This window comes from Varanus komodoensis, unplaced genomic scaffold, assembly GCF_004798865.1.
Source record: "Varanus komodoensis strain SLA01 unplaced genomic scaffold, ASM479886v1 scaffold84, whole genome shotgun sequence".
Lineage (NCBI taxonomy): Eukaryota > Metazoa > Chordata > Lepidosauria > Squamata > Varanidae > Varanus > Varanus komodoensis.
This window is the reverse complement of record NW_025336531.1, coordinates 269,429-340,100: the sequence shown is the minus strand read 5'-3', so window position 1 is coordinate 340,100 and position 70,672 is coordinate 269,429. Positions and strand designations below refer to the sequence as shown.

Genomic DNA, 70,672 nt, shown 5'->3' with positions numbered 1-70,672 from the left:
CTTCAAGGGCAGCCTTACTATTTTTGAATCCGCTATTTGGCTCTGAAATCAATGCAAAGCCAAAAGCACAAGGATCAGCCTCCACAGGTTGGTCTTTTGACATGATTTGCAGAATGGGTGCATTTTGCCACTTCACCTGGCTTTAAGTTAAAAGGCACTTGTATCAGAATTGCTCTGATAAAAAGAATGGCAGAAGACCAACATGCAGGGGAGGCGCGTGACTCCCAGGGAACAGGGCTCCTCACCCACGGCAGCCTCGCTCACTGCCTTAACGGGAGCTATCCATGGTGCTAAACACTCCCCCAAAAGAGGTTCCCCATGGGGCATCAGGGGGCACTCCTATGAAACTAAAAATAAAAGTTGCAATGGATTAGGAGCCACCAGCACCGCCTGACTTCCTCTGTGTGCGTGTGCGCGCACTGACCTCTCTCTCACCCCACATAAAATTGGCTTTCCAAATAAACCTGCTAGCCCATTCACATTTTTGCTAGTGCCTGGCCGAGGTAATGGGCTGGATGAGGGCCAATAAACTGAAGCTCAATCCAGACAAGATGGAGGTCCTGTTGGTTGGCGGATCGGGCTTCGGAGAGGGTGAATTGAACCTAGTCCTGAATGGGGTTGCACTCCCTCTTAGGGACAAGGTCTGCAGCCTGGGAGTGCTCCTCGACCCAGAGCTTTCACTGGAAGCTCAGGTGACAGCGGTGGCGAGGAGCGCTTTCCTTCAGCTTCGGCTGATCCATCAGCTGCGCCCCTACCTGGAGTACAACTGCCTGGCGACAGTGACACACGCGCTGGTGACTTCCCGCCTTGACTTCTGTAACGCGCTCTACGTGGGGCTCCCCTTGAAGACGGTCCGGATACTTCAATTGGTTCAAAATAGAGCTGCCAGGCTGCTGACGGGGACTGGGCGTTATGTTCACATGACTCCAGTCCTCTGTCAGCTTCACTGGCTTTCCATTGAAGTCCGGGCCCAATTCAAGGTGTTGGTGATGACCTATAAAGCCCTAAATGGCTTGGGTCCTGGCTACCTGAAGGAGCGCTTACGTCCATATACGCCCGCCCGCCCCTTGAGATCTGCGGGAGAGGCCCTTCTCCGGGAACCCTCCGTGAAAGAAATTAGGAGGGTAGGTACTCGGAGGAGGGCTTTCTCTGCGGTTTCGTCCAATCTATGGAATGCGCTCCCCAGAGAGGTCCGCCTGGCGCCGTCATTATTTGTTTTTCGGCGCCAGGCGAAGACCTTTTTATTTAAGCGTCATTTTAATTGTTAATATTATTTGCTTATTTTATCTGGCCAGGGCGACTTATTTTATATTGTTATTTCTTGTATTTTAATTTTATGTTGTGAGCCGCCCCGAGGCTTCGGCGAATGGGGCGGCATAGAAATGTTTTAATAAATAAATAAATAGTCCTTCGTCTCACACTGATAGCTTGTAAGACTTACTGTTACAGTCCACAATGAGTTAAGTAGCTGTTTACAAGGCTGGGGGGAAACCTTTCCAGTTTCTACCTATTCTGACCCCTTTAAAAAAGCAGACATAATCAAATTATGTGACTGCCTTTATTTATTCTGACTTTGCTTGGTGGGGGAGGAGATATCCTATTAAAGGGCGGAAACAGGCTGTGCTAGCGGAAATATCTGTGGCTTCCTTCAAGCAGCGGCTAAGGAACACGCGTGCAGTAGCAGAACAAAGGGCTTCCCAGCTACAGCTGTGAGGCTGATTTTGCAAACATTAGGTTCACACGTGTAGGGTGGGCTTCCTGTTTTGTTATAGCAAGAAAGGGATAAATATATACCCAAACACCTCTCTTCCTAGATAGCTGGGGAAATGTTGGGTGAGTATGGCAGACAAGAACTGGCTTCTCCAGCCTGTAATCACAAGGCAGAATGAAGATTCAGACTGTAAGATAATTCAAAGCTAGGAGATGGATATGGCAGGCTTGACAGAGCAAACTGGCTGGAAGGTGATAGCTCTTATAGGAATGGATAAATCTCTTTACCAGTTCACATGTACAGGAGCAATTTGTGGGTTAATAAATCCATGATTTGCCATGACACTTACTGGACATGTTCCAAGGCCATTTTGAATATACAGCCTCCAAATGAGCTACAGGGTCGGCACATGACATATGAACCCAGACACTGTAGGTTAATCATAGGCTAAACAATTCACAATAAAGCTATAATTAGTCATATGGCAGAGTCCGAGAGAACAGCTTAATCATAAGCATGTGGGAACTGTAACCCCACTCGGCACAAGTTGAATCCCTGTTCCCTGATCTTCCTTTTGACTAACCAGGAGCATCTCTGTCTTATCTGGATTCAGCTTTAATTTGTTTGCCCTCATCCAATCCATTACTGATATCAGACACCAATTTAGAACTAGAGCAGCTTTCTAGGATTCAGATGGAAAGGAGAGACGGTGTTTTCAGCATACTGGTGACACCAAACCACTAGACTTCAGAAAATCTCTCAGCAGTTTGATGTGAATGGGGATAAAGTAGACCCATAAAGGGCATCACGGACCAACGGCCAGAGCATCCAACAGGAATCCCCAGGCACCGCTTTCTGAAACCGCCCCTTGAAGAAGGACCAGGGCCATCGTATCCAGGTGCCCTCCATCCCCTCCCATCTCAGTGCCTTCCAGCACCTCAGAAGGACAAATGCCATGGACAATGGCATGAAAAGCCTCCAACAGGCCTAGCCAAAGGAGCAGAGACACTCCTCCTGTCCTGCTTGCTGCGTAGGCCACCCACCAAGGTGACCAAGCAGTCTCTGTCCCTTCACCAGATCTGAAGGCAGATTGAAATACATCTAGATAATCTGCATCATCATCCAAAGCTCCCTCTAGCTGAGAAGCACTTGGCTCAAGAGAGGAACAGCAGAGACTAGCCAGAAATTCTTCCAGAGTAGTTTTTTGGTTTGGGTTTTTAACAAAAGCCTTACCACTGTCCCTTTTAAACAAGAGGGGATCACATATGCTGTAAAGAGGTCCCCTTATCCACTCAGCCAGTCTCCCTGCTTCTTGGCTGCTTTTCAAGCCAGGAAGGGCAAGGGCCATGATAGCTTTTCCTTCCCCAGGGATCCTGTCCTCATCCCCAGGCTGCCCAACTGAATGTGTCCACTAGCTGGGCGAGCAGGGCCCCATGTTACTCCCAGTGGCGCTGTATCAGCTATGACTCCCAAGTCAGCACAGATACAACCCTTTTTACAGAGTATTGTGCAGATTGGTCACAGGGACTATCAGGTGGTCCAGCACCTCTTCTTGTAGGTGACAGCGTAAGAAGTTTCCGGCTACCCAAAAAAGCTCCACTGGACAACTCTGCAGACACAATGGTGCTGAAGAGGACTTTTTTTTTTTTTTGCCGCACCCATGACCATGGAATAGGCTTCCAGGTGAGCACTAGCCCATGTTGGACTGAACTCTTTCCAAGTTTTCCACCAGTGTTGCTCCAGTTGGTGTGACTTGACACCCACAGGCACCCCGTCATGAGTGCAGCCAGGTGGAGCAGCACCCACTGGCACCAGCTGCCACCAGGAAGTGTAGCTCAAGCCCAGTCTCTCTCTCTCTCTCTCTCTCTCTCAGTCCCTTGCGGGCCTGGTCAGGGACTCTCGCCGAGCTTCTTTGCCGCCCGCTCATGTCCTCAGGGGAGCGTGGCTGAGGTTACAGGCTTTGCTTAGCACGCTGTTTGCAACCTGGCCTTCGCACCAACTTCAGCTCCCCCGTTCACCCCCAAAACACACAGCCTGGGTCTCAGTGAAAGCAGCATAAACGATTGATTAAGGATTCAGGTAAGAATTGCAGAGTCCTTTCAGAGCACAAATGTGCAAGCAGGCTTATGGCTGCAGTTCAGCTGTAAACAGCAAAGCAACCGAAAACAGTAGCTATACCCTGTCCTGCGTTAAACTGCCTACCTGGGTTTGTGGAGACAGGTAGCCTCTGTGGTGCAATTTCCTTGGAGGCTGTGTCAGTCCTCCCTTTCCTTCTGGACACCTGCACCCCAGCACCAGTGACAAGCGGAATGACAGTGAATGGCTTCTCTCCGGGGAGGGGGCCTCTTTTTGTCCACCCCTCCCCTCACCGCTGAGGTGGACTTGCTGTCTGAGGCCAGCTGGCCCTCTTTCTCACTGGCCAAGTCCAGCTCAGAGACAGCTTCTGGAACATTCCCCATGGTGTGGGCTCCTGGGCACTTGAGCAGTCAATGCAGTTGAGAGCGCTCTCCATGCTTCAAGGGCTCTCTTACTATTTGTGTGTTAGGTAGAAGTACTTGGCCTTGAGATGACCTCAGCCAGGGCATTTGCATTTCAATGCCAGCATCTGTGGCTTTTAGCAGAGGCAGGCAATTGATTGTGAAATGGAGGTGTCTTCCTCTTGGACAGGATAAGATGGAGTCAGTATGGTCTGGCCAAGTGGCCACTCCAAGCCAACCTGAACAACGCCCCACTCATTTCATCTGCCACGGAAGGCTACAGAACGGAAGTTGCAAGGATGCGGTGAATGACGCAGGTTCCTGCTGTATCGATACTTGCACCAGGCTTGCGCACAGCCTCTGCCCAGCCCCTCTGCAGCCCATCCGAACTTGTGTCAGGAGACGGAGGAGGTGGCTTGTTTAACTTCCCGGTCCAGGAAGTTAAACAACTCAGGACCCGAATGGATATGGGAGATGGGATGATGACCAGATCTTCTAGCTTTTCTTAATACCCTAACAGTGGGGGTTCTCTCACCGTGGAGCTAATGGGATGCTTGTAGGGAGGGCAGATTCTGATTCGGAAAATGCAACATGGGGAGAAAGATCTCTCACACACGCCCTTCTGGTGTTGCTGCCAAACCCAATTGTCCCAGAGGCGGTGGTAGTCATTTTAGAAGTCGAAGATCTCCTGTATCACTCTAGCTGTGTCCCTTACATGCATATATGAAGGGTGAGCTTTGCAAGGATGCCTGGCTGCCTAGACAAGACCCATCTCAAAGACGCAGCTTCTCCCACGGTCCAAATATCCCCTGCTGCTCTGCACATGCTCTTTCATGGGTTATACAGATGAGGACACGTGGGAGGCCACAGTGGGGCCGGCAGGCGTGATCTCTCCCTTCCTCCCCTCTGTGTGCCCCTGCAGGCAACTTTGCCTGTCAATCGACTGCCCTGGGGAAGCCATCAAAAGAATCTGCTGTAGTCTGCTAGAAGTCCCCTGTTTGGAAGCTCCATGTTGCTGCTACTGCTGCTGTTGATATTTCTGAGTCTCGGGAAGCCTGCACAGGCATATCTATAATACATTCCTAATCTGGTTTAATACTTCCTTGTTCCTTCAAGTCCTTAATTGTGTGACAGGGATCAGGGAACTCTGTCAGGGAGCATTTACCACCTTCCGCAGTCTACAGTTCCCAGGATCCTTCAGGGGAAGCCATGAGAAGTAAACTGGCACCCAACTGATTTCGGTTTTCATGGCGGAGATCTTCTCAAGGGCAACCCTATCTGAGGCGTATGCCTTATTGTGAATCTTTGGAGCATAGTGCCTGGCCTCATTGCTTAACCACGTAACTGCTGCAAACCAGCCTACACATCTGATATCAATACACTTTGTGACTCCAGCACTATAATGGATGCTATTCAGAACACAGCAATGGCAAGGAAACTCATCCAGGCAGCTTTCTATTTAATAATATGGGTGGTATGAAGGCAGTGGCAGAGGAGAGGGTTTTAAAAAGTACCAAGAAGGATTTACACATTTTAGCATGGCATAAGCTATTATTAACAAAGGCCTCTTCATCAAATGCAGATGATTAGCTGGTCTCCCGTCCAGGGGAGGCTTCGGTGACCTGTAGGTGAGAGGGACTTTCATTTTAGGTTTTATCTATGGTGTTCCATGGAGGCGAACCTATTTTTTGGGCTGGAGTTCCACATCATGGATAGCTCTTATAAAGCTCAAAAGAAATGCTGCGATAGATGAGGAGCAACCCTGGATTAGCAACCCTTCTCCATTCTGTAAAAGCTTGCCTCATACCATAATAAGGGTGCTAGTCTTCAAGATGAGAAAAGGTCCTTTGCTTTGCAGGGCGGGGAGATTGCAAATTGCTAATGCAATTACCTCTCTGGGAACAGCAGGAAACCCCTGCTTCCCCCAACCCGGCACCCTCAATATTTTGTTGAACTACAGCTCCCATCTGCCCTTCATGGCAAGGTGACTGACTGTGCTTTTCAGGGAGAGTTATATCCTAGCTTACCTAGAAGGTGGCAGGTTTGTGCAGGGTGGAAGCTAATAGCAGATAGGTCAGAACTGCTAGATATACTGAAGGTCCAGGCAGGGCTTTTGCAAAACACCCTCTTTGTCTGCTGTGTCGGGCAATATTTTGAGGCATAGTGGGCAATCCAAGAGTTGCATCCCAGGGTCTCTTGCAATTCCAGAGAGGATCGTACAGCACAGAGATATTGCGGTGTAGCCACTTCAGGATGGCAAAATGTCCTGGCCACCCCTGGGCCTGAGGAGGACCTTGTGGAAGAAGTAGGTTTTGTGGAGGAATTTGAGAGAGAGCAACATGATAAACAGATGAGGTACAGATAAGAGGAACCCTGTGCTTCTGTTGCATAGATACAAAACAGTTGTGTGGTGAGGGGCCCTCAAAGGGAGAAGCAGCAGCAACATCAACCCAGTGAGGACAGCGAGCACAGAAGGTAGATGGCTGTGGGGCAGGGGGATGGAATGGTATATCTTGGAAGAGGGCTGGCTGGCTGGCTGGCTGGGAGCGTGGAATACTCCCTTGCAGGCTCCATGATATTTGGCTATTAATAACTATTTTGTTGTTGTTGTTGTTGTTTTGAATTAAGAGAAGCTAGATTAACAAAAGATACATGACTCCTCCATTTTTCAGCTTGGAAAATGTTGAATGGGCAGCCACAGAACGAGAATGAACAGTGGCAGGCATGTAGCTGAATTCTGGGGGACATGGAGATCTCCTGAGGGGGATTACTAAGAGATACGTTGCAAAGGATATCCCGGAGGAGGAATTTTCAACCTTTTTGGACCCATGGGCACATTTGTTAATATGAAGAACTGTTTGGGTACCAGAACAAAATGTTTATCGTGGAGGATGTGGTTAGTCAAGAGAGGTTGTGGGGGAAGAGAAACAGTGAGCCTGGGAGGCAAAAATAGCAAGGTAAAGCGTTGAGTGGGAGAGAAGGAACAAAGCTGGGAACTAGGAAGGGAGAGAAAGCAGACAGCTAGGGTCAAGGAAGAGACCGAAATATCAGGAAAGGAGATTGGGTGGAGAGAAATAGTGAGGCCAGAGGCTAGGAGTAGAGCAGGAGGGAGGGAGGGAGAACAGAAGGGGAAAGGTCTCCATGGACAAAAGAAGATTGGTTATGCCCCAGAAGCAACGCTGTCCCTCCTTCCTGTCCACTGAACAGCTGATCAGTTGCAGGTTCAGGGACAGGAAGGAGAGCTGGGGGCCCTAATGCTCAAGTCATTTATTAAAAATTAAATTATAAAGGAGTCAGATACCTTTGTGGTCCTGCTGGAGGATCTGCATGGATGACAACATGGTTCCTGTGAGGACCTGTGCCCTAAAGCAACAACAAAATCTCTCCAGGAGAGTTGTGTTCGTGCATTTATTTATATAATTAATAGCTTGCTTTTCAGTTTGAAAGATTTTCAAGGAGGGGCTGCAGCAGAGGGGCACCGCATGGCTCACGTCTCTGTGAGCCCATTTTTTCTTCTTCCTGGATGGGCTGGAAATACATGGGATGGGATGTCCTTATACAACATGTGCTGTTCAGGGAAGACTCATGCAGCTCCCAGGAGGCCCCTCATGCCAGGAGGGTTCCCTGCAACGTGGCCCCTGCAATTCTGGCTCATGCAGTGCCCGGACCAGGAACCCGACGCTTCCCCTTGAGCAAGTGCCATCTGCTGAGGAATGGCTCTGTTTGCACAGAATTGTCCGGGATGCTCACTTGCTGCTCCACTTGTGTAAAGGAAGAGGTGATTTCTACCAGGTACCACCTCTGCCACCCCCCACCCCCAATATCTGCTGACATTTCCAAGGACTGCTACCCCTGCCCCCCCCCCACCCAGCACATTTTCAGGCGCTGCAAAGGGCTGTAGAGAGAAGGAAAAGGGGACGCGGGAAAGGCATCCGCAGAAGGGGAGTTAGGATCCAAGCCGTTGTAAAGTGCCCCTATGCTGGTGGTCTCATACTGCTTGGAGAGGGAAGCAGAGCTGCAGAATCCCCTGGAAACATCCTAGGACAGTTTTTTCTAATCACTTTGGTTCTCTCTCCTGCCTGTTTCACAACCATCAGGCCCTCGTAGTCTGCTAGCTTCTCTTTTCCAGCCCCGTTTTTGCTGACTGTCGGCTGCGGCATCATCAGCCACACCCTCCCATATGTTGGCCTCTCTCTGGCTGAACAGTGCCGAGTGATGGGACTTGAAAATATCTGCTGTGTAGCCATGACAGGAGAGGGAGAGCAAGAGCGAGTGAACAGGCAGCCAAACTGCTTGGTGTGGCCTCCGCTGTCTCAGATTGCAAGTTACTGTTTTAAAATAAATCTCCATTCCTTCCAGGAGCATTTCTCCAACCAGGGCTGCAGCCCTGGCTGGCTCCTTTTCCCTGCCTGCCTGCTTGCCCACCCTGGTTCAATTCTTGCTAGGCCATTTCACTGGCTTCAAGGCACTTTGCAATTATCCCTTTTAACAGAGCTGTGGACTGGGGGCTATGGGACAGATGGAGCCAAAGGGGCCAAAGGAGGATCAAAGGTTTACACTAATAGAAATGCCCAGCTAATTGTTAAGGAGATTAGAGGCTGGTTCGAGGAGGCATTCAGCTCAGAGGTGACCTACCGCACTGAATCAGAGAGTTCTGTAACTTTACCCAGGTGCAAAGAGGCCTTAAATCCTCCACCAGGGGATTTGGCAAGGGAAGCTGGTGGATCGGGTTGCCAGGCAAGTTTTTGGCCTTGGTTGTGAAGCAAGAGTTGGGGCTCTGTCCAGCTAAGCAGTAGAAGCAGCAGCAGAAGGGCTGCGAGGGCACGAGAGCCACAGACACGGTGTGGAGCAGCACCGAGATGGAGAGGCAGGCAGGCGCTGGAGAAGGCCATGCGGTAGCCTGTCAAGCCCCCTTTCTTTGTGGCTCATGCAGAAGCCCCACTATTGGTTACAGGAGGCTGGCAGCTCACTGAAAGCTTTGTAATCCTAGCTGTGCTAATTAAGCAAGACCGCAGCGCCTGAGCGTGCACATTTTCTGAGCATTCTCTCTCCCCCCACCCCTGCCATGCTGGAGAAGGCGAGGAGGCGGAGGAGGAAGAGGTCAGCGTGAGCCGCACAGGAGGCAGCAGTGCTGCCAGCAGGGGGGAAGAGACCGCCAAACAAGATTGGCTTTATGGGATGCAGATTAAATGAAGGAAGAGCTGGTGGTGCGGAGAGAGACCAAGAACTGGGGCAGTTGCGCGTCACGGTGGCTTTGGCTGAGGTGGAAGGTTCATTTGTGCTAATCCAGATTGCTCAATTGTGAGGCTGTGCATATGTAGGCACACATTTTTGTACCCGAGGAAGGACGGGGAAAACCTAGGCTTTCATCCAGTCTCTTGGGCTCTTTGCTTTCTGGACAGAAAATGCCAACAAATGGGATCCACCAGGTCCTGAAGATCCAGTTTGGTTTAATCAACTCTGATAACCGATATCTAACAGCAGAGAGCTTTGGCTACAAGGTCAACGCCTCAGCGCCCAGCCTGAAAAGGAAGCAGATATGGACCCTGGAACAGGATGGAGACAGTTCTGTGGTCTTCCTGAAGAGCCACCTGGGTAGATACCTGTCTGCTGACAAGGATGGCAAGGTCTCAGGTGAAGCTGAGAAGCCAGGAAGTGATGGGCGTTTTATCATTGTCACTCAATCGGATGGGCGCTGGGCACTCCAGTCTGAACCCTACAAGCGTTTCTTTGGCGGCTCAGAGGACAAGTTATCCTGCTTTGCCCAAACTATCACTGAAGCCGAGCTCTGGGCAGTACACCTGGCCATCCACCCCCAAGCAAACCTCTTGAGTGTTAGCAGGAGAAGATACGCGCATCTCAGTGCCCAGGAGGATGAGATCGCGACTGACAGCAACATCCCCTGGGGTGTGGACTCACTCATCACGCTCACCTTCCAGAACAAGAAGTATTGCCTGAGGACCTGCGACAACCGCTACTTACGCAACGATGGGACCCTGATCAAGGAACCTGACCCCCGTGCAGGCTACACCCTAGAATTCAAAGCAGGCAAGCTGGCCTTCAAGGATTGCGATGGGAAATACCTGGCGCCCATGGGACCTACAGGCACTCTAAAATCTGGCAGGAGTTCCAAGCCAGGCAAAGACGAACTCTTTGATCTGGAAGAGAGCCACCCACAAGTAGTTTTCTTGGCCTCCAATGGCAGATACGTCTCCATCCGGCAAGGTAAATCCACTCCCTTTCCGTTCTGTGGAATTGCACAGAGCCAGCGGGCACTTTGGCCCTCTCTTGAAAACTAGAGTGTAGGTGTCTAGTTGTCTTCCTGCCTTGTAAAATGGAAAGGTGTTTGTTCCTGGGTGACTGAGCGAACAGTTGTGTGTGCGGGGGATGGGGACAGGCAGTGATGATGGGAACTGCCATCTTCAGTTTCCTGCTTTGCCTTTTATTTTCACGCGCCTGCCTGCAGCTGCCTTCCTGATATTCAAGTGCCTCTCCAGAGGTGGATAGTGAGGGACAGACAGAACTCATTTCCTAGTATGTCAAACAGCCAACTTCCTCTACTCTGCACCCACCGGATGTTTTGGATGACAACTCCTATGGTCATGCTGACAGTTATGGTTATGCTAGGCAGTGCTGATGGGAGTAGTAGTCCAAAACACTGGGGGCAGCCACCAGATGGGGGAAGACTGATGTCCAATCAAGTTTCCTGCTCGTTTCCTCCAACTCTCTTTCTGAACAGATCAGTGTTTTGAGCAGGGAGCAGGGAATGTTGTCCTAGATGAACAGGTGGGGATCTGAGAACAAGAGATCCTGTGAGGAGCAGATGGGTGCAGGAACTGAGTGCCAAGGACTGTTGCAGAGGTAGGCAAGAGGAGGACCTGTTTGCTTTGTGCATGTGGGGAGAGTGAGAGGTCCATATTTTGCTTATGCTGGAGGTGCTTCCAGTCCACATGACCCTCTGGGGGCAGCACAGTATCACCACAAATGAAGGTGCAGGGCCGGCCGCTATCTCTTTGCTCTTCCAAGGATGAGGCCCAGAGAAGGTCAGAGCACCCACTCCCCTGCGGTTTCACGAAAACCTGCATAACAACTGCATGGAGATGCAGCGACTCTAGTAGTTCTCTCCCTTTTTTGTGCACACAAGAGAATGGCCCAGGACTGGAGAAGAAGGAAGCAGAACCGTCCGTGGCTGCCACCCTTCTGTTGTGAAGTTCTTCTGCACAAGCCCTGCGGAAATGAGCGGGATTTGTAGGGACTCTCTCCGGCAGCTCCCATTAATTTCAGTGGCGTGCGAGAGATGATGCCCTCATTGCCTTTTACTTCCTTCTGTGCCATTAGGCAATGGCACTTGGATCATACCATCCAATCCGTTGCCGCCTGTAGAATATATGCCAAAAGGATCCTGCTCTTGGCTGCCAGTGGAGCTCCCTGCCTTTTGCTTTTCCCAAGTTGCCTACGATGTGTCTCTAGTTGTTGTTGTTGTTAGTCGCGAAGTTGTGTCCGACCCATCGCGACCCCATGGACAACATTCCTCCAGGCCTTCCTGTCCTCCACCATCCCCCGGAGTCCACTTAAGCTCACACCAACTGCTTCAGTGACTCCATCTGGCCACCTCATCCTCTGCCGTCCCCTTCTCCTTTTGCCATGAATTGTTCCCAGCATTAGGCTCTTCTCCAGGGAGTCCTTCCTTCTCATTAGGTGGCCAAAGTATTTGAGTTTCATCTTCAGCATCTGGCCTTCTAAAGAGCAGCCAGGGGTGATCTCCCGTTAAAAAGGAAAGAACTGTATTGTTCCCCCTTTGCTCCACTGCAAAGCCACAGTTGGTCCCAGTTTAATCCTCCATGCCTAATCAAACCCAGTTTTTCCTTGTATTTCTTTACAAATGCCTTAAGAAGGCAGAGCATGTGGGCAACATGTGAGGAAGTGGCCGCCACTGGTGTTATATCCATTTGCTACTGAGGACCCTGAGGAGCTGCACCTTCCAATAGAATCTGCCTGGCATCCCTGAAGGGGCTGCATTAGGTGTCCACTTCTGAATCGCCAACACAAAAAGAAGGCATACATCACCCCCACAAAGAAGGCAAAAGAGGATCCCAATTTGCATACCATGTGCATAACGAAGATGCACAAATGCACCCTTAGAAATCGTGATCCCAATATAAATAGAAATGCAGAGTGCCCTCCCCTTGGTGTGCAAGACTGTGACCAGGGACTGGTCTGCCGTGTTCACTCTGTGCCCAGGGGCTCTTGATGGGCATCTTTGCAGCCCAGCCCTTCCCACTGAGCCTGCCTGGTCACCCATCAAGTTCCCTTCTGGGGGTGCCAGCTCTAGTTGCCTGTTTCTTGGCTCCTCTCCCCGAGCCATTATTGCAGGAGACACCCCCTCCCCTCAAGCCCCAGGGATGCCTGAAAGGCCTTTAGGAGAGGGGCACCCCCCCCCATTAGTCCAGAAATGAGCCTCATTTGGCTTGCTCAACTGGTGTGTTTCGAACAGCCCCCTCAAACAAAAAGCAGCATCAATTCATGGCAAAAATGCACGGAAAATTTCCCAAGGTGCTATGGACTGAACAATGGTTGTGTTTTGAAAAAAGCTTAATGCATTTGGAGCTGTATGGAACTTTTGTGAGAATATGTTCTTCTTGAAATGATTTCCAGAAGGAGAAAGTCTCTCTTCCTCTCTTTTTTACACCTTTCTATGTCTCTAATGAAAACTAGCTGCACCCCAATTTCCCTGGCTTGTGAGGGCGGGAAGCGCTTTTTGATGAATGTGGACACCAGAGACTCCACATTTTGGCCAGCTGTTCCACTCAGTGGGGCTTACTCGTAGGTAAGTGGGCGTAAAATTGCTACTGCAGGAAAAGTAACTCAGTAGCACACCATAATAATTGAAGACTCATGCTCCTGACCCATTTTCCTCACAGCAACACAAACTCATCATTAAAAATAAACAGGAGTGCAGTGGTGGCATTTCAGGTTGGGTGGCCTTATTTTATCTTCACCGGCTCTCTGTGCCTTTCACAGACCTCTGGCACAGACATCTCAGCAAGCCAAGTTCCCCCATCCCTTTGCTCCACATCAGGCTGCACCTAAAGCCACGGGGCAGGGCTGAGGGCCAGCTCCACCATGGGGCAGAGTGGGGCAGCCAGCTCAGGAGGCAGCGGGAGAGGTTGGAGAGGTCATTCTAAGGCACAGCGTCCCCAGCGTCTCTGTGGCGGGACTCTTCATCCAGTGCAGCACTTATTCTGAGTTTTGTAGGAGCAAACCTGGCTGCGGGGAGCGGATTTCAGCTCCATGGGCAGGTCCTACAAAGCTCAGGATACCTGCTGGGTGGGTGAGGAGCAGCACCTCCAAGGGGGCCCTTGCTCCGCAGATGCAAGGGGGCGGGAGAGGGGTGATGTGCTTACGGACGTAGCTGCGCGTGCCACCCACAGGCCCCCCCGTGCTCCCAAGGCGAGCTCGCTGCCCTCGGGTGGTGCAGGGAACGCCATCTCTTGCCACAGTTGGCGTGCCAGTCGTGGCTTTGCGCATGGAGTCGGACTGTATGGAAGAGGGGGCAGGCATGGGTCAGCCCCGGCAAATCTAACCCTGAGTGAGGTAGGCTGGCATAATGACCTCCTTTGCCTTCTGTAACCTGAACTGAGGGTTGCCTTGTTTTGGGTTTTGGTTTGTTTTTAAAAATGACTGACTCTTATCCTCTGCTGTTACGGCAGGTGGAAATTAATCTTGTCAGACATTCTGTGAAATGGCGACTGGGGAGAAGGAAATGTATGGATGCTTCTGCCTGATGCTTTTATCCTGCAGCCACCCTTCCTCAAACATGGGGTTTGAGGAGGCGTGCAAGCAACATCACCCTCCCCATATAATCTTTTCATGTTTCCCCCTGGCTTCTTCTTGGGTCTTTTTGCCACCAGAAAAAAACAGCCAAGTAGAGAAAGATGGAAGAATGCACAGTGCCTTTTGATTAATGTTGCTTCGGTCCCACTTTCAGGAAACATTGCATCAGCCTCCTATCTGATGTCTGTTTGCTATCTTAAAGGCATAGGAGCACCAGCAAGCAAAAAAGGTGGCAGCCCTTTCTGAGCCACCAACATAGCTGAGAATTGCAAGCTCCCATACCGAAATGCTTTAAAAGTTGTGAGAGGAGGACTCAACTTTTGGGCAGTACTTAATTGAATGCTTTGACTGCCTCTACTGAAGTGGGGCTGAACTGTACCACTCCGCTGCTGTATTCCTGCCCTCAGGTGCTTACCTACCCTTCATTACTGTAATATGGGTTGTGTCTCTTCTTTTGCGGTGATTATTTTCTTAGCTTCCTCACAGAGTTACCAACCCACAGGACAGAAAAAGGGGCAGGAAGGGGACAATTGCTATTTGCATGTGTTAAATCGTTTAAGTATCTACACAGTTTAGTTTGCCTAGCATTGAGGACAAACCTGAAAAGAGTCATTTTAAAAAATTAAAATATAAAATCCCCAACCTGACAAAAAGAACGATCAGGCTGATTTAGACAGTATTCCTCCTCCTCCCAGAGAAAAATGAATTGAGAAGGTAGAGCATTATTCTTTTGAATGCTTCTTTTAAAAGTCATTTTTCGTTGGACAAATGTGTCAAAGAAGTACATTTTGATTATTAGAATAAATGCGCACAGCCATCTGTGTGGGTGTAGGGGGAGTGTGCACATTTCATTTTGGTTGCTTTTTCTGAATTTGAAATGCTAATAGGAAAGAGTAAAGGAGATCTTGGAGGTCCACTTTCTTTGAAAATACAGAAACACAGTTATCAGGGGCAAACACAAAAAGTCCTGCATCTCCCAGCACGCTGGCCGGGAATGCTGGGAGTTTTAGGACTTTTTTCTGTCTAAGCATGAATAGGAATGAGGCCTACGGGGTCACGTGCTCAGGGATGAATACATGCTTTGCTGGCAGGCCTGCCTGTTGATGCCTTCCTCCAACCTGATGTCCACTGCAACGAGGTCTTGCAACTCAGATGGGCAGGCAAAGGAATTCCAGATTCTTGGAATACTCGGCAGCAAGACCCAAATTGCCTGCATTTAGGGCTTAAAACATAAAGGGTTCAGCCTTCACAACAGCCTGTAAGTGATGCCCAAAAAGGCATATATTTAAAAAAAATAGCACATGAAATGATGCCTTCAGGGATTCTCCACCCAAGGCAACACACCTCACTGCAGTCATAAGGAAAACTTGCTCAGGAAAAGTTGTAACAGAGGAAACTCCGGCCCAAGCACCACACTGTCTCACCACACTTAATTGTGGTTCATTACTACAGGCTTCCCCAACCTGGTGCCTTCAGCCAAATGTTTTGGACTGTCACTGCCAGCTAACACAGTCAGTGGTCAGGGATGATGGGAGGCAGAACCAGGCAGAGGGAGCTGAGCAAGCGACATGTGCAGGGTGACTAGGAGGCCTGCTTTACAGAGGAGAGTCCTCCATTTCATGGGCTGACCCGTTAAAAGCTGGTGTTGCTGTCGAAGACCCATGAGGAGGGCGCGACATGCGACAGGACGTGCCGCACTGCCAGAGGGACCTCTCATCCTTGGAGGGACTTGCACGGTGGAAGCGAGCCACGGAGCATTTGATGCTAGCATGCCTGCTCCATCAGTCGGCTCCCCAGGTTTGGGAGAGAGAAGGGCTACCTAGATGCCCCAGGAAGGAAAATCCTGAAGATGGTCATATAATTTCCCCCCCCCCCCCCCGTGCAAGGCTCTGAAATGTGCCCCACAGAATGAACTCGCATCATCCAGACTGCAGAAGGCTGCAAGCAAAGGCAGGCCAGGTGCTGCTCAGACCAGCAGTTCCGGCAGCGTGCAAGGAAAGGGACGTAAGATGGTGGTCAAGACCAGGAGCTGGAAAATTCCCAGTTAATTTCGCAGCTCATCTTCCATAAACTGACGGGATGGCCTCAAGCAGAGCACTATCCTCTATCCCTCACGACTGTTCTCTGGGGATAACAACTATGCCACGAGCCTGTTTTGCAGGTTGTCATCAGGGTGGCTGAGATTAGGCCTGTGAAGTGCTGCAGGGAAGACAAGGAAGGCACAGGGGTTACTAGTAGATCTGTCCTGGGGGGAAAGCTGTCATTGCCAGTGCTAAATCTCAGGATTTGTAGATGCTGAACAGCATTCCCCAGTCCGATGTTCTCCAGATGGGCTGGACTATAGTTTCTAGCATCTCCTGTCAGCAGGGGCATGGGTCTTGTTGCCTGGGGATTCTGGGTGCTGTGCTCCAACACATGTGGCGGGCCTGAGGTTGGGGAATGCTGATGGTTGCGCATAAAGAAAAAAATTCACACACCCAAGCGGCTGCAAAAGGACGTTTCCTTGACACAAGTCCTTTCCATCCAACAGCCACGCACATGGCCAGCCCTGATGCTCCAAGGGAAGAAGCGGGGAATCTAAGAGTCGGGAAGGCAGCGGAGGACCCAGGGAGGTGCCGGATCAAGCTGTAGAATATTGATACTTTTATCCATCTCTAGAAAAGAAAAAGGGGGTTTGCTACCAGTGCTCTCTGGGTGCAGGGGCAGAGGGGACTGGCAGAGGCTTGGATGCACAGTGTTAGAAAAAGGGTCCTCCATGCAGATCTCACCTCCGCAGGACCTCATAAGCTACATGCATTTTGGCAAGTCACTCTCTCTAAGTCTCAGGCCCCTAGTTGCAATACAGAGATAATTATAGTGGCCTGTAATGCGGGGTCGTTGTAAAAGATTACTGAGACAACGGGAAGAAATTTGAAGAAAATGAGAGACTTAATGACACAGAAACATTCTTTTATTTATTAGGCCATAAAGCAAAAGAAAGCCTTGTGGCCCCTTAAATATTCACACTTTTATTCATGAGCACTGCCAGTCAGATGAACAGTGACTATGAAAGATTATGCCTGAATGAATGGGGGAATCTTTGAGGTGCCACAAGATTCTTTGTCGCTTTCGCTGGAGCAAACCACCACGTCTACTTAACTGCCTTAGCCAATTAGGAGACTTTGCTACTTCAGCCTAAACTACCTTATTTATTTAGAATATTTTTATCTCATCCTAGTCAAACCAATTGTCTCTGGACAGCTTACAATATAATCTAAATAAACAATAAATACAAACAATCAAGTAAAATGTGACTTTATTAATAAAGCCAGACTAAAATTATTTAAGCTTTAAAATGTTGGGTTTTTACCTGGCGCTGAAAAGCATATAAAGTCGGCGCCAGGCAAACCTCTCTGGGGAACGCATTCCACAGTCGGGGCGCCACCTTCCTATTCAGGTCTACATGCACACATTCATGTGTGTGTGAATACAGCTGTATATGACCATATGTGTTCCTCATACAAAGTTTTATGTGTATATTATATATCAATGGGCAAGTTTTCAATGATTCCTTAAAAATTACTTGTTTATCCTGGCTTTTTCCGCCTTTGGCTTGGCCCTGTGTTGTGCTGCTTTGAATGCGACACTGCTTTGTCAGCAACCTGTGCTGCTCATCTTCCTCTAACCCTTGAGAAGACCCCTTAGCCGGTTTCAGGATTTCGGGAACCCACTGAATTGTTGGTGAGCTGAAATGCTCCCAGTGTGCCATTCTAGGGAAAGCCAGAGATCAGCTGACAACATGCGCATATGCTGAGCATTAGTACATGTAGGTTCAGAGACAGCATGGAAACCACAAAGGAAGTCACTGCTAAGAGTCTGTTACAGTTAGCATATGTGCCTTTTGCATCGGCTCTGTTTGCATTGCATTTTATATCTAACTTTGGAAGCACAAAAGTAACCTTAAGATAATACACGCATGATGACACATCAGTGTGATTGGCTAACTGCACAACCTCAAGTAAAGACACCTCAAAAGTACAAAACAGCATGCAACACATACAGTGAAACCACTAAACCCTAAGGCTTATGTGCCAGTCATATATACAATTATGTTATATATAATATGCCGTACACATTCTTACATATTATTCCCTGTAAATTATATGTGATTATAATAAAAGGTGTATATGACTGGCACATAAACATTGTCTAGTGATTGAACTCTCTCCACTGCATGTTCTTTACCACTTTCTGTTAGCCTTTAAAAAGGGACTAAGATTGCTATTAGATGTGACCAGTGGGGCCTGGAACATAATGTCGCAGTATGGAGTGTTCTTTCGCTACTGCTCTTCTCCAAGGTAACCGTTCCCTTTTTATCCCTAGTTTTGTTTCGGTTTTTTGCCTTCCACAATGACAGTCCGTGCTATCCTTTGGCCACTGAGCATGCTGCATTTCATTGGGCCTGTTGGGAGTTCCCTTCCCTTACGGTATTTTTTCTAAAGACTTCTTCCTCCTCTGCAAACCTTGAGGCTCCTCCAAGCTGGTGGATCTAGTGCTGTTTCCCCCACATAAGCAGCATCCTCACGGCTTGCAGCCTGGAAAAAAGGGGAGCTGGGTTCTCGAAGTACAACTTTCCTGCTTTGAGTCACTGTCACTCTGCGTACCTGTTACTGTGGGGGAAGTCAGGGTTAGAGGGAGACATTGTTTCCTGCAGGGTGTGCTTGTTGACTTCCTGGAACAATCTGGCTGGCTACAGATGGAAACAGAACACTTGAATGAGATGCCGCAGGGATCTTCAGACAGGAAGCGGCTGAATGGGGCTGGGGACATCATTAGCACTGAGTAATGCGGTTCACACATTTCTGCGAATGTTAAGGACACCGGGGACAGGGACGGTGTGCTCCTACAATATGAAGCTCTCATCCAGCACCGCCAGTTTCTCCGCATGTGTGTTTACCGAGACAGATTGTTCAATATGAGTAGAATAAAAATCGCAACTGCTCTTGAAATAGTGTGCGTGCATGCGTGAGTGTGCATGTGTGGTTTACAGATCCACCATCACCTTGAGTGGCCCACAGTTTCAGGAACGCTTGTTGTTGAAATGTTTAACAACAACGTGTTCTAATTGGCAGAGTCAGTTAAGGAGGCCTTGTTGAAAAAAGCAAAAAGCTGTAAACACCAGCATCTCCGTCCCTTCACGGTGGCTAACTACTACCACAGGTTAAATCTGGGATAACAATATTATATTAATATATGATATATTAATATATTACGATAATGATGTTCATGCATCTTGGCTCCTGCAGTCTTCTGTGAGTCCCCACTTTAGAAGCAGCCATTCACTTACCAGGTTTATCAGCTGCAATTTTGCCTGTGCTTGAACTTGGATTGTTTAAAACTGCCCAAAGGAAACAGCGGGTCGATCTCCAAATTCCTAAGTGAATCCCTCTGTATCCCTTCACTTGGCGCCTGCTGCATCATCCTTCCCAGCCCTGCTCTAACTGCTGCACCGGTATTCATCTCTGTCAAGATGGTTATCCCACTTAAGTTCAGTCAGAGCCTATTTTATGCTAATGCAGCCTAGCAATGCTAATCCCCATTGTCAAGAGGCAAGAAGTCGAATGCTGTTGACAGGCCAGGACCTTTGTGAGTTAGCAGTATTTCAGCTCTCCTGGCCCAATGTGTTTTAATGCTAGCCACCTTTCCCTGCATTTTTGCTAGGTCTGGGTTATACCAACTGGGACTGTGGGATGCCAGAGATCTCAATGCATTGGCAAGATCCTCGCTTTGTTGGCAAGGAGCAATCGCCAGTACAGAAGCTCACAGTACTCCTTTGCCCGTTCTAAGCCACTTAAGAGCTGGTGACGCTGGCTGGCAAGTTATTAATAGGGAGCTTGTGTGTCAGCCAGATGGAAACAACAGCAATCAGATTAATGAGGCCAATTAAAGTGATTGTTTGAGGATTTGCTGGTAACGCAGCAGTAAGGGAAGGGATGCCTATGGATCAGTGCTGCAGGAACAAGTCTGGGGAGTGAATATTGTGATGTGGGCATAATTTCAGGTAGCTAACGGGGAAGGCCAAGGCCTGTTCAGTTGGGAGGATTATCCTGCTCCCTTGTCAACACCGAACTGCTCCGCACAGCTGTGTAGGTTTGTTTGTTTAGAAGGCTTCTATGCCACCCCATTTGCCGAAGCCTCGGGGCGGCTCACAATAATAAACAAATAAGCGCAGTATAAAACAATATAATATGAGTCGACCTGGCCCAAAAAATAAAATAAAGAAATAATACTAACAAGTAAAATAAAGTTTGAATAAAAAGGTCTTCGCCTGGCGCCGAAAAACAATTAACGACGGCGCCAGGCGGACTTCTCTGGGGAGTGCATTCCATAGATACGCGCCCTCACACCTCTCACAAGGTGTGTGGCTTTTTGGGGAAGATGGGTATTGGGAATCCAAGCAAACTAGGCAGTGAACTCAGGCAAGTTGAAAGCATTCAGCTTGCCCAAGCAGGATGGGCTGTGGAATCTATGGGAAAATCAACTCCTTCAAACAAACATGGCTTGGCTCACCATGAAATAATGTGAAGCAGTTGCTTCAGGCAGCAGACCTCACAATACACTGCTTTTTTAAAAAATCAAACAGAAATTCCGCTGCCCATGGTGATGTCCACTGTGTCACACAGAGGCTGGCAACTTGTGGGCTCCAGAATTTCGACCTGCAATGCCCAACAGCCCTGGCTCGCATAGCCTGTGGCTGTAGGTCAAAACATCCGAAGGGCCACCCATGACTTAGTGAAGCTCTTGCTCAGGCAAACTAGCCTGGTTTGACCCCCAGTGAATGCCAGCATGGCCACAGTCATCATCGAGGCTGCAGCCAAGATCAATAATGGCTTGTGCCTCTCCTTCCCCATGCCAACATCCCCAAGACAGTAAGACGTCTGCCCCATGTGTGAACTCCCCTGACGTTGGAGCCTCTCTGTGAGGAGTGCGGACCTTCCGTGCAGTGAAATTTAGGTCCAAAGCAAGAGGACTCCCCATTTAAACTGGCCTGCCCTGTTCTGTACGTGCACTTTAGCATGCTGGGGCATTCCTGTCTCAGGTGGGCACAGATCAATCGGTCGATTGCTCTGTCTGTCTGACCATCCATCCTGTCACATTTCCATCCTGCCTATCCCCCGAAGAGCTCATGTTGGCTAAAAACCGTAAAAGTATAAGTCAGCAATTTAAAACATGCCTTATGATCTAACACAAAAACAGCAGCAGGACCGACAGAATATCGTAGCAAGAAAATATCTGTTCAGATTCAGAGACAATTAAAACCAATTCCATAAAAAATGGTTTGCAGCCCAAACACTTTCCTGAAAAGGAAGGGTTGGACCAGCATCTGCATGGTCCTTCCAGAAGAGGCCAGAAAGGAGCCCCTAGCCTAGGAGATAATTCAAAAGCTCGGCTCAGCCATGGAAAAGGCTTCCCTGCTAATCATGGCCTTGTTGTGTGGCTACGGGCCTGGTGTAAACAACACATGGAGCATGTGCACTGTTAAATGGGCATGCTCTTCTCGCCCGCCTGAATCATGTTTAAATTACTTCAGATTTGAGGACAAAAGCAGTCCGGGGCAAGCTGGCAGCAAAGAAGATTCCTCACTAGCAGGACTCCAATTACTCCCTTCCTTTGTGAAGAAAAGCTGTAGAATCACTGAACTCCTGGAACTCAGATGCCTCCTGGGCAGGCTGAGGAGTGGAAGGCACCCACTTTCCAGCCCTCCTTCCTGTAATGTCACAGCCTGCTAATCAGGGAAGCATGCAAACGTGGCCACCATTCCCCGTCACATGGAGCACGGGACTCTGCAGATGTGTGCATAGGAGGCTGAACCGGGAAATCCATGAGCTAACATTTTTGCTTCTAATTTGAAGCCCCCCGGGGAAGCAGAGGCTTTGATCACAGCAGTGCTGCTGGGGAAGGGGAGGGGGTGGTTAGCCCTCTTCCTGTTGGGCCTGCATCCTCCCCCCTCCCCGCAGAACAGCCACTTTGGGAGAGAAGGAGATGAGAAACCTGGCAAGAGGCACAGGCCTAAAGATGCGCATCCTGCTACTGCTGCTCCAGTGGGAATCTGGTAGACCGTACTTTAAAGCAAGGGGGGGGGGGGGAGATTGGAATTGGAGGGGGAGGGGAGAAGAGCGAGCGGGGAGAGATCAGATTTAATCCATATCCTCCAGGCACTCTAGTGGCCTGAATCCACAGTGGCAGAAGTAGAATTCACCTAGTCTGGGGGGAGGAGGGGGCTCTGTGGGTCACACACCAATAATAGGCTCAAAGCTGAAAGAGGCAAGCCCAGAGAGGCGATGCCTGAGCTCTGCAGCGGCTCCGAGTTGAGAAAGCCAGGCCAAGCGGGGAGCAGGGGGTATGCTTGGCTGGCCAGGCTGCCTGGGGTTGCCAACAGGATACTTAGGCCTGGGGATTAACCTGAACAATTGGCTTTCCGCCACGTGGGAGTCTGGGCTAGAAGCCAGTCTGAATATTCTGCAACATAGCAGAGAAAAAGGGGTTGTGATCCAGGGACTCTGATTCAGATGTGGCGCACTGCACTCCCATCTGAACACTGCATGCCTGTGGGGGGGGGGGGAGCGGCTCCCGCTAGCCCAGCCCCCAATACTTGCACGCTCCCCAGCCTCTCCCCACGTCCGCACACTCAGTGAACCATTAGAAAAAGGGAAATCTACATGCACACTGCTGCCTGCCATAGGTCCTTCTCTCCAACCATCTGTGTGGATGCTGAGGGCAGGGCCAGAGACTGTGTGGACACTGCGGCAGGGCTAGAGGGAGCGGTCCTCTCCCTCGCAACGCACTGTCCTCCCTGTGGTCCCCTCCATGTGGGGCTGCACCATGTGATCAGCCCCCAGCTGGAGGTTTGGATACAGCCACTTGGACATGGAAGGGCAGGGCTGCTCTAAAGAACCCCCACCCCCCCGCCCAACACACAGAACAGGCATGGGTGGCAGAGACACGCCTATTGGCAGAGTCTGTCCCATGCTTACGTACGCTGATCTGCCCTCCCCTGCCCGCCATGGCACATCTGGCGTTAGTGGAAAGGGGCCCTGCTCAACTGCAGCTCCTGCGCTGCCCCACCTGCCCGGCCAGGCTCCGGGCCAGGCTTCCTTCCCTCCTGCCGACAAGGAGGGCTGCTGGGGTGGGGCAGCCACCTGGCTGCTTGATATGGGAGTGGGGGGCCAGCGGAGAGTGGTGGCGAGCTCCTCGGGCAGGCAGCACACTCGTGAGGCATTTGTTCAAGCTCTCCTTTAGAGTAAATCCGTATCTTACCACAATGGCTCCCTCCAGGCTTCTTTCCGCACTGCTCTATTAAGGCCAGATACGCAAAACATGTGAGCAAGCAAATGATAGGATGCCTTCCCACCTGGGTGCAATTTCCCAGTGAGAAGAAACCACATCAAGTGAGGGAAGGGAGCTGCTTCTCGCTCAGGCGAGGCAGTTAAACCGCAGCCTCGTTTGCAGCTGTGCTTGAGTGTGCGGTCGGAAGGCATGGATGATCCCACCTCCCCATGTGGCATTACGTGCGAGACTTTTAAGCAGCTACCTCAAAGCTCCTGCATTTCAGGGCAACTTGAGCTTCAGCTTTGGAAGGAGCTTTAAGCTTAGCATGGAAGGCACCGCAAGGAGCTCCAACAGCTGTAAAATTCCACTTATGGATAGAATCTGGATCTTGTGGAATCAATAAAAGAGACAAGTAATGAAGGATACCTGAAAGCAGTCTTCTCCAACCTGGAGCCCTTCTGATATTTCATTCCACTGCCCCATCATCCTCATCCAGCATAGCCGAAGGTCAGGAATGATGGGAGCTGCAGTCCAAAATGCCTGAAGGATCCCAGGTGAAAACATTTGGCTTAAATAAATGAAACTCAAATAAATGAGGGGCATTTGAAATGTTTGTCCATCTCTCATTTGATATTGCCCAATCGATATAACAAATGGGACATGCAGAGAGCTTTTCTGCACAAGGTATTTATGGTATGCTTAGTTTATGGGATTTAAGAAAATGTCATGATCCTCCAGGTTCACTTCTGGTTTTTATGAACACCTTCCTGAGCTTTTCAGAGCTGGGAAAATAGAGTATTACTCCTTACAATGAAAGAAAACATATTTCCTACTTTATAATCACATGATTATGCTACAGTGGTAGAAATACTACCAAAATTCTGCAGCTGAAAAGAAGGAAAATAAAAGTTTTCTGTAGCGCTTCACTCTCAATCCCTCAGCAAACTGGATGCAGAAGATTAACAGCCTTGGGTAGAAAAACCTCAAAATTTTACAGTTTGGCGTGTTCCTGTTTGGCGTTTCAGCCAACCAGGCGATTCCAGGATAGCCCTTCCTCTAGGTTTTCAGTATTTCCCCCCAACATGCACTCTACAGCCTGTTACCAGCAAGCATGCCCAGTCCTTCCCCACCAGAAAGCATATTTGTTATTTCCGCAAACCTCAGCCTTCCTGGTGCTTGAAGTGCTTAAAACCTCAGCTTTCCTGGTGCTCCGTTTGTCTTCACCAGGAGCATGAGGTCGCTATTGGTAAATAGCAGCCTTCCAGAATATGGTACCCTCCAGATCGTTTGCATTTCAGCTCCCATCTGCCCCTGCCAGTCGTCTGGAATCCTGGGAGCTGTCGTCCAGAACATCTGTAGGCACCAAGTTCAGGATGACTGGCGTATCAGATGCTGGGTCCTGGGTCAAAGACTAGCTTCTTTCAGGGACTACCCCAGTGAGTGGCTTGGGGCAAAGCACTGTCCTTGCATGGTACTTCCCATCCGTCGTGGGCAAACGGAGCTGACTTGCACCCGGGGCTTCTGCAAGGGAATGCAGTACAACCCTGCAGCCCTGGCCAGGAGCTTCATATGATGGGCAGGAGCACTTCCAGGCAGCAAAGGTGGAGAGCCAGCCAGGCAAGACTGGATCTCAAGGGCCAAGAGAAATGTGAAGCCGTCTGCGCAATGACTTGCGTCTTCGATCGGTGCATGGCATTTGTATGCCACTCACTTAGCAAGTACGTAACTGCTTTGGAAAGAGTAAGTGGAAAGTGCAGAGCCCCAGTCTGCAGTGGGACCCCAGCAGAAGGGTGAGGGTCTCCAATTCCCGCCCCACTGTGCTCCTGACCCCAGTCAGGGTCCTTCAAACCTGCTGTTTCCTCCTTACAAAAATGACTCCTGCAATGGCCAGTATCACGAGTGGTGTCACATTTTCATTTGCCGTTAGCATGAGAAGAAAAATATAGAAGGCAAAGTTTACCTGTTGTTCATTGTCTCAGGATTTAAGTATTATTAAGCACATCATCATGCTTGGGAGCGAACAATAAAGCATGTTGTGCCCATTTATTCAGTAATTATTTGCAGGGGGTCTACCTCCTCAGCTACGACTCTAAGTTCTCTACTTGACCCTTCCCTGCAGGTCAGAGGTCTTCAGAGGAGTCGGGCAAGGAGTGTACTAAATATAAATGATATGAAAAAGATGCCCTTCCTTCTAGGTGTCAACGTCTCAGCCAACCAGGATGAAGAGACACACCATGAGACCTTCCAGATGCAGATTGACAAAGAGACCAAGAAGTGCATCTTCCACTCCAACACAGGCAGTTACTGGACCCTGGTGTCACATGGAGGGATTCAAGCCACGGCCACTGAAATGTGAGTTGGACTGTGCCCTTCGTTTCACGAGCTTGATTACGACTGCAGAAGTTAGGCTAGTTTTTGCCATGAATCATATTTTTTATATTTTTTATTTGTTTTATATTGTTAATTTTAATTTTATATTGTTATTTTTGTATTTTATTGTATTTTATTGTGTTGTAAGCCGCCCTGAGGCTTCGGCAAGGGGCGGCATAGAAATGTTTTAATAAACAAATAAATAAATAAAAAGGAAAACATGGGTATGAACGAAAAAGCCACCAGGCCTAGCCCAGGTGCCTGTGGGAAGCCCACAAGCAGACCGGGGGGCACCGGCCGTCTCCCACTGTTGTTCCCGACTGCCTGGTACGGTGAGGCATGAAAACAGAAGAAGACTTAGGCTGGAGCAGACCAAGGGTCTAGCCTAGTCTATCATCCTGTCCACCCAGTGGCCAACCTGCTGTCCTTTGGAGACCCACAAGCAGGCCATGAATGCAACGGCAGCTTCCTGCCCGTGTTTCCCAGTATACTGCCTCTGATACTGGAAGCAGCATTTAGTCATCAGAACTAATAGCCATTGATAGTCTTACCCTCCATGAATCAGCTGAATTCTCCTCCAGAGCATCTAAGTCAGTGGTCTGTGGGTTTCCTGATGATCGCTGGTTGGCCACATCTTGCGGCAGCAAATTCCATAGTTTAACGATGCGGTGTGAAGAGAAAATAAAGAATCCGTTTTTGTCCATCCTAAAAAGGAGAGAGAGTGTGGTCTGAGGAGAGAGTTGTCACATGCACAAGAACTTCCACACAGGTGCCAGAATCTGGGACCTCTGACAGGCAAAACCATCCAGCCCGGGTGCTACGATGCAGACGTGCGCAGGCCGCAGCACTTTCGATGCCACCCCTTCTTGGGATGCTAGCGTGGCAGCAACTCCTGCCTGCGACTGGCGGGCCTCAAGGGAAGGTGTGCGAGGGTGGTAGCCTGCCACCTTTTTGGACACAGCCTGAGCACAGAGATGCATTTGGGAACCCCTTTCTCCATCCATTAACCATGGGTGTGCACAGTGATTGCGCTGCTGTTGCAGCTCACCTAAGGTTGGGGTCTCACCGGTCAGCTGGAGAGCAACATGCTCCACGGCAAGAGATGAGGCAGCTGTGGTTATTGCCCCAGTAGCAGGCAATTGCTACTGGATGGAGCTACTGATGGAGCAGCACCTCCATCAGCAGCACCAAAAGGCAAGAAAAAGCGCTTTCTGGCCTCTCGGGCTGCCTAGGCTGGAGCTTTCTCTCTGCTCCTTGCCTAAACCAAGATTCCCAGCTGCTTCTCTGTAAGTTGCTCCCAGGCAGTTGGTGGAAGCTTAAAACGATCCCAATAGTGGGATAGGACCAGTCATGTGAACTTCTTCTGCAGACTCCAATTCCATGGAACATCCTTGTGCAATTCACCCCAACCCCCTTTCTCAGCAACATGGGAGCTGTTTATAGATCCATGGTTCCCACACAGTTGGAAGAACATGTCGAGGGCATCTTAAAGCCAAACTAAGGGGCCGTGATTTGGTCACTTGCAGGATTTGTAGGCATTAAAAGCAACTGTGGGGTGGGATGAAGTAAGACAGATTGGGCAGCTCCCCTCCACACCCTGAAAGGGCTGTTTATTTTGTGGAGGAAAACATACGGGAACTGTGTTGCTTTCCTCTGCAGGGCAAGGAATAGCTCTGATTTGACAGTTTAGATTAGGGGAGACAATGTGGAGGGAAAGGGTTAAACCCACCTTACCCAGCATTTGAATTAGTCCCTGCTGCCACTGTTCTGCAAAGCTTTTTTTAAATGAGCAATCCAATCACAGATTTCATCTACTTGTGCTCTCACTTTGCTTTTAAGACCACACTTGAAGTATCTATCTATCTATCAATCCAGCCATCTATCAATCCATCCATCCATCTATTTTTGCAGGCAGTCTGGGAGCACTTAAGGACTCTCTAATCCAGAAGAACACGAACCAAAAGCTGGAGGTTAAAGTTGGACAAACGCAGATTAGAATAAAGCAACAGGAATTTATTTAGGAGAGTGCAGTTAACCCTTGGATTACCCATGTGGTTGCCATTGAGAAGGTGTTTAATCAAAATACACTTCAGTTCACTTTATCTGCTGCCAAAAAGGAAGGGCTCTGATTGTGCTTTGCTGAGTCTCACTGAGACAAGACAGTGACATCCCCCGACTTTAACATGAATGAACCTGCCGGGAGAGGAATCTGGATGAATGGGTTGCCGTGGAGTGAGATGAAGCCGTGGAGTAGCGCCACAGCCAAGGTGCAGCCCTCTGCGAGTCTGTGCTGAAGCAGATCTCGCTGATCCCAGCAAGATTTACTGCCATGCTTGTGCGGCTGTAGGGTTGCAGCCCATGCGTGGAATATCTAGCAGGGAACAAAGAGCAAAAGCTTTAGGAGAAAATGAACACCGTTCCCTTGCTGGTTCTCCCACTGACCGGTGCTCTCTCTCCCCACCCTGGTTTGGTCCCCCAGATCGGCCAGTACCATGTTTGATGTGGAGTGGCGTGGCCGCCGGGTGGCCCTCAAAGCGGGCAATGGCAAATACATCTGCACCAAGAAGAATGGACAACTGGCAGCTGTCAGTGACGCAGTGGGTGAGTCTTAGGACTGGATCCTGGGAACAGTGTTTCCAGTTGCTTTAATCCCAGATGCTCAGGCTAGATGGGCCAGGCAGTGTGCTGTGATCAAGCAAGGATCTGATGTCTCCAGAATCTAGAGAGTGGTCTTACTGAAATTGGTGGCTGAATGGATAAGCAACATCTGAGCCATGCTTGCGAGGCATCAGCAGAGTACCTAGAACAAGGGTATTGGGCCTCCCTCAGACCAACAGCCAGATTCTACTAAAGAGAAACTCCAGTGGGCCAAGGTCAAAAGAGGCAGGGTGGAAAGCAAAGGGGGAAGCCCTAAAATATCAGCATGTTGTAAATTAAAGCCCTTCCTGCCAGTAACTGAGCTTGAGGCCGGCATGTCAACTTTGTGGAATGTGGAAAACTGCACACCAGCGGTGATCCGTGCTTGGGGGAAAGGGGGCACGGTCTGAAGATGGAGCACGGCTGCCTGGAGATCCCAGGAGGGGCAGAACTGGGCTCAGGGCCTGTGGTTCGATGCCCCTGCCATAGAGAACAGCTTGCTTTAGGGGATTTGGAAGACTGAAGCAAAATCACTCTGCATGAGCCCACAGATATTAGGCAGGGGTGGCTGTGGCTGTGACTGCATGGGAGGGGCTTCAGAAGCTGAGGGAAGAGAAACAGCCATGCGGCGAGGGACCAGGTCCAAGAAGCCGGTGGGTGGCAGGGAGGCCTTCTGGAGAATGGGTGGCATGTGGTGCTTGCAGGGATGAGGAGGACTCCCTGTTGTGCCAGCAGCAGAATTGCGAAGACAACATTGCAAAGGAGAGCCCATACTGAACGCCCCATTTCTCCACATTTCGGAAGAAGGAGCCATGCCAAAAGGGCCATGGTCCTGTGGGACAGGGACGCAGGTTCCTTCAGCAGCCTCTGGAAGCCAGGCGAGTCGAGGGCCATGGCCAGCTCCTGGGGCAGCAAGCCGCTTTGGAGCAGCAGAGAAAAGCAGACAGGCTTCCTCAGTCCAGCCTGCGACTGGGCAGCTTCCTGCCATGAGTCTGCGGGCAGAAAGGCCTTCAGTTATACCAAATCAGGATGCGAACTAATGGGTGGGTGCTAAACTGGTGCCAGTTGAGTTGCAGGATCTCGGTGGCACAGGCCACCCAGGGACGGGGAGGGGCGCCGCTCTCTGTGGCCCTCGGGATGCCAGGCCAGAATGGGGGGAGGTGGCGGACGAAGGGCAGGCGCGGCTGGGTGCCCGGCAGGGGCCTACACCCACAGGGAGCCCAGGACAAGCCGCCACCTCACGGGCCCTTCCTGCTGAGCAGTGCAGGACTGCCGATTTGCCCGCCTCTTGCCCTGACCCAGAAAACGGTGGCGGTGAAGGGGCCCTGTGGGGGCCGTCGCCTGCCTGCTCCCTGGCTCTCTGCCTGTCGCGCAAGCACGTGGCCGCCGCGACGAGCAGGTGGCTGAGGAGCAAGGGCAGCGGGTGGCAATGGCGGCGAGAAGGGGGAGGCACTGCCGGAGGGGGCACCAAGGGCGGCCTCCCCAAAATCCTGAAGTGCGCAGTGAGCTCAGTCCCGGCAGGAGGGAGGACTGACTGTGGCAATAGACTGGCCTTACCTGGGCGTCTCCAACCCAAACATAAACACGCCAGCCAGAGAACGGCCAGCACAGGCGCCAGGAAGTCCAGATGTAGCCGGGGCAGCAACCTGTACTCGTTCTGGCTGAGGCCTGGCGCAAGCATTCAGCCATGCCCCTCTGGATTAGTAGCACTTCCCAGTCACAGCAGTGGCATTAGCCTCAGAGCTCACTGACCTGCCGTTTTCTGACTACAGGGGAGGATGAGGAGTTTGTTCTGAAGCTGATCAACCGCCCCATCCTGGTCCTCCGTGGGACACACGGCTTTGTGTGCTACCATCGCAACTCCAACTTGTTGGACGCCAACCGTTCTGTCTACGATGTCTTCCATATCATCTTCAATGATGGAGCTTACCAGATCAAAGGTAGTTGGTTGCAAACAGAGAGATGAGTGGGAGGGGGGCAGGGATGGGCAGCAGAGGGAGCGGAGTTTGCTCATGTTCTTCATGCAGTGAAATTATTTTGGACCATATGGTGGAGCGATGCGACATGCACGTTTGCTTTCCAGATGCAAAAGCAGGAAAGACGTTCTTCCAAACCTCCCTGGAGCCCAGAAGCTCCATTCCATAGCTTAGCACAACTGCAGACACTCCAGACCATCAGAATACCCAACACTCTCCCACCCCAGTGCAAGATCCCAGCAATGTTCACACCGTGGTCCGCTTCTCTTTCACACTCCGTGCACTGGAGTATCCCATTCCCCCTACTCTGATCCCGCTTCTCCTGGAGCAGCTTTGCTGCCTGCAGATGCAAAACCTGTGGTCTAACACAGCCGCTGTTCGAAGGCTGCTTTGAACACCCTGCCAGTTCTGGATCAACTTGGGTGTTGTGGTGGCACCTTCGTTTATGTCAGCCCCCGGCAGCCCTAGCCAGGTGTAAAGCAAGGTGGCACATGCGTGGGGGGAGCGGAAAGTTCCCCCCACCAGGCTCTGGCATGTGAAGTGCCTGGAAGAGGAGAGGGCAAGGAAGACCTGGGAGAGTCTGACCCCTCTCACCTCTTCTGTGCTTGAAGGCTCACACCACAGACCTCATCTCACCTGAGCCTCTGTGCCTGGATTGTCCAAGGCCTGAGTCACAGGCAGCCGTGTGGATAAGCCTCCCTGTGGCAGGCTTGCAAAATGGCCTGCCCCTCCCGTGCTCGCTTGCCTGCCCCCCCGTGACTCTTGCCTCTTCGGTGCTCCTAGGCCTCGGGGGCAAGTTCTGGTACGTGGCCAGCAATGGCACCGTCTGCAGTGATGGCGAGATGTCCGAGGATTTCTTCCTGGAGTTCCGCGAGTGCAGTCGAGTGGCCATTAAAGGGAAGAATGGCAAATACCTCCGAGGCGACCAGGCGGGAACCCTGCGTGCCGACGCCGACCTCCTGCACCGCGCCACCCTCTGGGAGTACTGAGCTCCTGCCCCATAGCACCTTAGATGTTCTAGGGCCCACCATGTGGCCAAGCCAGTGCAGGGTGGACACAGAGGGATAGTTCCCCGACCTGGACTCCAGTGGCATTTTAATGCTTCCACATCTTCCACGGAGGAAGACCTTGCTGGGATGGGTTGCCCCCCTGCCCCCTCCCCCCGCCATAGTCTTCTTAGTGTAGGCTTAGAGGCAGCACTCCCAGGAGGACGAAGCTATGAGGGTATCAATCAGGATCAAAGTGATGAAAGCCCCATTTCAGAGCCAGCAAAACATGCCCATGACTGTCTCGCTCCCCCTCCAGAATTATCATGTGTTATAAGTCCTCCTGCTTCTCCCTCAGTCCTGTCAAAGCTCCAGACTCTGTGCGGCGACGTAGGTGTCATCTATTCTGCACCTCATGCAGGAAAGACAACTCCACGAGGTGTCATACATGTGGGAATCCAACTTCTTTTCTGAAGACGTGGTGACCGAGAGGATTCACACCTTGTCTAACGGTGCAAATGTTAAGGGTTAGAGGGGCTTACAGGGGCAAGCCCCTCCCTCCCCGAAGCTATGAGCGTGACAGGGGAATTTGGGCACCCCCCTTTCCCCCTTTCCCTGGGGGGCAGCAGAGCCCCTCCTGGCCTGTCCTCTGCTCCTCAGCACGCTTCAGCCTGGGCCTGCTTTCTCCCTGTTGCCCCCTCTTGCAAGAGCTGAAGTTCTGACGCTCCCCCGGAGAGTCTTCCGGCACGGAAATGGCAGGTCGAGGGGTGCTCCTGGGCAGGAATGGGGTCCAGCTGCTGCTGCTGCCCTGCTGCTGGAGAATGGCGGCCGCACATTGAGATGGAAGCTGCATGCAGGTGAGCAACGAGCGCCATCGGGAAGGACTTGGCAGGAGGAGAGCATCGTCCTTGGGGTGGTCCAGCCACCGTCAGCTCTTCAGAGCAACATGCTGGGGCAGTGGGGAGGAAAGGGAATTAAGCCTTGGGTTAGGCTGAAAAGTATTAGCTAAAATTTGGGAGAAAGGGAAGCTGCAGCTCTGCTACATGAGGCCTCCATGAAGGTGGAGGAAGGATTGGGAAATCCCTGCCCGGCACTGGAAGGGGCTCCGAGTCAGGACTCTCCAGGCCCTGTTCAGCAGCCCTAAGCACACCTGGCCATCAAAACTGCCTTTATTTAACTGCCTCTTCCCCCTCCACTCTCTATATCTTGCATAAATAACCTAAAAGGGAAGGAAGCTGCCTCAATGGAGCTTCCTGCTCCAAGCAGCTGTATATGCCTGGAAGGCATGTGAAGAGCAGCCCCCTCCTACAGCTGCCACTTCCCCAGTTGCCACCAGATGCGTCTGGCCTCACAGTACTGGAAAGACAGAAGGCCTTGCTCTTGGACAGAGGGGTGAGCAAGGAAGGCCTGTGGATTTTTGCTTGAGAGCTTTTTGGCTTGCTTGCTTGCTTGCTTCTTAAAAGCATTTGGCTCATTGGCAGAAGCCAACTCCCTTCTGGGTTGTATTTTTAGTATTAAAATGGTGCTAGCCCTGATCTAGTACCAAAGGTACAATATGCCATGCCCATACAGTGTGTGAGAGGCAGCAAGTCTTCCTGCATCTTTGTGTGGATGGGGGGGGGGGTAACCTTTCCACCATATTTTAATTCAGTTTAAAGTACATGTATTTATTTATTAAGAGAATGGATGTGTTTGATTCTGTGCTGGAGAGGGGGAACTCAACTGCTGCTAAAGCTGAACTGTATACTAAGTCTTGCAGGTATTTGACATTTTTCTCACGGAGCCTCCTGGCACTCAAGTGGTACCATAAGCCTGGTACCACATGGCTGGGTTCTCTTGATTTTGCAACTCATTGTATCTGAACTCATGATGAGCTGCAGTGCCTATAAGCACCATCCTGATTATTCCAGCCATGGGCTATTTGGTCATCCAAATGCAAAGACTGTCGATTCTGCAAGGGTCAGACAGCCCTTGTATAACCTACAGTCCCAGTGTTTGGACATGCCAAGCTGCAGCTCAAGTATTAAAAATGGCTGCCCCTTCATGCCACCAACCACTGCGGCTTAAATACATGCAAACAAGCCCAATTCACTTCTGCTTCTACAGATTTTTTTTTAAAGAGACATTATCAAAATTTAATGGTTTACTGTGGAAATATCCATGCACCTGAATCACAGCTGCATTGTAACCACAGCTGTTACAGTGGCCAGAAAGATGGAGTGAATCATGCATAGTTTTTATTGTACTAAATATTTGATTTCTGTGTATACCACCTGGAAATTGTGGGTTTTTGGGGGGGGGATTGAATGAGGAGAGTCTCTGCATTTTTAAAATAAATAAAGAAAATGAATAGGTAGAGTTTTACTGCCTGTATTACTAATGTGTGGGACCTTGAAGGTATATGCGTACAGCCAATTCACCTGTGTACCCAGCATTAAGATGGCAGCAGTAGTAGTGAGGTCTTACAGCCACGGGCAGTTTGGCATCAGTGGAGTGAGCCCTTTGGCTAGCGGGGCCCGGAGGGAGCTCCAGCTGGCTACGCAAATCTTCTCTGCCACCCCTGCCAGCAGAGAAGAGGGACCAGCTGCTACCTCTTTCAGCAGGGGGCCTCGGTGGCAGTGCAGGGTGAAGATCAGCTTAACCAAGCTGCACATCAGCAGAGCTAATCCAGGTTTGTTTGTTTGTTTGTTTATTTATTAAAACATTTTTATGCCGCCCCATTCGCCGAAGCCTCGGGGCGGCTTACAAACAATAAATAAAGGCAATTATAAAATAAATCACAACACATATAAACATTAAAAATCCAAAAAATACAATATAAAATAAGCTGCCCTGGCCAGATAAGATCAAATAATATTAACAGTTAAAATACCGCTTAAATAAAAAGGTCTTCGCCTGGCGCTGAAAAGCAAATAACGACGGCGCCAGGCAGACCTCTCTAGGGAGCGCATTCCATAACTTAGGCGCCACTGCTGAGAAAGCCCTCCTCCGAGTAGCCACCCTCCTAATTTCTCTCACGGGGGGCTCCCGGAGAAGGGCCTCTCCCGCTGATCTCAGGGGGCGGCTGGGCATATATGGATGTAAGCTCGCCTTCAGGTAGCCAGGACCCAAGCCGTTTAGGGCTTTATAGGTCATTACCAACACCTTGAATTGGGCCCGGACTTCAATGGGAAGCCAGTGAAGCTGACGGAGAACTGGAGTCATGTGACCATAACGCCCAGTCCCCGTCAGCAGCCTGGCAGCTCTGTTTTGAACCAACTGAAGTATCTGGACCGTCTTTCAGCTGACAGCAGTGCCGGGCAGAGATGGATGGCACGGGGACACCTCTCGGTCCAGAAAGCAGGGATTCCTCATGAGCTGGAGATGGGGCATCAGCGATCGCAGCTCACTCTTCCTCACTGTTGCTGATGGCCAGTAGAGGCAGGAGGAAGACTCTATGCTCTTGTGAGCCCTTCTGGGATAACCACCAGAGGACTGAGGGGCAAGGGGAGCACCTCCCCACTCCCCGCTGTGCTGATCATCCGTCAGACACAGGATGGCTCAGACGGCAGAGCCGCATGCCTTATTATGCCGTGCAAAAGCTCCCAGTGAGTTCACCACCGGCTGCCAGTATTTAGGGCCTTTTTTTAGGCCCATAAAGACCCAGGCAAAGCATATGCATCTCTCCTGTAAATTTAGGTGGGCAGCTCATCGAAAGAGGGGTGCTATTTTTTACTTCCTCACCCTCTGATCGTCAGTGGGGACATGTCCCTTGCCAGGCCTGGTGCTGGCGTGAAGCCACACTGGTCATCGGTGTGGCTCTGGCCTGGAGGAGAGCAAGGCACAGCCTGCTGGTGCTCGCCCTCACACCACTCCCATGCCAGCCCCTTTGGCGGCCCTGCCATTCTCTGTTGGTGCATCCGCACCTGCACCAACACGGCATCCTCCCAGCGCCAGTGTTCCATCCGTGGTGGCACCGCTTGCTTTCTGCAGGCACAGCAGGCCAGCCAATCCCATGGCTCTGCAGCCAGCACAGCTCAGTCACGGTTATCTTTAAGGCTACTGGAGCCTCCTTGTTACCTTTAATGGGCAATTGCCTGACTCAGCAGCTGTACTCCTGCAGCAGCTGCTGCCATTTGGAACGTCAGAGCCCAGCGGGGGTAGACCAAGGTCCATCTAACCCAGCATTGCATCCACACCGTGGCCAGTCAGCCACAAGCCAGACCTGAGTGCAAAAGCACCCACTCGTATTCCCCAGTCGGTACTGGGAGTGGCATGTGCTCCTCAGGGCTAGCAGCCTCCGTCGCTGTATAGGAAGGGGGGCTTCTTTAGACCTCTCTGCAATCTCCCACCAGCCCACATAATGGAATGACCCCTTTCAGTTGTGGTTCCACGGAGGGGGGAGGGGGAGAGTGGTCTCCCTCTCCACTTCTTTCACACTGTGTGTAATGTTGCACTCCCCTGTCATGCCTCTCTTCATTTGCCCTTGTTCTACACTAAATGGTCCCAGATGTTGCTCTAGCCCCTCAATCACTGGAGTCGTCCTTTATGCACTTTCTCCTACTCGGCAATTTAAATTTCCCACAAGACCCCCAGCAATGCCCTGGGAGAGATTAAAAGGGCCACTACTAGCTGCTCAGCCATCAGACTGCTGCCACCTCCCGTGCCAGAGTCTACCGAGGTGGGAGAGCGAGTCTTTGCATTCAGAAGGACATAGAAGGAGTACATTATTTTCACACAATTGTGCTGGGGGGCCAGGTGAGGAGGGATAAAATACCATACAGTGTGCAGGGGCACGGTGCTGCTTGCCAGATGATTTGGACTTCAGCTCCCATCAGCCACAGTCAGCACTGCCCATGGTCAGGATACTGAGCGTTTCGTCCAAAACACTGGGGAGGCATCAGGTTGGAGAAAGCTGTTCTTGGGGGCGCCTCCTTTACCCTCAAAGGCGGCAGGATCCCAAACTCGGAAGGGAAACAGAAAGGGAAACGGCCACAGGAAGAAGATTCGCGTGGCTGGCTCTGGCTAGGGCTCTCGCTGGCCCAGCTGGCCGCAGCCCATATAAAGGCAACTCCTGGGAGCGTCTGCAGGAAAGGAAAGTGAACAGGCGCGGGCAGGCCATATAAGGAGAAAATGGTGACAGCAGCGCGTTCGTCACCGTGAGCTGCAAATCGATCAAGCAACCGCTCCCCCCCCCGCCCCCCATCCAGAAGGCTCATTGCAGCAGCTACCGCAGCTTTGCCCTGAAATGTGCAGATCTAAAACAGACTCTCGCCAGAGGAAAGGCGACTGCATTTATCTGGAAATTCCACTGAACTCGGTCGCGCTTTTCCCAAGCGAAACCGACTTGGATCAGGCCGCGCGTTGCTCACTGGAGACCTCGCTCATTTGCAGGGGCGGAGTCAACATGACGGCACCTTCCGTTTCCACCAGAAGCAAAAGTAGGCTCGACCACCGCTGGCGCGTACAGGGTGGGCGATCTGCCTGAACAGCCTTGCCCTGCCGGCCGCCGAATCAAGGGGGCCTCTTGCCCCAGCCCCGCGGCCCGTATGCAGGGCTCCCTTGGATCCGAAGCCCGGAGTTCCGCTCCTACAGATGTTCTCAGTTTGCCAGAATATTGATGCTTGACCGGGGGGGGGGGGGGGCGGCTGCGGTGTGCTACGGGGATTCACCGGTTAACAACTCAGAATAATTTCTCAAAAAATAGCGGCGAGTCCCTCTAGGGGCAACAGTGCGGGCATGCAGCTTGGGCATTTCGCGTTCACGGCGCCGAAGTCCGCCTTCCCACAGCACGTCCTCCCCCTTACCAACACTGGTAGCTTCCACGATGGCTTCTCCACTAGACTTCTCGGGTTGATACCTCTACCAATAGTAGTTTCACCCGATGGCTGTTTTATTTTCTCCTTATCTCTGCCACCGAGTGAGACCTAGTTCTTTAATAAGGTCTATCAATTCCTCGGCGTTTTCAAACCTGTAGGAAGATCTGGCTCATAAATCACAATGCACCCTTTACCCATGACAGAATATATAGAGATAGAGCACACCACCAAATGCAAGTTTGTACTCTTATTAAACATCTTGCTGAGTCTACATGAGAGTCAATGGAGCTTGGGAATAAAATAAGAGCATAAGTTATTTGTGTAGTTCTTTCTCTGGTTTCCCAATAACAGGACACTACTGCTAGCCTGGATCCAACACAGGTAGTGGCTTAAAGGTCCCCAGAATTTTTTTTTAATCTGAAATGCATGCAGAGCTGCACATAGGCTAAGCCACACCTTCACTTTTTAAATCTATACATGTAAAATTAACCAACAATCCTGGGAGTGGGCACTATTCAAGGGTCAGTACTTCCTCTGCAAAAACAACCAGACCCAGGCAGTGTGAACATTGCACCAGGGTAGCACGAGCAACAACAGTGCTGTCATACCGCAACCAAGTCTCTGCAAAGCCCTGGCTGCAAGCCATGTGAAGCACATACGCTCCCAGACAAGTCCAACTGAATTTATTGGGTCTTCCCTGAGTAGACATGATCAGGACAGTGCCGCAAGCAGCAGGAGACCCAACCTGTGCATGAGCGGCTATGAAAAGCTAACTTGACAATGGCATGATACATTGTTACCTACTGCAAGTGCGCATAAGTTTCTCTGCACTGAATCCCCATTTTTGAAGCGCTGCAAAAATATCCACCACACTCTGCTTGAGCAGAGGCCATTCAGAAAAAGATAGGAAAAAATGGAGCATATCCACTGTAAGCAAGATTAGCTTTTATTTTACGTATTTAATTTCTATCCCACCTGACAGCTGCAGCTGTCTGGGCGGTTTTGCTGTACCAAAGACATATTAAAAATAGTTCTGGGAGCTCGGGAGGTTTTTCAACTCAACAGGTTGCAGCATCTGCCTCCTCCCTGATGTTGACAGGAGGCCCTCTTCTGCTACTGTGGTGAGCCCAGGGGTGGAGCATGGTGGAGAGGAAGGAGCTGCCATGAAGGTGCTGCTAGCTGCAGCATGAGTCAGGGAAAAGCAGGGACCAGGGCAGAATGGCAGGTGCAGCTTCAGCTAGGAGCAACCCTAGCAGCGAGGTGATTAAAGCTCGGGGTGGCAACCACGAGGCGCATGGATGTCACTACGTGCTGGGGGCTGATGCAGCTGCACGGCCCACTTGGCCAGCGACTAGCACTGAGCCGACAGCTGAGCAGGCATGACCCAGGCAGCAGCTCGGTAAAGGGGCTGCCTCCCAGAGACGCCATTCGGCTGCAAGGGAGAATCATTTCAGTGGCACAGTGACCCCTGCTGACCGCAACGGGGTACTGCGACTACTCCGAGAACACCCGATTTCCCCACTCTTCCGCAATGGGATTCCCAACACAGAGGACCGCTTCCAGCCATTCTTGGAAAATTTGAGGTGAGGTGAGGTGAGGCAGAGGCACAAGTGCTTCTGCTGGCCAAGGGTAAGTGCAATGGTATGCATGAGGTGGGGGTGGTGGACCTAGCACAGTTGGTAGGTACTGTTAAACGGTGCTGCTGTGGCAGGCAGGAGGCGCCGTTTATCAGGCTCTTATGGTGCAACATCAGGCAAGCAGAGAGCTGCTGACCTGCGACTGGGGCCCCTGGGATTCCCCTTTTAGTGGAGGGCCTGGTGCATAGTGGCCTGCAGAGCTGTTCTTCCGGGCTCAGTTCCCAGGTTCTTTTGCCAGAGCTATCCCATCAAGACACAAAAGTTGCATGCTTGAGCTAGCAACTCCCACCATTTTTGGACAGAGGCTAGCAGTGATTAGAACTCCAGGGGCTTATTCCTAGGGTTGCTGGCTTCATTAAGTCTCCTCTTAGACATCTCTCCGGCTCGGGAAAGTGTTCCTCTCTGCTTCTCTGAGCAGAGCGTGTCTCTGGAAAGTACTTCTCGCTCCTGGTGGAGCCAGCTTCCACCAATCATGCAGCAAGCGGGCTCAGCTCTCCGTGCACGCTCAGCTCTGACCGGCGGTTGGATGGAATCCAATTAGGTTAGCCCTGCAGGGTGACTGAGAAGACCCAAAGACCCAGATCTGTCAGTTCCTCCATTCAAGACTCGCTGAGCAGGGGGCAGGGGGTGGGAGGCAGGCGGCAGGCGCGCTCGACTGGGTAATCTCAACCGACACAAGCACTGGCAACTGCCGAAACCTTAACCTTTCCAAGTGCACTCCAGAGGATGCCGCAGCCACCCTCCCTCTCGGTGCCAGGACAGAGCCGATGGGGCCATTCCCTCCACCCTCACGCATGGGGCTGTGCTTAGGGAGGACTGACTGGCGACAGTCAGAGGGAAGATGGCCGACATTGCAAAACCCCTTCTGCAGGGACAGCTTTGCCCCGAGTTCATATTTATGCAGAGAAGAAAGGAAGTCCGAGGCTCATAAGCCCTGAACGGTGCATACGTGCGTGTGCACATGCAGGCAGGCGCTCTCAGCCACCCCCCCTTCTGCAGGCTAGTGCCAGGATGGTAAGCCGACAAACTCCAGGAGGGCTGGCACACCGCCCTTGCAAGGGAAGGGAAGCTTGGTGATAAAGGCAGGGGAGCCACCCCAGCCCTTGTCTAGGCCAGGCAAGGCCGAGGCACCAAGCCTTTACGAGATTCAAAACACTGCTCTTCAGAAGGCAAATGAAAAACAAAACCCTTTTATTGTCGTGACCTCCATCCCACACGTCCCTTTTCGGGCTGACCTTATAGCTTCGTGGGGGCCCAGGAAAGGGATGGGGGTGGGCGGTGAACAGCTGCCACATCTGCCTGAACCGAGCCTCTCGGGGACGCAAGGTGAAGACTGGCCTGGAGGTCAGAGGGCAAGTGCGACATCCATTATTCCAAATTGGGCAACAGGAGAGTGCGCGCTTCTTTCACCCCGGAGTGTTGGAGCTTTTCCTAATGGCGCTTAGTGCCAGCCAGCGAGCGCACGGAGCGGCTTTTCAATTATTCATTGGGAGGAGGCAGCTTTTAAAGGCAGACACTGCATTAGCTCAGCGGGGAGGCGGCAGCCAGGCCCCCAAGCTGCCACAGACATGCCAGCCAGAGAGAAAGGAAGAGGAGATGCAACCAGACTGCCCGGCAAAGAGGGACGCTCTCATGGCAATCAGTGGCTTAACAAAATACTAGTATTTCCTCATTAGACACAAAGCCTTTGGAGAAGGAAGGAAAGGTTGAATGTACACAGAGAGAAAACCCAACACTCATGACCGTGCAGGAGCCCCCAGCCATGGAAATAGACAAGCAAGTTGTTTATAGAAAGGACAAATACTGGAAAAAGGAACTCAACAGCCCATTAGAAAACGGGGCACCGTATGAGGAGCACCCCTGAGTTACTTATGCGTGTAACAGCCTGTTTTTTTTTTCCACAGTGTTCCCGAAAAATGTGACACAGCTAGAGGCGTAGCCCTTCGTGTTGTTGTTTGGAGCAAACAAAACTCCCACTAAAATCGCCAGGAAAACCTGCCCCTCCCCTCCCCTCCCCTCCCCACAGACAACCCACCAGACTCCGGGGCTTGCCACAGCAAAGCGACCGTCACCAAAGCAAAAGAAGCTAAACTAGCAACGTCAAGTGCAATCCACAATACGCCACCCACACCCACCACGGCACCTCGTCAGCCATCCAAGTTACACACATGGACATACACACGCATGATGTGCGCATGCACAGTCTAGCTGGACACTGCCTGCGCATGAAACTGCCACGATGCACCAATCCGATCTGCCAGGAATAGGCAGGAATTCAAAACCCCGGGAAAGAGAAACAATCACATGAAAAGGGAGAAAGGGCAGGCAGCCAGGGTGGGCTGGGAACACAAGTCACACGGCGGAGCCCTGGGCTTCCGGCCTCCCTCATGGGCCCAGTCAGGCCTGGGGCTTGCCCAGTTGGAATTGCTGCCCCTCCCTGCCACGCCTCTGCTTCGGCCCTCAGTCAGTTGACAAGGTGTACAGCCAGCTGTGCCCTTCATGCCACCGACACTGGGCAGAAATGGCAGTGGAGCGATCGGAGGTGTGCCGAGACGGGGACCCACAGCTTGGCGCTCACAGGACTATGAGGCTGGGGTTGCGCAGCTCCTGATATACATGCAGGAGCTTTTCCACAGTCGCATCCGAGTCGTTTCCCAGGCACAGACGGTCACGCAAGGACTGTGCCTCCTTTAGCAGCATCTGAAGGAAAGGAAGGGCTGTGTTAGAGGCAGCAGAGCAGACCTGGCAGGACCGGGCGGGTCAATGCCCAGTGGGGGCTGCAGTCTCTTCTGCGAAGTCTGTTCCTTCCTCATGGTCTATGCTCCTCATCTCACCATGATCCCCCACTCCCCCTGGGCTGGGCATCTCTTCCTTCCTTGCCTTTAAGTCTGGAGTGTGATTTTCTTTTACATCCGTGTGTGTGTGTCAGAGAGAGAGAGAATGAGAGAGAGAGAGAGAGAATGAGAGAGCGAGAGAGAGAGAGAGACAGACAGACAGACAGAGTGAGAGACAGAGAGCGAGCGCTCAGCTCTAAGTGACAACCTTGGTGCCGATAAGGGTTACATTTTCTGTTTCTGAAATCATATGGAATGCATTATATGAATGTGTGCTTTAAGCCCTAGGCTGAAGGAAGGAGATGTGGGGGAGAAAAAGGGGAGGAGGGAGGGACTGGGGTGAGTAATCAAGTTAGGGGAAGCGTAAATAGAATGAACACAGCCACTGCCAGATTGGGTCAGACCAACTGCCTGTCTCAGCCCAGCAATTACAGAACAAGCCATAAATCCATTCCCCGCCATTTACTCTGTCAGCCCAGATTCCTGCGCGACAGTGGCCACGCAGAGCCTGATACAGCTGAGCGTCTAACGGTGGGCAGGGACGGCCAAGGCGTTGCCTGGTGAAGGCGCAATTCCAGGGATCAGCCCAAGTGCAGGAGGTGTGCTGTGCCCCCACTTCCCTGACCTTTGCACCTCTTGGCCTGCCTGGAATCCGTGGCACGAGTCTGTTCGTCCAGAAAAATGAGTCTGAGCAGCTCCAGGGCAGGAATGCTGCTTACCTCATGGTTGGCCTGGATCTGATGGAGGTACTGGACACGGATCTCCGGGGGAGAGGAATCCTGCACAGCTTGCTCCAAAACCAAGGCCTGCATTGAACAACCAACCAACAAAGGGCACAGTAAAGCCAAGGTAAGACTGGTTAATTAGAAATCCAGCTCCTTGTCTTCTGACAAGGATGACTAAAATGGGACAGAAGTCCTCTGGGGTCACCTGCTTCTCTTATCCTTTTGAATATCTACATTTTTCTTTTTACTGTCCAGGAATCTCCTTGCGCAGTACAGAAAGCTTTAGGTCAGGGAGGGACAAGCTTCATGTTTGCAGTATCTACTTTTTGCATTGTAACCTCAAAGTCATTCTCCCAGAGCCACGTGCAAAACAGTACATGTGTGGAAGGGTTAAATTGCTCACTATTAAAGAGCTTGTGCGGGGGGTGGGGGGAGACTTGGAACACATGTTCAGTCCAGGGTTTGTTTTTTTAAGTACTGGAACTGACTCATAGTCCTGCCATACAACAACCCACTTCTGGTTCCTCCACTGTTACTTTCCTCCGCGTCAAGATTCCAATTTAGGAAGTAGAGACTTGTTACTGTTCAGGGGATGGAAACCTTTGGTAGTTTACCATCAAACACTCAGAGATCTACCAGCAGATCCTGAACTAATTCCTGCCCATCCATGCTTTAGATAACAAGCCAAAATAGCTATTTTGCTCCACTCTTACTGGTGAGAAAGGAGGCTTCTATATTCACAATGGGCCTGTTTGCACATAACTCTGGATACAGTAGGTTAATTAACCCAAGATTGCTGCAGCATGTGCTACTGTCATTGTGAATATGCAACTGCTAAACTGCCCGGCCATAGGCAATATGCAACCTCTGGTCAGCCCATGACATTATGAGTTACAGGTTAAATAACCTGAAGTTAACAGGTAATTGTAGGTTAACGTTGGTTTGCTTAACCCACAGTTAATACATAGTGTTCAGACTAGCACGTCACAGAGCAATTTCTGATCAGGCAAACCAGAGGTTGCAAATTCAGAAGAGCCGGACCTGGGCAAGTCTGTGGGCTAATCACCCCCATTATATGCTGCGAGGGGGAAGCCGTCTTGCTGCAGCACAAGCATACACAGAGAGTAAATGGCTGCCCACCCTTCATTTTGGGGTGTACACTCTTGTTCTTGTGGGGAACAAATGCCTCTGAGATCTGGATTGCTTTTTAGACTGAGAAAAGAGGAATCATCATGCTCATTCTCCAGGAGGAGGTCTGGAAGGCACTCTGCTTCCAGACAAGTGGCCAATATGGCCACGGGTCTAGGAATCAAATCCACTGGGTTAGCCTAGATTTACTGTGAATGGACCAGTCTTGACTGCAGCTAGACTGCACCCCAGATACACAGGTGTCTTTCCATGTGACAAAGGGCATTAGACAGGCAAGCAGTGATCGTCCTTCCCCATCACTGGAATCTTTTTTACCTGAATCCGTCTAACCACCGCATGATGCAGTTGGCACAAGTTTGCCAGCAGGGAGCTCTGGACCACAATCTCCACTGCCTGGATGGGGGCTGCTGGGTTCGGATCACTGACGGTCACCTTGGGGACAAGGGAGAGAGGCAGCAAGAACATCACCGCATTAAATTCTGCTGAGTGGTGCCAAGTTAAAAGTGTAGTAACAGAGAGATTACCAACGGAGAAAAAAGTTGCCCTTTGGTGTACTTGTTTCCATTTTACAGATGATAGAAGAAGTGTGGCTGAAGTTAGAAAGGTGCCTGAAGTCACCCTGCTTATTTATGGTGGAGCCGGAAGTTGTTTTTTCAGGTCTGCTGCTCTTTTGCACAGTTCTGCAGAGTGTGATAATTAATCATTTGATATATATGCTTGTAACATTTAAGAGGTGGGCTTCGTGCAATACGGGGCACATGCAAACAAAAAAGTAGCTTTCACCTCCTCAAGGAGCTTACAGTGGAAAGAAGGCAGGGAAAGAAATGCAGCTAATTTATACACAAGATGATTGAGGGCCAAACTGCATGTCACGCACAAAAGGGTGAAACTGTAAGCTGATGGCTGTACCCATCCTCCCACTTCCAAATCATCCCTTGCAGTAGTCTCCACAGTGTCTCAAAACATGTTCTTGGAACCCGGGAAGGGAGTGGGGAAGTACTAGATGGGTGGTTTGGAGTAAAGGCAGGGTTGATTTTATCCTCCCAAAGTAGCTTTTCTATTTAATGGGATCATGAGATTACTGCAACATGTTCGCTTGTAACACGTGGTTTGGCCTTTAGCTCAGTAGCAGCAAAGGTGGGCAACTGAGTTTTGTTCTTGAGGTCCCCAGTGCAGGGACCGAACCCCGGGGTGGGCAGAAGGCAGGTGTTGTCTGGACTTCATTTTGGAAGTCCAGATATTTCGGACTTCATTTCTAGCAGCAGCATGGCCGGTGGCCAGGAACGCAGGGAGCTGAAGTTCAGAATAACTAGAGGACTGCCTTCTGCTTACTCCTGCCCGAAACGTTCCAGCACAATTTCTCTTCTCCAGTGAAAAGAAGGTAGGATGCTCCATTGTTCTGTTCTGACAGATTACACAGCTAAGCTCAGACACCCAAACATCCACTTCGTTGAAAGTGGGATGGAAGGACGAAATGCCAATCGATATTTAGCCCACTTGTTCATGCCCTTCCAAATGTGGCCCACACAATCTAGATTCTAATGTGCTTGGTCCACACTGCCACTGCCCCACAGCTTTGTAATACAGGAAAAACTCAAGCAAGTGACTCAAGCCACATATTAAAGGGCAAGATGGCGCCTCAACCCCCACACCCACCCAGTGATGATGAGATCATGAACCAGCAGCAAAACTCTCCCTGGACCCATGGCAGAACCCCTGTAGAATTAAACTATGGAATTTGCCACCACAAGCTATGCAGAGGGCCACCAACATGGATGGCTTTACAAGGGGACTGGGCAAATTGAGAGAATAGGCTATTAATGGCTGCCAGTCCTGATGGTTATGCATTACCTCCAGTATAAGCAGCAGCATGAGTGGGAAGTTGTTGCTGTCCCCATGTCCTGCTTGTGAGAGTCTGACAAGCAGCTGGATGGAGACTGGACACAGAACACAAAGGACTAGACAGGCCTTTGCTCTGATCCAGCAGCCCTCCTCTTCCGTTCTTAGCCCTGCTGTACTCAACCCCTCCCCTCCAACCGTGGGTTCAATGGCGTCAATTTCTGATGCCCTGGAGAGAGAGCTCCTTCTACCCCAGTAACTTTCCAGACTCCAAAGGATGTCAAATCAGTACCTTTCATCCAGATATCCGTAGATGCAGTTTTACCCTTCCTGAAATTTATTAGGATTACACAAGACCTACCAAACACATTCTGCTTAGACTCTGCATGGGCATCCCAGAGGTAGCCAGCTTTAATGCCCGCTGAACAGCACTCACACTCTGCTGAAATGAGATGGCCTGTTCTCCGCACCCCAATGAAACACACCCCCAATGAGCTTAATCCAGGAGGTTTAGCTGGAGCAGAATTAGCGTGGCCACTAATCGCTCTGGCGTTTTTAATGCTCTCATGCGCAAAGCTGGAGGAACCCAGTCTCTGCTAGGGCTCAAGCGGACCCGCTCTCTGGAGGGTTAACAGGCCATGGCAGGAGAGGCAGCTAGCAATTAACATCAGCCGTCTGCTGCGCCAAGAGGATTAAGCAGGGGGGCAGCTTAACGAGTCCATTCTGACCATCCTCCCCCTCGCACGGAAGAATGAACAGAAATGCGGCAAAGCCGAAGAGCAGAAGAAACCTGCTGCTTGATGATTCCAGCCTCGCTCCTGCAGCCAAGCAGCAACATTAGGGTTACCTGCCTAGCTGTGAGCAAGGCAGACCAACTGTGCGGTGCCGGGTCGGAGGAGCTGCTAGACTGAGGATTCTCGCACACTCCGGAGTACTGTGGCATTTTGTCATATGCTGGCTGGGAATGATGGGAGTTCCCTGTTCTGGCAGGCCCCAGTTGCAGAGGGCTGCCATAGGCACTTCCAGTGGAGAGCAGCCAAAGAGGGCAGGACCAAATCCAGCCGCGTACTGACTACACTTGTGCCACCAGCAGCTGGGCTTTAGGAAAGGTGTTCCACGGAATGAGACAAGGGCACACCAAAGCTGGGAAACATCTGCAGCTGTGGGGAAAGGAAGCATGGCTATTTGGGGAACCCCAGAGGGCTGGGCTGGGACCCCAAGCAGGCCAGATGAGGCTCAATGGTCCTGCTCTAAAGAACTTCTCCATCTTCCAGGGTAATAAAGATGTCTTTGGTTAAACTTGCACATTTGGGAGTGCAGCAAGCCCTCAAGGCAAACGCTGCAGCAGGAAACGGAGGCAGGATCCAGAAACTAAGGTGGTTGACCCAGCAGCATGGCTGCTGTGTTCAGGAGGCTGCCCTTAACACACTCTGCTGCCCAAAGAACTCTCCGCTAGCTTAACACCACAGGACTTGAGGGGGATTGCTTGCAGCCAACCATCGCTGTGATCCAGGAACGCCCGTGAGATCCCAGGGCACGGTCAACTGCCCTCCACTCTTCCACAAGCCTGGGGAGGCTCTGCAGAGGCAACAGCAATTCTCTGACTGGGAGAAGAGAAAGGAGGAGTACACACGGTGCCTGCAGGACTCGGCATGAGCAGGAGAGGCTAGGCGGAGCTATGAACTTTACCCTTTCTCCCTCCACTCACCTTAAGCCCTGGAAGATGGAAAAGCTTCGATTTAGTTGCAGGGTGACTAAGACACGATACGGCAAGCCCCTTACACTGATATTTTACGATATCCCCTCCCCACCCCTGTTGCAACATGCAGGCTCCTTATAAAACAGGGTCAGACCACAGACTTTATGAGACATGCAGCATTAGTATTTAGGGTGCATGACAGGGGAAGGCAAGTAGCAGGGAGAGCTTGAGGTCACGCTAGCCACCCAAGGCAAGAGCCTTTGCCCAAGGCTACCTCAAAGGGCAGGGCAGGGCAGGGCAGGGCTTGCCATGTGGAGCGTTCCACAAGGAACCAGACTCTGGCTTGGTGCCCACTGGAAGAGCCTCCCCTCCCAGTCTACAGCTCATGCCTTGCCTCTCGGATGCTCAGCTGCACTCGACCTCCATCTGGGGCCAGTCCCCGCGCTGCCGTCACAGCCTGGCTTCGGAGACCCTCCGCCTCGGCATTCTCCGCCAGCAGCCAGCGCAGCACAGCGCAGCACAGCGACGCGTCTGAACAACGGCAACAAAGAAAGGCAGGCGTTGTTAAGTGGGGTACGTGATTTCTCACTGCTTGGTGGCCCCTGCCGCTGACTTCCACTTAGAGAGTGCACGGAATATGCTACATGTCTAGGGAGGTGTCGCCCAAAAAAGGACCGCAGCGGCTGATTTGCTGCAGCCGGCTGCCCTGACTGCGTGCAAGAAGTGGCCACGTGCGGCATGCAATCCAGGATCAAACAGACTGAACAGACGATCCCCAGTGCAGGACCCGTATCCACCACTGGCTGCTTGATCAGCCAGAAGCGAGGTCCTGGGCAGACTCCACCAGGGAGGGTCGTGTTGCAAGCTGCACTGATTGCGAAGCCTGCTGAAGTTGGTAGCAGCGGGATCAACGGTTCTAGCAAGAGGGTCCAAGGGAGCCCTCCATCAGTCCTGTTCTCTCCATCACTGACACTGTGTCCAGCAAAATAGTCTGAATCTTCCCCCCACCCCAAAAAACACTCCTTCCCCAATGGGGACAATTATCCAAATTTCTACCTAGGATCAACAAGCATACATGAAGAATGTGAGGTTCTTTCAGGAAGAGATTTGCTTGGTTTGGCAAAAAAGCAGACTCTGACCTTGGCTGAAATTACCTCTCGGGATCTGCACAGTGGAAATCCGAATGAGGCCCATTTTGTCTGTCAGTAACCTACGTGAACGGTGCACCGCTTGCTTTCCGTGTCATTGCTATCGGGGTTTGTCAAGGCACTGTGAGCGGTTTGGCCACGGGTTTTCCCTGGTCTTGCCGCAGCATTTGGAAATCATTTCCAGGCTCTTGGATGCTGCTGAGCAGCATTCAGCACTGAAGGCAGTGAGCCTGCTCAGTGATGCGACAGACTAGCCCATTGCCAGGAGTCTCCACCCCATTGCTGCTCCCCACGGCGTAACAGCATCCTTCACAAGCAAGGAAAATTGCCTCTCCCGGTGTGTGCAAACAGCAACCCAGAACTGCCACTGCACCTGGCAGCTTACAGGCAGTAAACACTCACTGGGAAGGGGCAGGTGAAGGAGAGAGGAAATCGCACACCTGCACACAAGTCCTTCAGGGCTGTTCTCAGCAGTTCAGAGGACACCTTGATTGAAGCCACGGACGGAGCCAGGTAACCTTCTCCTAGAGCATTCATTGCTCTTGGAACCAGCTCATCACTCCCTTCGATCTTCTCGAGGTCAGACTGCACCTGGGACAATTGCAGGAAGGTTTCCAGTGGATCCCCGGGGGCGGCCATGGCATCTGCAGGCGGGGCAGTGTCAGGCACCCCGCTGGCATCCTCCAAGCGAAGGCACTGCAGGAGATCGATGGTGACTTCTCTCAAGGGCAGGCAGATGCCTTCTCTGTCTGGGGAAAGGCCTGGGGAGTCATCAGAAAACAGGTCATCCAGCAGCTCAGAGGACTCCGAGACGGTGCCCAGGATCTCACGCAGGCTGTAGTAGAGGGAACAGGAGACGGTGAAAGGCAGCTCCAGCTTGGAGCCCTCGGTGGGGCCCAGTGGGAGGGTCACCTCCGTCTTGTTCCCAGGGAGCAGCTGATCGATCGGGAAGGTATAGGTGGTGATGGCAGAATCGGAAGAGTCCTCTTCACAGTCACAGCAGCTGGCAAACAGCTGGACGCAGAAGGTCCACCCGCGCTCCAGGCTGCACTCGCTCGAGTTCTCCAGGACGCAGCAGACCGTCAAGGTGTCCTGAACCAGGATGTGGCTCCAGTGGGCAGTGATGGCACAAGTGATGGGCTTTTGGCCATTCTGGCTCGACAGCAAAGCTGCGCTCACGTTCATCACCTGGTTCAGGCAGGTCAGCGCTTGATTCTTCTGATCCACAGCCCGTTTTAAGGAGGACACTCTGCAGGGGCCAGGAGAGAAAACAACACTGAAACCGTGTGAGCATGCGGACCCTAAGGAGTAATTACAGCTAAAGGGGCCAGAGGCCTCCTGAACAGATTAGCAAAGAGAAGAGAAACCAGAGGTGCTCCAAGTGAACGGAACTGCTGCAGGCACATGCACGGTGGGATTTCTGTGGGAGCACAAACTCAGTTCCCCAGGCCTAGCCTTCCTTGGACCTGGATATAAAGAAATACTGCTGCGCATGTCACAGGCACCTTAAGCAACAGAAGCTGGCAGAACCATTGTGAAGCTCCTCCTGAAAAAATATACTGTGTACTTCTACTCTGTTGGGGTATGTTTATTTGCACAGATCAGCTTGGGCATTCTCAGAAACACTAACCAAACATGGCCTCTGTGTTTCCTCAAGAGTAGCTTCAAAAGGGTTCTTCCTATTACTGCCAAATGTGCAATGGATACAAAGTGATACACGCAAACAAAACACAGTGGCTCTATCCACAGGCTGAAGATGCATCCTTTCTTCCACAACTGTTACTAGATCTAAGATACTGGGGGGGGGGGGGGCAAGGGGGGGCGGGATTTCAGCATCAAATACTGCCATCTGGTTTCCAAAGCCCACTTCCCATACTAGACGCTTGGGCAGCTGTAGGTAAAACCAAGTGTCACAAGATGTCTTGACTGCCCGCTGTGTGTACAGACTCATGCACACCGGCGGGAGTGCCAGTGGCTGAAAGGACCTACCTCTCGGAGACGTGGCCTATCCCAGACAGCAGCTCTTTGATCCTCTGTCCAGCTTTGTCTGGGTTCATCCTGACAGGCTGCGTGTCGTCTGGGCTGCATAAGCCGCAGGTCATGAGGCGGCCTTTAGCAGATAAAGCCAGCAGCTCAGACTCACCTGAGGAGAGCAATGCACACAAGTGAGACAGAGAGGGGATCAAAAGGAGTCTGTAAGAGAATTTAGGGCATCTCCTTCCCGCTCCCACCTGAAGCGTTAGAACAGGGGTGGGCAACCTGCAGCCTTCCAGATGTTCTAGCCTACAACTCCCATCAGCCCTAGGCAGCACAGCCAGTGGTGAAGGTACATGGGGGCTGGACGACAAGAGTAAGGTGCCCACCTCAGCGACAAGCTTAACGGGGTGATCCTATAGAGGTTTACACCAATGTATGTCCCACGGAGTTTAAGGGGACTTACTCCCAGCCTTCCCCAACCTGGTACCCCCTCAATGCTACCCATCAGCCCGAGCCAACACAGCCAATGGAAAGTGAGCATGGGAGCCGCAGAGCAAAAGATCTGGCGGGCCACAGGAATGGCACCCCTGCACTGAAGATGTTCACGCCAACACGGCAGGGGTGCTTTGCCTGGGCTATTCCAACATGAATCCAAATGCTGAATATCCACACAGGCAGTGAAGACATCAGGGGGTCTCCCACAGTTTCCCTCTTCTCTGCCTTCCTACGGAGCAGTCAGACTTCCAACACTGTGGCCAGAGGTTCCTGAGAAGGGATGGAAAGGGTCCTAACGGGCTGACAGCAGCTCAAAATGGTCTAGATGGCTATAGGATTTTTCAGAGTCCCAGCTAAGCCTGCCTCAAGGGAGGACCAGGGGCTCTGATCCCGGGGCGCCACCCGTCTTGGCCCTGCAGCTGGCACAGGAGGAACTGCACTGGCTGAAATCCAGAGGCTGCAGAGGAGAGCAAACAAGCTGTGCCAGCACACAGGGCAACCTGGTGGTGCCTCATTCTTTCTCGCCTGTTCTGAGGCCCAACATGCAGGTGGCCCAAACTGGCCAAGTGTGTTGGATGCTTCCCTCTGTGCTCCTCCCACCGCGCACACTTATGAGGGTTACAGGCAACCTCACTGGGTTGCACTCTGATAGTCGCAGGGTCCAAATCTTCAGAGGAAGGAACTTTAAAAAAGTAAAGGTTTCCCCATGACGTGAAGTCCAGTCATGCCTGACTCCTGGGGGCAGTGCTCATCTCCGTTTCCTAGCCGAGGGAGCCAGCATTTGTCCGCAGACAGTCTCCATGGTCGTGTGGCCGGCATGGCTAAACACCAAAGTGCACAGAACGCTGTTACCTGCCCACTGAAGGGGTACCTTTTTACCTACTTGCATTTGCATGCTTTCGAACTGCAAGGTTGGCAGGAGCTGGGACGAAGCAACGGGAACTCACTCCATTGTGCAGATTTGAACTGGTGACCTTTCGATCAACCAGCACAGCAGCTCAGCAGTTTAAACCACATTAAAGCCTGTCCAGTGTGGGGCACCCTTCAACCTGCCGCTGCAGAAGAATTTCCCGTCTCCAGGCAAGAAAGACTGGGGAGTGTCCCTAAGAGATGCCCATCTTCTCTTCCACGTGCTTGAATCTCTGCACCAATGTACGTGTGCCCTGTCTTGCCACGGGCATTGTGTCTGTCTCCCGTGCTCTGCTTCTGTGGCTTGCACGAGAAGGAGCTCACCAGCTGGAAATGCCTAAAGATCCTGCTTCTGTACAGGCCTTAAGCCAGCTAGGATTCAGAGTAGCTCCTCGAATTCCAGCGCAGGGACTTCAGGGGGAAATGGTCATAAAAGAATCCTTTCTAGATCCATGCGGAAGAGGCCCAAATGGGCAGCCAAACAGGCACTGGGGCTTGGTCTTGCCCTAGACCATGAGGCTGCAGCTCCCAAGGATCTGCTCCTTGCCTGAAGAGAGATCATGCAGCTTAGCCTGCATGTAAGTTTAGGAGTCATATATGCATCCAGGAGAGCTTCTTTCCAGGAAAAACAAATGCTCAAGCTGCCATGCCCTCACTGTAAATCTAACTAGGGCCATAGATCGGGATGGGCAGACTTCAGGCTTGGAGCACCTGCTTTAATTTCCTTAGTATAATTGCAAGATCCACTAACCAAACCTGATGCAAAAGACCTACTATTAGAGCATGAGTGGCCACCTTCTGTCCTGCCAGATGTTTTAGCCTACAATCCTCATCATCCCTAGCCAGTGGTAAGGGATGATGGGAGTTGTATGTCAAAAACATCTGATGGGCCACAAGTTCCTACCCCTGAATTAAAGCATTTGTTTTGAGTAGCAAAATATAATAGAATTCTTTGTCCTTCTATTCAAACATGCATTCCTAATTACCCCAATTCACTCCTGTTTTATGTCTGCAGTACAATTTTGGGCAGGGTGATGGGCATTTTGATGCTACTGTTGCTAAACCACTGGGAGTCAGAAATCCTTACTGATCTACTGCAAATCACTCAGGGATCACTGAACAGATCGCTTCTGCCCATCCATGCCACAGAAAATTCACTGGTGCAGATAAAATCAATAGAACAAGGATCCTAAGTGCACCCGGAGACTAAATGCACAGGGAGCGTGTAAGATGTGCAACAGTCAGTTCTGGGGACCACCCAGAAAAGGAAGCAAAAGAAACAGGTGGCCGCCGGCTGCTCCATCATGCCAAAGCGAACTCCCAGCAATTTGCTGCTGGCATACCGTTTCCCTTTTCAGGGGCAGATGCCTGGAAACACGGAGAATGCTTCTCCCTCGCAGGAGACTGCAGCTGGCGGTGGTACTGAAATGAAATGATAGGCAGCCAAAGTGAATGGGCTGTGAGGTGGGCACAGAGAATCCACTCTGAAGAAGAGCGCTGCAGCACTTGGGGGAAGATGTAAAAACCAACTCACACATGCTCCCTGTAGAATCCTGCCTTAACTGGGCACTTCTAGCTTCCAGCTTCATTTTTCCTGAGAGCAACTCATTTGTCCTGTATTCTATTTCCCAATTTTGGTCCCTCAGCAAGATAAATTTCACCCTCAGATTGCAAACTTGTGATTAGGAAGATGGAGAAGATGCAGAAAGTGAAGAAGCAAGATGCAGGGTGGACTGGAGGATCCAGTTTTTAAAAATCAAGCTGCTAGTTCTCATGTATGCAAACAGAGTGTGAAAGGAAGAGAGACCCATCTGTAATCGCTTGGAACCTGAGCAACACTAAATGTCAAGTTTACAGTGATCCAGGAAACAGGGCATCTATATCCTGAAGAGCGCTAAGCTTCTTCCCCACTGCTGTAAGTTCCTGCCCCATATTGATACTGTTCCCCTGCCCAAGCGAAGCTCATTCCAGTGCTGAGACATTCAAATTTTTGCAGAAGCCCAAATAATGCTGAAGGAGAACACTATTCTATGTTTAGTCCTTTTGGAAGGAGTGCCCCAGGCAAGTCCCTTCCTCCTTCTGTCAGACGAGGTAATGACTCCGTCCTGCTGATGGGAAGAAGGGCTGTAAAGAACCGTGTGTTTCTTAATCCCCCTCCTGGCAGTTTGAGCAGCCCACTCTTGCTCTGCATTAAAGGCAGGGAGAAATGGGAGTTGCTGAGCCTACACTGCTCCTTGCTGGGAAGGAAGGCTGCTTCCTGCACTCAAGATATTAATGCCTCTTGCATGGTGAGCAAGCACAATGCAGCTGTTTGGCACAAGAAAAGAAGACTCTAAATTACTGCACTCTGCCCAGATCTCAGCATTACAGAACCCTTTCACCAGAAAGAGGCAGAGCTCCTGAACTGCCATTCAATTCCCTGTCTTTCTAGAGCATGCGCTTGGGTCAAGCTCCCCTCTGTGCAGAGTTCTGAATCCAAAAGGGGCCCAGTGTTCAGGAGCCAGCGCATCGTGGGCACAGCCTCTGCCAAAGCCGAGCATCTCTTCCTCAAGCAACGGGGACTGGGGAGGGGCCGGGGGCCGGGGACCAGCACGGAGCCTGTGGAGCACAGCGTGCAGCAGCCTCCCTTAGCCCCACCCAGCATCCCGCCCCGTTCACATGCCTTCTTTGGACCAGGGCTTGATACTAATTATACTCAGGAACTGCTCAAAGCAAAATTGTGGGTCTGAAGAAAAGGGAAGGGGGAGAGGGCAGGGAAGGCATGCCCTGACCTCATTCGCAGCAAGAGACAAGAGACTCGGTCTGCAGCGGCCCCTCTCCTGGATAAGGCCTCCTGGGGACTTCTTGGGACCATGATGGCTGCAGCCCTGCTCACAGGACCGTCTCATGCCCCGTGTAAAAGGGGTTGCCTTAAGCTGGGGTGCAGAGGACTCTGCAGTCCTAATCCACGGCGAACACCGCGTAAGGGCCCCTCGGAGGAAGGCAGCTTCCCAGCCTCCTGTCCCGTGAAGCTTGCTGACAAAGCCCTGCCCCTTTTCCACCTCTGCACTGGCAACCGAGGAGCTGGGCATCCACCTCCCTCCCTGTCTCTCTGGGCTAGATCTGGCCCAAGGGCACAGACTGCAGCAGAACGGCTGAACCTCCTCTGGTCCCAGGCCTAAGTGCCCTGGGAGCATCTCTGAAGCAGCATGTCCCACAGTGATGGGCAGGGCCAAGGGCAAATGGGGCAGGGCCCAAGGTGCCACTTCCGGTCACTAGCTAAGCCTTAGGAGGAGCAGTCCAACCTTTCGGGTTGAGGGGAGGCTGCAGAAACCAGCCAACTATTGCATCATTGGTGCCTGGATCACATTGTTGGCGAATGTGGCCCCTGGATGTCCTCACCCTGGTCTATAGCAAAGTGGTGATTTTAAAAGTGTTTAGCCTGCCTTTGGGAGCAAACCCTGCCTGTACTGGCTGTGTGTTGTGATGTCACACACCAGTCTGGGCTTCCAAGGAGAAAAAGGATGGGATCAGAACCAGCACTCACGGCCCCAGCTAAGGCATATCCTGGCTGCAGAAATCTTCCTCACAGCTCAGCTCTCTCCTCACACATCCTGTTTCCGTGAGCTGCAGGCATGCCTGGATCCACATCAAGCTCTCTACTCTTTCAGAACAGAGAGCAATTTCCCCACCCATTCCGGTACCTTCCGACTCCCGGGACGACAAAGAGAGTGCCACTACACTGCAGATGCTCAGGCTGGCAGGAGACAAGGCGGACGGAAGGGTCCCTGCTGAGTCCGCCACCTTCTCGGCCTCTGGGGTGTTGCTGTCCAAGTCAACCACGTAGATGTCAGAATGGGTGCTGTAGTACATGCGGCTGCCCCCGCTGCACGCTGCACACAGGACCGGCCCCTGCAGGTAATACTCTCGGAGCTCCGGGACCTTGATCTCTTCTCCCTGAGCTGCCTTGATGGCAACCATTTTACCATAGTGACCCAAGGCCACAACACAGTCACAGCCCACGTCTCCGAATGCCGGCAGCTCCTCCGAATCTGGGGACCCCCGCGCTGTCCGCAAGGCCCCGATGAAGACCACAGGCTCCTCCAGATGATGAAGGATCTTAACAGGGGAATCATCACAGCTGCCATTACCAGGCGAACTCAGGGCCTTCAGGGGCACTGAGCACAGCTGCCCATCCGGGAAACCACAGAGGATCATGGGAGAATCCAGCATGGCGGCATCTACACCAAAGAGGAGGCTGAAGAGGGGCTCCTCCAGCACAAACCCCCCAGAGTGGCGAAGACCCTCCTTGTGCTCACTGGCTCTGGGAGAAGATGCGCAACACAAGACAGGGAGGAAGTGCGCTAGGGACAAGTCCCCGTCATTGCTGGTGCTGGTAGTGATGTCCACGTGGCTGACTGGCTGGCGGGGCGCGTCCTCCCAGTCCTCAGGGCCTGGGAGCGCATGGAGATTCATGCACCACTTCCCCTGAACTTGGGAGAGGGTGACAAGGACATCACTGAGCAGCGTGAACGTGCAAAGTGTGGCATCAGGGAAGGTGCAGGCGTCGGAGCCCATGGGGAAGACGCTGGAGAAGCAGTCATTCTCCTCACCATCTGTCTGCTTCACTAACCTTCAAAGCAAACAAGGAAAAGCACTCAGTGTGGCCAACGGGTACAAGCTCAGAAATAAAATTAAAAAATCAGAATGTTGAGTATCCGCTTCACAGGCTTGGATCCAGGAAGAAGCAAACTGAATCAAACTGAGGAAAGCTACCACTCTGGAGGGAAGTTCCAGAAACGTCACCCTCTTGTTACTCAAAAGACCCACAAGCCGCTGTTCAAGGAGTTTGGGAATTGTGTGACAAGGGCTGAGAAGCTAGAGACCAATGCAGACTGCTTCCAGACAGGGGTCTCCTGGCACTACCAATCAGACGGCACGGTACAGGTATTCCATTTTCCCCCTCCTTAACACATTTTCTTTGGGAAGAGAAAAGGCAAAGGAAACAATAGGAAAACATGAGAGGATTACAAATGGAAGATGGCACCAAATGCCATGAATGAGACAGGGCGATTGCACAACAAAAGCCTCTTGTGCAAGCACCTCTAGGCATAATGCAGGAGACTTATCACTCTGGTGCTGGGAGAGGGGCCTTAATGCTTTTCCCTGCAAAATTTAAAACCACACACCCCTGCTATTGTGCCATGGGGCAAAGTGTTTTGCCACATGGGGGCAGACAATTCTAATTATGAAAATAGCAGGACAAGGCAGGAAAGGATAATGCCCCCTTAATTCTTCAACCCCAGTGAGATTTGCCTCCCCGTCTAGTCCCTCCTATTTTTTTTTAAACAAAAGAAAGCAGATCTCTTTATTCAGTGTCCTTCCATTTACTGCAAGAGGCTGCACCTTCTGGCCCTCCGTATCTGGCCCTCCCATCATCCCTCACCCCTGACTATGCTGGCTAAAGCTGGTAGGAGTTGTAGCCACAAGCTGCCCAGCCCAAAATTGTGTACGCCTGCCCAGAGAGCACTGCTGCTGACTTTCAGGTGAAAGTGGCATCGGTGCTGCACGCTCAGCCTCTACACATAGGTATTCAAAACTCTCTGCTCTGGCATCCCAACCCTGCCTACGATCTTTACTGCTCCAGCTCTACGGTCTCCCACCGTCAAAGAAGTCCACCTTTTTTCTTCCCTTGCTTGGATCCACTTTCCAGAGTACCTGCATGAGGCCACCTCTCAGTGCCTTCAAATCCCCCCTCAAAGAGTCCAACCTTCATAGCAGAAACAGAGTTTCAGATACTGCTGTGGTATGTGATGGCCCATCTCTCACCTGCTTTGGTAGTCCAGGGATACACAGTAAATGCCAACTCCTGCACACAGGATATATAGCTGCTTGTGGAAGGGCAGGAGTTCCACATGCCACACTTGATCGGGAAATCTGTAAATAGCCTAGGAAGGAAACAGGTAACAAGAAGGGAACAAGAGATACCAAAAGATTTTCAGTAGCTCCACCTGTAAAAAAAAAGCCTTTGGGGAGCACCTATATAACACATCCCCTTGTTTAAACTGACATGTTTCAAGATTCATAGGAAGGCCTGGTATATGAATACTTCAGCAGGGCTGGTCATCTACAAACTGCAGCGAGCAGGTCAAGTTCTTTGCTAAATGGTTCTTACTTCAAAAAACCCCAAGAGAGGTAGATCATTTACCATCATACCAGCCTTGCTTCTTTGTAGGTCCCCAACCCTATACAATAATACTGCCACATTTTTACTGGTCCCACTCCCATGCTATGAACAACAGCCTGGCATAGAGAAAATAAGTATGTGAAATTTTTCCTGGCATGCAGAAGAGAATAAGAGAGGCTTCATTTTAATCTATCCATGTTGTCTTGCTGACAAAGATAGGAGGCAATGCCAGGAAAAAGCTAGCAGTGCTGCTTAGACAGATGTCATGTGTGGAGTAGTGGCTGGAATTTTGCCCCGGGACTTGGGGAACCCAAGTCCTAGTCCCCACTCAAACATGAATTTCACCAGGTGCTTTGGGATAGGCATTGCCTCTCAGCCTAACCTACCTACAGGGTTGTTGTTGTGAGGATAAAATGAAGAGAAGAACCTTATAGACTGCCCTTAGTTCCTTGCAATGTAATAATAATGATAAATAAAACTAAATGTAGTCCCATTTGAAAAGTGTAAAAAAGGAACTGCCATGGGAGGTATCATGGGAATTTCTCTCTCCGAAATGCTACAGCTACATGTCAGAAAAGAAGCAAGTTCTGAACAAGCATTTAAAATTTTTAAATTACTGAAAATTGTTATTGAAATTTATTATTGAAAACTACTGTTGTCACTTTAAAAACTTTTTAAAAAATTTGATGTATTTTACCATTGGTTTTGTTCTACTTATTTTCATTGTGAATGCCATTCTGAAAACTTGAGCTACAGGATAAGTCATAAATTCTACAAAGGAATAAATGCAAAATAAATGTGCTACTTCCAACCCAGTTCGTGTCTGACCAGACACAACAGCCTCTGGGGATCATTTAGTATCCCTGGTGGCGTGTAATCAGAAGCCATTATGTCTACACGCATTTGATTTAAACCAAGCTTCACTCTCATAAATCAGTGAATCTATCTGAGGATGTACATCTGACTTCTGCTAGTCTCTCTGAAGAACACACATTGCAACAAGAGGGGGTTATGATACCCAACTGCATGTACATGATTCTCCAGTTTAAGCCTCTAAAGGTTGCCATTGCTGCTATACTGTGCTGATGAACAAGTGACATATTTTATCCACGATGGGGCTGCATTTCAGGAGTGACAGAACAGGCATAGCCCACATGCCTCTCTGCAGTGAGAGCTGCAAAAGCAGTTCAGAAGAGGATTCAGAACTGAGCACTCATCCTTAGCAGCACATGTGATCTCAGGCACAAGTAATATATTTTTTAAGGGTTAACCCATTTGTGACCTACTTTTCTCTGCAAGAGGGAAAAGTGTAGGAGGCAGCGCCAGATAGTACCAGCACAGGCTCCTTAGAAACAAATCAAGGGGAGAAATTAAAAGGGATACGTTTAATATAATGCTACAATGTGTCATGGGTCCAGCAAACAACACAAGGAAAATGATGCAAGCCACAGGACAATGAACAGACAGGTGAACACCTCTTGTCTCACCATTCTACAGCCAGTTTAACAGGGCTATGCTAGAGTACAGGGGAAGATTTATAACCAAAAGAAGTGAGATGTTAAAAAATGAAAAACCTACTGACAGACAGCAAGAATAGCATGTTATATGTAAGCTGCTTATGAAGCACAGACAACCACCTAACTATAAAAGGGTGCTATAGTGGGAGAATGGATTGAAAAGTCAGCAGGACACCTGATTACGGATTTAGATGGCTAAGCTCAGGTCTTCACGTCGTGTAGCCCTGCCAGCAGTTTTTGGTAAGGCAAGCATCAAAAGTCACAGGTTTTCATGCCAAGCTGAGGCTCTCAAGCTCCTCTGCAGAACCAAGCCCAAAAATAATTATGTAAGATTATCACTGAAATAAAGCACTGAGAGGGGAAGAAGTATGATGGCCTCATGCTACGATCATGGTACAATCCACTGGCTAGCAGATGACAAAGCACCAAACCAAGAAGTGTAACCACACAGAATCCCATTAATTCCATTCCTAGTTTTGAGCACCTATGCCAGCCCTGTTACTAAGCCCCCAAATGTTACTAGCTTGCAAAAATCTCACCAGCCTTTTATTTGTAAGAGGCATTTTACTCTCTTATAAGTAAAAGGGAGGGTTAGGAAAAGAAAATGCAAGAAGTGCACCACAATGACAAAGGAATGGAATGCCCTCTTTCTCCTTTACCAATCAGGTGGCCACGGTGAAGGGACTTCATTTCATCCTCAGTCAGCACAGAAGCTGAGCAAGCTGGTGAAGGCATGGGCGACTGCTCCATCCCTTCTCAGCCTGCTTGTTCACTTGGTGGGAATTCCACAAACCTGCAGAGAATATCTGGTTGCCAACAGTGACTCGGTAAATGTTAAATTCAAGACTGATCCATGCAACTCCTATGTAGGACCTCACTGGGCCAATTCACACAATCAAACAGCCCATCACAGCTTATTTATACCACAGTGGGCCACAGCAAACGTGGGGAGCCATTTTGAATATTCAAGCTGCAAGCACAGCTTGTTAAATTGTCCAAACCTGAGCTACCTAGCATAAGCCATGACTTGTGTTTAACCCTCACACAACTTACCCCATCAGGTTTGGATGAAGTGTAAGTTTTAGTCAAAGCCTGACTATTCAAACGCTGCTTGGGATGCATGGGCTATGGTGATTGTGTGAACCAGGTTTATATGGTTTCAAAGCTTGTGTTTCTATCTAGTCTTTAAGATGCAGATTACAATCCAAGGGCTGAACAGGTGTACAGAGCCTGCTCTCACAGGCAATGTCCTGCTATCCTCCCTGAGCAGAACACCCCCTGCATCTAATTATCCTGTATTCACTAAAGTCACTGTGCACACAGGAATTTGTCTCTTGGCCTTTATTGCTATCAATTTTCCAATAAAACCTGTTGCACCTTCGTACTAAGGTATCTCATCTCTTTTTTCCCCTGGGTGATTTTTGAGGGGGGGGGATGACTGACACTCTGTTTTTTTTAAAAAAAATCAATGTCTACATTTTCATTCTAGTTAATACAACATGAAACATAACATTTGGGGTTACCCTGACAATTTGGGTGGATCAGTGAAGAAACAGAGCACACACAGCTTGGTCCCATGCTGATGTATAAAAGCATCTGGAAGCTGTCCTCACCTATTCACTGGTGAGGAACAAAACCTGCCATACAGAAACTCACATTTTCACAATCAGTAAGCTTTTTACACATGCAAATAAGTTATCTCAACCTAACACTTTACAAGCATCCTACTGTAGTCACCATCTGGGTGCTTACAAGGTGGATTTTTCTGCACCGTGATGGGCAATGGTAAAGCAAGTTACCAATTACACACATGTAAGCAAAAGCAGATCAGTAAACACAGTGTGTGATCTGGTGTTCCTACTGTTAGAGTTTGCATCAGATTAAGAAGGCTTTCAGACAGACTCCCTCCTTCCCTGGATACCAGTGCGAAGCTGCCCCAGAACTCGCTTGCAGCATCTGACCTGGTTTCCAAGGCCTCCCCATCTCTTCCCCGCTCCTTGCCTTAAACAAAATGGACCAGGTCTGGTCCAGCAGGAGGTGCCCCTTACCTTCATCAGCCGCCCTTCTTGGTCGTAGACGTAGACATACTCGGTGCCGTTGGAGAGGTAGATCCGATTCTCGTGGCACAGCACCCGGGGCTTCCCAGCTGCCAACCCACCCACCGGGCAGCAGAACCCCGCCAGGTAATCTACCCTGTGCCCCACCTGTGCCATGACTCCCAGTGCCAGCCTGCAAAACGGACCAACGAGGCAGGGACACGCATACGGTGGGGTGGAGGAGGACGTGATGGGAGAGTCTTCTTGGCACGAGGAACGGCACAAGGACACGCGTGCACCCCAAGTCACACAAAGGGACCAGCCCCACCTGAGCGGTGACAACCTCCGGCTCAGGAAGGCTGGCGCTGAGGAGCGAACAAAGAGGGGTGCTTCGAAGGACGGGGGAGAACGGAGCGCTCCCCCCTCCCCCCTCGGAAGGCAAGGCGAGCCACACCCAGCGGGCGACAAGAAAACCCAAGCGGGGACCTCGGCAACCAAGTCACCCTTTTCCCGGTCAATTCGCCCCTCAGCGAAAGGGGCGGGGCTGCCGCTCTGGCCACGCCTCCTCCCCCTCCCCTCTTCGGCAGAGCCGCTAAAGCCGTCAGCTCCCGAGCGCGGGCGGCGCCTCCGCTTTACGGCCCTCGCTCCTGGCTCTGTAACTGTCCGTAGCTAGGGAGAGAAAGGCAGGTTGGTGGGGTTTACGACATGCCGTAAACGACAGGCCGGGGGAAGGGAGGGTGCGGGGAGTCGGGAGAGGCTCCTAGCTGTGGTTGCTAGGGTGGGAAGGGCGGAGAAAGGCGGGCGGCTCCGTGCCTGACTGGTGGGGGATGGCTCTCTGCATGGAGGGCTGGTGGCTGGGCTAGCGCGGTTACCCACTCGCGGCGGACGAGCTGCGTGAGCGGGACCGGTGGTCGGGGTCCGCGCGAGGCGGCAGCGCCCTCATGCTCGCACGCGGGTGGGAGCCTCCTTAGAGAAGTGCTTCGCGGGCTGGCTCAGAAGGATGTGGGGGCAGCGACATGGAATTTACCACGTAGAAAGGAAGCAGCAACTTTCTTGAAGAACACAGGACGGGGATCCTACGCAAGACAGGATGAACGCCCGTGTGCAGATGGCTGAGGCGTACACGCCATGCTTGGGGGCCTCCCAGAGGCATCTGACCGACCGCCACCGGAAACAGGATGCTGGGCTAGGTAGAGCCTCGTGCAAATGCCGCAAGGCTCTTCTTACAGAATCCCACGGAGTTGCAGCAAGCAGCTCGTGCTGAGGCACCGTTACCTTGTATATAAATCAAGATTTTGTGAAGTGCCCAAAGAGCTTTGCCTGTTGGGCAATACGGATATGTAAATACAAAGCTTTGTATGTAAGCCAGCTAGGGTATACAGTATGCAAGTAATGAAGTACAAGTAGCTGGTGCCATTGGTGGTTTGTATTAAGATACAGAACTGTTACGATATAACAGAACCAGTAGATGGCATTGCTGCCTGTACTGGAACATTGCCATCTTCGTTTGCGAAATACGGTGTAAGTTCATCAATGAGCAGTGGGACAAAAATGTTGAACTACTCAAGAAAGGGTCGAAAGCCGTTTTCTCTCCAGCATAGAACCCTCCCATTGAAGTCCCTGATGTTCTCTCACCCCATCCACTCTTTGTCCTCAGTATTCCTTAAAATTTATGCTTTTAAAATTTTTATTTTATTCTTTTATTTATTAAAGTTCGCTACCACCCAAGAGCCAAAGCTGCTTTACTCATTTAATAAATGATTAGTCAATTAGTCCTGCTCTGTAACCTTTTGTGATATATTTTAAAAAGAACTTTTAAAAAATTACTGGCACAGGAATTTTTTTTGCCAAATGTTTCTAGGATATGAAGAGACCCTTCCCCCACCCCCAAATGTTGAAGTTGAATTTGGATATGTGAGAAAGCTTACATCAAAAGTTTACATCAAAGTAAATGCTTTGTGACAAAACTCTAAACCTGCTGAATTTAACTACAATTTAGAAAAAGTGGCCGCCCTAACAAAGTTACTGGGAAGCTTGACAACAACAACAAAAAGCAGTATATACATTTGCAAACAGTTTGCAATGAGTGAGAATAATTGACGTAGGGCTTGGACTACAAACCCCTTTGATGTTCCATGGGGTTGAAAACTACTATTGTGACAATGAGCACTGAAATTTGCTGTTTTATCAAAACCCTATGATTTTGGCAGACCACTATACTTTTTCTAGACTTTTAGGAGTTCCCTTGAAGGTATTTCAGGAGGGTTAACAGTGGCAAACCAACGTTCAGGAAATCCACAGATGAAATGTTCCAAGATAACTTCCTCTGAAACCAGTGTTCAACTGGTATTGCTTTTCCCCTTCCTGCTAGTGGTTCAGCTGCAAGCTGTAATCCAGAATTTTAAGGGCTGTGTCACCAGTGTTGAAACAAGGCCTGGGTTCCCATTTGGACCAGTAGCAGTCAAGCCTGGGACCACTGATGCTTGTAGTATTAAACATACTAGGAAGTAAGCTGCATCAAACATAATGGCTGTGTTTGCACTGTAAGCCAAACTATAAATTAGCTACACAGTTCATGGAACAGCCAATGGTGTGCCTGACAGACGATCAGGCTCAACTGGCATCTTCTGTCTGACTTCTTGCTCAGTCCCTGGCTGGTGTCTCAGGCCCCTTCATGGCAGAACCTGTCTTGTCTCCGACTCCACATTCAGATCACTATCAATTTTCATTAGCCACTGGGTTGTTGAACTTTTATTTCATGTTTAGAGCCACAAAAAGCATAATGGAGGTCATTTTTTCAGTCCCTGAGAACCGCACAACTGCATGTATAATATTTTTGCTTTTTGTTTTTTTGCTATTTCATAGATAAATCCTTAGAATTCTCCAATCATATGCACTATCATCTGCTCACCTCCTGTTTCCGCTGACAAAAGGAACCACAAAATGGAGTAGGCAACATATAGGGAAAATGACAAGCCAAGATTGCATATACATGAGTTCCTGCATCAGAAAGGAGAGATACTGTCTCCCCCACTTTTAACATCTTTTCGAAGCACTTATTGCTGCAGTTACTGCAGTTCCCTGGCTGTCCTAAAAATGCCAAAATCTGCACAAATGTAATGGCTGGGAAGTAAATGGAGAGGAAATTTGTGAACCTGTTGGAGCACTGCAATAACTGCAGCCAAAAGTGCTTTAAAGAGGAGCTGTGAAAAAGGAGGGAGACAATCTGCCTGTGTGTTGGAAAAGCTGGAGACTTGGGGAAGCCCTGGAGAATCAGAGAAGACTAAAATGTAGAAGCTCAACACTTAACTCTGAGAAGATTACATTGCAAAGTGTTATCTTCCCTGCCCTCTTGGTCTAAGCAGTTGAGTGTCCATCCAGTAGCTTCCCAGCATAGCCTAAGATCCATCAGAGTCTGAGTACCGAGGTCCTCTGGCCTCAGTGCTTGGGCTCTGAAGTCTGCGCTCACCCCCACCTGAGAGCTGTGCTTGCTGCCCTCCAGGTCACAGCTGGGCCTCCAAGGAGGGAAAGGAGGCGAGGAAGCTGGCTTCTGCCAATCCCAATTGGTGTGCAAGCTTCTTTTCCTTCCTCTCGCTGTCCCTAAATCTAGACAGCTAAAAACAGCCGTCTGGAGAAAATGCCTGGCGTAAGGAGCTGCAGTAGTGGGAATCACCAACACCAAGCTTCATTCTGAGGGTGGGATGCATGTAAGCTTCTAAGTTCAGCAGCTTAGATAGATCTGCCTTGGATGCAATAGCATTGTCTTCTAAAAACTGTAAGCAGAAAATAGGAATAAATGGCAAATACTTCCATGGATAGATATAAGACTCCCAGTACAGGTACTACAGATCTGTACTGAGACTAGTGCTTTTCAAAATATTCATAAATGTTCTGGATCTGGAATTAGGAATGAGCACCTAAGTGGCCAGGTTTGCTGACAATATCAAATTATCTAGGGTGATTAAAACAAAAAGGAATGTGAGGAGCTCCAAAAGGCTCTCTCCAAACTGGGAGAATGAGTATCGAAATGGCAAACACAGTTCAATGAAAGCAAGTGTAAATGGAGGCAAAATAATTCAGTTTTGAGTATAAGCTAATGGGATCTGAGCTGGCGGTGACTGACCAAGAAAGGGATCTTGGGGTGGTTGGTGCTGGACAGCAAAATGGAAATGCCACCCCAGTGTGTGGCTGCTGTGAAAAAGGCATACTTCGTGGGAGGCATAATTAGGAAAAGAACTGAAAATAAGGCTGCCAACATCATACTCCTCGTTATGTAAATCTACGGTGCAATCGCTCTTGGAAAATTGAGTACAGTTCTGGTCTTGGCACCTACAAAAGGATATTAATAGAGCTGGAAAAGTGTGGAAAAGAGCAGCTAAAATGATCAAGTGGCTGAAGCACCTCCCTTACGAGGAAAAGTTTTAACAGCTGGGATTGTTTAACTTAGACAAAAGGTGAATAAGGAGAGACATGATAGAGATCTAACAAAATTAGGAATTGTGTAGGCAATGTGGAGGAGGAGACTTTTCCTCCTCCTCCTCCTCCTCCTCCTCCTCCTCCTCCCACAATACTAGCATCTGGGCTCATCCCATGAAGTTGATCAGTGGAAGACTCGGAACAGATAAACCTGCTTCACACAGAATGCACACGTAAAATATGGAAAGTACTTTTGCATGATAAAGTAATGGCTACCAATTTGATGTCTTCAAAGGGGGACTGGGCAAAGTCGTGGCGATAGGGCCATCAGTGGCTACCAGTCAGAACGGCTATATGCCAGCTCTGGTATTAGAGGCAGGATACTTAGGAGCCTCAGTTGGTGGGATGTACACATGGCAGGATGTTAGTACACTCTTGTCCTGTGAGCAGCTGCTCAGAGTCACTTCAGCATGCTGGACTAGGTAGACCTTTGGTCTGATCCAGCACAGCTCTTTCAGTGTTCTCATTTTCCCAGCTGCTCTCACATGTTCCTTCCCTGTTTTCTCCCCTGACTGGTGCTGTTTGACTAACAACTCAGCAAGTGGTGCCAGGCAACTATGTGCAAATTAGCCTGGATGCAGTCTTGCTTTATCAACCTGTTGTACAACACTCTGAGGAGGAGAAAAAAAGAACAGGTGGCAAACCAGGAACAGTTGCTCCAAAGTGTCATTTGAATATTTGCAGAGGGGCTGCTTGGCAGTGGAAATGTGAGATCCCAAGAGGGCCTGTGGAATTCTGGTGGAAAGTGTTGGAGATGCAGGCAGGTGGATGGGACTTTTGGCCGTGTGTGGTGGACTGGTGATAAAGTTGAAAGTTTTGGGGGCTGATATGTACGGAGATATGGAAAACTGTTAGAGTTGACATTTCTACGAGTCCTAGGAATATGCTTTGGAATATGGTGTCAGAGATTTCTTCAGATAATATGTCTGAATGATTTGAATGTATCACAGCTGCAGCAGGAATTGCAATTGCTTCTAGATGAAGGGCAGTGGAGTGCCCCACAGTTGAAGACTAGACAGGTGGGTTGGCTGGGTGTGCAGTGATGGCCGCATTGGCTAGTTGTGTGGACAGTAGACCGACTGAAGAGTTTGATGGTAAAGAGAAATTCCACTGTGTGTAGTTTGATTGATGTAGAGCAAAAGGAAGCTCGCAGAAGGATTGTTGATGATTTGTGGTTGATTTAAGGTGTTTGGAGGATCTGTTGATTTGGAGAACTATGGCTATCTTTTTTGCAAGCCTCAATAGGTTGCTGATTGACAGGGAGACTTCTGGCTTTTGGGGGAATTTGCAAGGTTGTGGGTGTATGTGTTATATTTGTGTAAGATCCCTTGGCATTCTTATTTTTCTTTTGCATTTTTCTTCCTTTCTGTACTTTTCTTTCAAGAAAACAATTGAAGAAAAAAACAAACAAACAGCAGCATGGGGCTTTGCTGCTTTTGCCAAGCAACTTGCTAGGAGATCCTCACACTCCACAGTGAAATTGTTATCTCAATTGCTATCACAGCAACCCTCTGTGGATCAAACCACCCCTAGAATAAGGCATTCTACTAGAAGCAGTCGATGTTTGGACAACAGAACAACTCACCTATTGTGACTAGTTACCCACAATTGTTTGTTGTGCCATGCAAAGCCAGCCACTATGACTTATTTTTGAGTAAAAATGTACAGAATTGTGCTGTTAGGTTCATGGGGTTAGGAGTGTTGGCTAGAGTAGTGAGTCCATGTTCTTGACTCTTGGAGAAACCCTGTGCCTGGAAGGAATTTAAAACTGTTACTGTAATATTAAAAAGCATGAAGATAGCTCTCAGCTTCCTTACTTTCTCAGCAAGAACGCACTTGGGCAGGAAAAATGCATGGTAAATGCATATAAATACCCATCAGCTGTGCATAATGTCAAGAAAGAGGCATGCCTGTGAGCTCCCAGGGGAAAGAGAAATATTATATAAAACTCTGTTACTCACAGTCTGGCTCAAGATTATCTGTGATATTTGGCTATGTGGCAATTTGGCCTGTTATTTCCTATTTTGAAGGAAAGGCATTTGGCTTATAGAGCAGATGGGAGAAGAATGAAGATAATTTCCATTTACAAATCACTCTGCTTGCATTCTCATGACATGAGTAGAGTGGGGTTTTTTTTAAATCAACATTCTAGTATCCAGGGCAGGCTCATTAACAAACAGCAGCCAGGGAATCCAATTACATTGTTCAAGTCACTTTTAAACAATGACTTAAGTTTCCAGTCAAAGTGCCATTTAGACACAAAATAGGTGCAATTTTCAAATCCTTTGCCCGCAAATTTGCTGCAACTAAGCCTACTAGGCACACACACACGTTTTCACTTGCATTTTCTGCAGCAGTGGTCATGTGCATTGTGTGTACTCTTGTTTTTCTAGCAGATGTATGAAAAATATAGTTTCTACTAGTTGTGTGTCTGTGGTTTATCAGGGAAGATGGAGACTCTCACAGACTCACACTACCTGACATACACACAAACACAGAGAGAGAGATAAACACAGAGGAAAAATTAATTTGGATTCTACCTTCAGCCTTCCTCTCTTTTGTGGTTTCAATAGGAAAGGTTTGACTGCTGTTTATCTACCGCCTTCATTTTCCTCAACTAGCATACACAGAAAACAGCAGTGATTATTAGTCACATCAAATATTTCTAGAGGTGAGATATTTTAATGTTTAAAATGAAACTCCACATGCACAGCATCTGAAAAATAACAATGCATTAGCATCCTACATTAGACAATGCACATTGGAGGTCTATGCATTTCTACTTCCTACAATGGAAGGTGTAGATAACAATACAATCTATAGCTGTGAGGAATAAACAGATTCATGTGCAATAGTTAATATTTTCTTCAAGACTGCTTGATTACACTGGCCACCTGATGAGCTGATATTAATGTTGTAGCCATTAAAACAGATGGGACACAGGTAATTCCTGCCCAGAAAATTCCATGAAACTGGAAATTTGCAAAGCAAAGAACTTAACCTTTCCTGAGATTCTGATTATTACTGAAAGACAGGGAGTACAAGGCAGAATATACCCTTGTTCCTTTTGCAGTTCAGGGCAAATTTGTATCTTCCCAGTCGGGTCAAGCAGTGCATGAGCATTTTAAGGAAAAGGTCCGTTTTGAGACTCAAACTGCTCTTAGTGCAGCATCTCCTGAAATGAACCATGCTGTTGAAATGCACAATTCCTGGAATCCATCCTGATTGTACCTTTGCAACACTAGCACATACTGAAACGATGGCCCCAGACTTCCTAGCCAAGGTAGGGTTCCTATCTTGTCCTCTGGTCGAGGCCTTTCATACTGTTGCGCTCCTCAGGAACACCCTTTCTGAGAAAAAGACAGGGAGATAGACAGACAGATGCGTTTGGCTTCTACAACAATTATGAAGGTCCATAACACTTTGGGACCAACAAGGCAGCGCTCTGGAACAGGTTCTATTGTGTTCCATCTGTCAGAGGCTCTGCGGGCTTCCTACCATTCCGGATCAAGACTCTCCGGCGCTTGACTGGCAAGCGAACAGCTGCTTTATCTGCTTCTGGTTGGGTGACCGTGGTGATGGGAGTCTTAGGAGGAACTTGGCCCTGGCTTTTGTTCATCTCATCCACAAAAGACTCCACTCCCTCGAAGCGGGTGGTCAGTTCTCCAAGCCGTTCCTTCAAGGCATTGAATTCTTTGTACAAGTCATCAAGGGCATCAGAAAGGGGTTTGATCCTGGGGGAGGGTTAAGGAGGAGGACTGTAAAACATTATCCTGCAATTACCTACACATGGTCAGCCTTTAATCCAAAGCAGGGAATTGCAGCATTATGACAACCCATAATATTTAAAGAGAGAAGCCTCCTGGCTAGATTCACAGCTTAAGGGAAGGACAACATCCTCCCATTCCCACCAAATGGCATGGGGAATATCCAGACAGAAAGATAAAGATTGGTCTCCTAAAAACTAGTCACCCAAATGGGGTTTCACTAGAGTACCACATGCATCAATCGATAGAGATCTATATTATTTCACTGGTCTGACCCACAAAAAGTACAGCCCAACAGTCAGGCATACCCAGATAGAAGGCAAACACTACCTGATTTATCAAGTGTCTGCTGGGCTGCCATGTGTGCCCTACACATCTCAAATTGTGCAGTTCCTCTGTTGACTTCTCAAGTCAAAACAGAAGCCCATTTTGCTCGGCCCTCAGTCTGCCCTCCTGCTACTATTTACCTTCCATAGTCAGGCAATACTGTTTGGTGATCATGGAGGAGAAGATTCTTGATCTGAGTCATGATAGCAAATTTCCAGTTGTCCAGGACAATGGTGAGATTGGCACATCCTTTCATGTTAACCTTTTCAGCTGAAAGAGATGAGAACACAATGTGAGGACGAGACACAATATAAGGCTGTAATACTGAAGAACACACCTACTTCTCTAAGATACTGTACTGCTGTTAATCTCCTGATGTGGAGAAGGAGCACTTACCCACCATTTATATTAAAACTCAAATCATTTGTAAAGATAACTGCAAATAAAACATACACATGAATTCTACCCTGAGACAAAGGATATTAAAATTATAAACTGTACTTTAAAAAACTTAAGCACTTACCCTTTCCACACAGGTGCAAGATGGAAAGAAGCTTAGCAAGGACACAGCTACATTATACTGTACCCCCTAATATATCTATACACACACACACAGTTGAGAAAGTGATGTCCTATTAATAATGGGAATGTTACCATATTTATTGGCAAGTTTGCATGTTCCAGGGAGACAGGAAATAAACAGATTTGCCTTTTTTAGGCATTCCTTTTTGGGACATTTATGTATCTTAAAATGAAATGCTTGTCTTCCTGCAAATATATCCATGCTGACAGGTTAGGGAGATGAGGAACAGATTTATAGGCAGATTCAAAAGTGCTCACAGGGGCCCTAAAACTCTGGAGGATGTGGAATTT

At 50.1% G+C, this 70,672-nt stretch overlaps 2 protein-coding genes across 2 annotated transcripts; one reads left to right on the top strand and one right to left on the bottom strand.

Annotated features, from left to right (window-relative positions):
• Positions 1-9,593: 9,593 nt before the first annotated feature.
• Positions 9,594-31,303, top strand: FSCN2 (fascin actin-bundling protein 2, retinal). The gene is made up of 5 exons (XM_044456462.1): positions 9,594-10,413; positions 25,527-25,683; positions 28,181-28,302; positions 30,111-30,278; positions 31,098-31,303. The coding sequence occupies exons 1-5, from the start codon at positions 9,594-9,596 to the stop codon at positions 31,301-31,303; spliced, it is 1,473 nt and encodes a 490-aa protein (XP_044312397.1).
• Positions 31,304-40,770: 9,467 nt separating this feature from the next.
• On the bottom strand, positions 40,771-61,807 carry FAAP100 (FA core complex associated protein 100). Its single transcript, XM_044456412.1, has 9 exons — positions 61,242-61,807; positions 57,319-57,437; positions 55,194-56,122; positions 50,119-50,272; positions 48,570-49,378; positions 47,376-47,512; positions 43,759-43,875; positions 42,289-42,375; positions 40,771-41,435 (listed from the first exon to the last, which is right to left on the bottom strand). Exons 1-9 carry the CDS (start codon positions 61,404-61,406, stop codon positions 41,310-41,312), a joined length of 2,643 nt encoding a protein of 880 aa, XP_044312347.1. The 5' UTR covers positions 61,407-61,807; the 3' UTR covers positions 40,771-41,309.
• Between the last annotated feature and the right edge of the window lie 8,865 nt (positions 61,808-70,672).

Bases quoted from the DNA above. Each gene is read 5' to 3' on its own strand.
- FAAP100 (XM_044456412.1), bottom strand. From the start codon at position 61,406: ATGGCACAGGTGGGGCACAGGGTAGATTACCTGGCGGGGTTCTGCTGC. The intron at 50,273-55,193 runs GTACCGGAATGG...TGCTCTCCTCAG, and splicing joins GTCGTCCCGGGAGTCGGAAG to GTGAGTCTGAGCTGCTGGCT. The intron at 43,876-47,375 runs GCAAGGCATGAG...CTTGTCCCCAAG, and splicing joins TGCAGCTGAGCATCCGAGAG to GTGACCGTCAGTGATCCGAA.
- FSCN2 (XM_044456462.1), top strand. From the start codon at position 9,594: ATGCCAACAAATGGGATCCACCAGGTCCTGAAGATCCAGTTTGGTTTA. The intron at 10,414-25,526 runs GTAAATCCACTC...CCTTCCTTCTAG, and splicing joins ATACGTCTCCATCCGGCAAG to GTGTCAACGTCTCAGCCAAC. The intron at 25,684-28,180 runs GTGAGTTGGACT...TTGGTCCCCCAG, and splicing joins CAAGCCACGGCCACTGAAAT to ATCGGCCAGTACCATGTTTG.